This window comes from Mixophyes fleayi, chromosome 6 (genome assembly GCF_038048845.1).
Source record: "Mixophyes fleayi isolate aMixFle1 chromosome 6, aMixFle1.hap1, whole genome shotgun sequence".
In the NCBI taxonomy this organism is placed as follows: Eukaryota; Metazoa; Chordata; class Amphibia; order Anura; family Limnodynastidae; genus Mixophyes; species Mixophyes fleayi.
This window is the reverse complement of record NC_134407.1, coordinates 142,447,531-142,519,619: the sequence shown is the minus strand read 5'-3', so window position 1 is coordinate 142,519,619 and position 72,089 is coordinate 142,447,531. Positions and strand designations below refer to the sequence as shown.

The 72,089-nt window shown below is 41.6% G+C and overlaps 1 protein-coding gene, 1 non-coding gene and 1 pseudogene across 2 annotated transcripts; 1 reads left to right on the top strand and 2 right to left on the bottom strand.

Moving 5' to 3' along the window:
* Window positions 1-10,161: 10,161 nt before the first annotated feature.
* LOC142160409 (ammonium transporter Rh type A pseudogene) lies at window positions 10,162-12,330 on the top strand (annotated as a pseudogene).
* A 3,712-nt stretch (window positions 12,331-16,042) lies between these two features.
* LOC142095812 (5S ribosomal RNA) lies at window positions 16,043-16,161 on the bottom strand. The gene has a single exon (XR_012677988.1). It is a non-coding gene; the product is annotated as a 5S ribosomal RNA (ribosomal RNA).
* A 15,132-nt stretch (window positions 16,162-31,293) lies between these two features.
* On the bottom strand, window positions 31,294-54,247 carry PRPF6 (pre-mRNA processing factor 6). Its single transcript, XM_075176662.1, has 21 exons — window positions 54,020-54,247; window positions 52,784-52,949; window positions 51,940-52,058; window positions 51,169-51,247; window positions 50,894-51,070; window positions 50,640-50,795; window positions 43,504-43,598; window positions 43,226-43,382; window positions 42,923-43,085; window positions 42,718-42,836; window positions 41,601-41,819; window positions 41,180-41,302; window positions 40,976-41,097; window positions 40,124-40,262; window positions 38,731-38,850; window positions 38,450-38,626; window positions 37,985-38,118; window positions 37,350-37,441; window positions 36,960-37,074; window positions 32,915-33,041; window positions 31,294-32,532 (listed from the first exon to the last, which is right to left on the bottom strand). The coding sequence occupies exons 1-21, from the start codon at window positions 54,184-54,186 to the stop codon at window positions 32,380-32,382; spliced, it is 2,919 nt and encodes a 972-aa protein (XP_075032763.1). The 5' UTR covers window positions 54,187-54,247; the 3' UTR covers window positions 31,294-32,379.
* Between the last annotated feature and the right edge of the window lie 17,842 nt (window positions 54,248-72,089).

Genomic DNA, 72,089 nt, shown 5'->3' with positions numbered 1-72,089 from the left:
GGAAAAGAGGGTGAGGTATACTATATGGTGAAAGAGTTAAGTCAAGGACTGGTAGGCTTTTCTAAACAGGTGGGTTTTCAATGACTGTTTGAAGCTATAGAGGCTAGGGAATAGTCTGATAGAACGAGGGAGATCATTCCATTGATGAGTGTTAGCACTGGAGAAATCTTGGATAAGGGAGTGAGATGTGGTTATCAGTGGGGAGGAAAGGTGATGGTCATTGGCCAACCTGAGAGGGCGGAGGCAGTATGCATGGAGATGAGGTTGGAGATGTCGGCAGCAGTTGAGTTGGAGAGGGCCTTTTACGTCAGGGGGAGGAGTTTGAAGAGGATTCTTTAGGGGAAGGGAAGCCAGTGTAAAGTTTGGCAGAGAGGGGAGGCAGATGTGAAGCAGAAGGAAGATAAGTCTTGCTGCAGCATTAAGTATAGATCAAAGAGGCGAGGGATGGGAGCAGGGGAAGGACAGTAAAGAGAAGGTTGCAGTAGTCGAGATGAGAAATGATCAGTGAGTGGATAAGAGTTTTAGTGGAATCATGGGAGAGGAAGGGTCTCATATGGGTGATATTGCGGAGATGGAAGCGACAGAATTGGGCAAGAGTTTGGATGTAAGGGCAAAGGAGAGGGAAGAGTCAAAAATGACACCCAGGTAGCGGAGTTGGAAAACAGAGGAGAGAGTGGTGTTGTCAGCAATGATAGAGATGTCGGGAGGGGAGAATAGTCTTGATTGCGGGCCGATAATGAGTTCAGTTTTGGCCATGTTAACTTTAAGAATGTGCAAGGACATCCAGGAGTAGATGGCAGAGAGGCAATTGGACAATAGAGAGAGGTGGGAAGGGGAGAGATCAGTTGATGAGAGGTAGAGTTGAGCTCATTGGCCTAGAGGTGTAACTGGAGGCCAAAGGAACTGATGAGTTCACCCAGAAAGGAGGTGTACAGCAAAAAGAGTAGAGGGCCAAGGACAGAACCATGTGGGACTCCTTTGAGAAAGATGGAGGGAGGGAGGAGGAACCAGAGGTAGAAACTGAGAAGGAGCAGGTGGCGAAATAGAGAGGTGAACCACGAAAGGACGGTGACAGAAAGGCCAATGGTGTGAAGGGTGTGGAGTAGGAGAGGGTGATCCATGATGTCAAAGGCTGCAGAGAGGTCCAAGAGTTATCCTCAAGTGGCCCCTGGATTTGGCCCAGAGAATATCATTGGTGACTTAGGTTGAAACTGTTTCTGTGGAATAGAGAAGGTGCAAGCCAGACTGGAGAAGATCAAGGAGCGAGTTGTGTGAGAGGTAGCTGCTGAGATGGTTGTAGAAAAACCTTTCAAGTATTTTTGAGGCAAGTGGGAGAAGAGAAATGGGGCTGTGAGAGTGAGGTGGGGTCAAGTTGAGTTTTTTAAAGAATGGGTGAATCAAGAGTTTTAAAGGTGAGGGGAATCCAGTGGAGAGGGAAAGATTGAAGAGGTGAGCAATGTGGGAGCAAGCAGTGGGGGAGAGGGATTGAAGGTGGTGAGAGGGAATGGGATCCAGGGGAAAGTTGAGGGTGGAGAGGATAATATAAGAGAATGGACTTCATTAATTGTAGTGTGGTGGAAGAAGCACAAGAGGTGGTCTGGAGGAAAAGGAGGGTGGAGTGGTAGAAATGGCAGAAGAGTGATGGAAGGAGGAGAGTTTGGGGTATATTTATTAAACTGCAGGTTTGAAAAAGTGGAGATGTTGCCTATAGCAATCAATCAGATTCTAGCTGTTATTTTGTAGAATGTTATAAATAAATTATAGAATCTGATTGGTTGGTATAGGAATCATCTCCACTTTTTTAAACCCTCAGTTTAGTAAATATATCCCAAACTCTCCTCCTTCCATCACAATTCGTGTCTCAATTTTGGAAGTGAAAAAGGAGGCAAAGTCAGTGACAATAAAAGGAAGGGGGGGGGGGGGGAATGTGTTGAAAGTGGGATTGGAGGACTGCGAAGAGATGAGAGACTTGTAGAAGGTTATTTAGTGAAGAAGATGGCGGAACTGTAGAATGAGAGAATGAACGTGAAATGAAGGAAGTCTGCCAAGGAACGAGATTTCCTCGAGTGGCGTTCGACAGTACGTGTGCATTTTTGAAGGGACAGGGTAAATTTGGAATGCCAAGGTTTGAGTCTCTTAGAGCAGTGAAGGTGGGGCAGTAGAAAGAAGAGATGGGGCAGCAGAGCAAACAAAGGTGGTGAGGTTATGGTTGTAGATGGAGACTGCTTGGTTGGAGCAGGAGAGGGTGGATAAAGGGGAGAGGAGAGTTTCAAGCAAAGAAGTGAAAATAGCAGGATCAAAAGGTTTGGGGCGTGGGGAGGGGTGCAGGAGATGAGGAAAGAGTGAAGGAGAGGAGATGGTGGTCAGAGAGTGGAAAGGGAGAGTTGGAGAAGTCAGAATGAGCACATTGATGGGAGAAGACAAGGTCAAGGGAGTGACCGAGACAGTGAGTGGGGAAAGAGGTCCATTGTGAAAGGCCAATGGAGGAAGAAAGGGCAGAGGTTTGATGAACGCTGGGTCAGTGGGGTTATCGATGGGGATGTTAAAGTCACCTAGGATGATAGAGGGGGTGGTCTTAGGAGAGGTAGTTGGGAAGCCAGACATCAAAATTATCAAGGGGTTAGGAAGTGGGACCAGTGGGCCTGTAGATGGCTGAGACACGGAGATGAATGTAGTAGAAGAGAGTGAACTTCAAAGGAGGAGAATGAAAGGTAGTTCTCAGGGGAGATGACACAAAAGGTACAAGTGTGGGATAGGAGGATGCCCACCCCACCACCTGGGCAGTCATCAGGTCTGATGGAGTGGGTGAAAAAGAGGCCTCCATTGGAAGGTGCGGTGGGGAAAGCAGAATCAGTGGAAGAAAGCCAGGTTTCTGTGATGGCAAGAAGGTTAAGAGAGTTGGAGATGAAGAGGTCATGGATACAGGGCAGTTTGTTGCGGATGGATCTGGAGTTCCAGAATCCATGTATATATTCTATGTATCAATCCTATAGAAAAGTATCAGAAACTTATATTCCAGAGCTTCTAAAATAACACAACTTTATTACTAAACCACAAGAAACTAAACAAGACATTCTTGATAATGACAGTAAGGCTAATAATAATAATAATAATAATAATAAGTATTTGTCAAACTGGTATTAATTTATTAATTGACCATGGTCAAATTGTCCATTTTTTCAAAAGTCTGTGAGACAACAGACCCAACTCTGTTCACCAAGATCAGTCGTTCCTCAATAAAATTGTATTTGTCTCATATTGGCAAAGATGAACTATAAACATGAAGTTGCATACCAGTAAGCATACATTCATCTTCCCTGGTCCTCCAGGTTTGTAGAACTGGTGTGCAGTGTCTACCACGTCTTTGTTGAGTGCAATTGGAAAGCACAGGCTATTTTTGCAGGTCTGCTGCTACTATGGATGCCTCCAAGAGCCCAAAGGATCTGACACTTTTGTCTTGTTACAGACTTTTATGTAGAGATGACAAGTTCTTTTTCACTCTCCCTATTTAAATGGAACTTGGGAGGTAAAACACTAATAAGAAAAACTTTGTGTATCCGGATAAACTTCAGGTCTGTTCTGAGAGTCTTTTCAAAATGTGATTTTGCATCAGAGCAACATAATTTTAATTGGATCATAAATTAAAATAACAACTGCTGACAATATAATAATAACAAAAGTTTTTCATACATTGTCTTGTTTCGTGCATTATTTTTAAAAAAGTAACTATATAATTAACTCTTCAATGTGTACAGTACATTTTGAAACAAATCTTAAATGCATACAAAGGATTAGCGCATCTGCATTAGCACACCCGTACTGCACATGGTCTACGGTAGTCCGCCCCTTCCCTCCTCTGTTCTACCTCTCAAGTTGCGAATGGTTGCATGTATCAGATGTGTACGGATATGAATTAAGCCAATGCTTTCTGACAAACTCTACATGAGATTTCATGTGAATTTGCTTCTGCAATTGAATTTGCCACCCTTATATAAATCCCAGGTTTGTGATGTGCCAAGGCTATTGTTGTCTCATGGACAGTTTGTCTATCATGGAAGACTACCTCTTTAAGAGTAGCCATAGGATTATTTGTGACCTCCCTAACTAGTCCCCTTCTCGTATGGATCCTCAGTTAGGTAGGGTAGCCTGTACTAGACAAATTCACAGTTGAGCAATATTCTCAGGACCGCCATCAGAGGTATACAGTGGGTATATAGAAGTAGGGGGTTTTGACGAGACTATTCTGGCACCCAATCTAAAATAATCTAGATCAGTTTCATCTGTTGAAGTGATTATTCTGTACATATCAAAAAACAGTAAGGGGTATATTTACTAGACTGCGGGTTTGAAAAAGTGGAGATGTTGCCTATAGCAACCAATCAGATTCTAGTTATCATTTATTTAGTACATTCTACAAAACGATAGCTAGAATCTGATTTTTTGCTATAGGCAACATGTCCACTTTTCAAACCCGACGGAAACTCGCAACTTGATACATTTACCCCTAAGTATACAATAGGAAAAAATTTTTTTTTACCTTTTGAGACATGGTCCCTTGCTTGGTTATGAACGAGACAGACATATTGGAGGGCAGTAAAAAAAAAAAAAAATATAAGAAAAAGGAACAAGGGTTTTGGCCAAAAATATATAAAAAAACAAAAACATATGAAACTTTATAATTATAAATATTTATTTTTTAGTTTCCAATGTCTTACTTTATTAAGACACACCAATGAGTAATTTGGTCATTTTTGAAAATACTACATAATTCATAGGATAATGCCGTATGTTGTGTAATCCTACCAATATACACGTGACACCTCACACGTCTGAATTTTAATTATGTTGCAAAAGAACTCACAGGATTCTACCCTGAGACAGTGTCCACTAAAAGGGTTAACTGCAGTCAAATAGACCTGGGCAGCACAATACCCCGAGCTCCATGTATTAATGTACGGGAATCAGGACAAACAGGAAGCTCTCAGCGCTGCTCCGAGCCGGGAAGTTGGAGATGGGAGCGAGAGGTCCAGAAAGGCGGAAGCTGACAGGAAATTCCCTGTGCTTATCTCTTCTCAGCAGGCCTTCCTCAGCCTTCCACAACAACACACAGCTGGAGTGCTTCCCAGCGGCATAAAGCCAGTGAAAGGGGGGAGGCAGGTACCTACAGACCTATCGAGGGGATGGGGCTGCTGTGAGAGCTGGCTAAAAACTGGATTATGAAAAAAGGCAATTCAGAAAATTCATGGCAATTTGTGCCTTCACTATGGTAAACATATGCCTTATTTTGTAAGAGAGGACACTGGGTCAGTCTGCAGTAGGGGGGCAGACATACCAAATATTTAACATTAAATATACAAGTGGGTCAAGCAGAGGCGCTGTGGCCTCAGTAGGCCCCATTATTATCCGTGGCACCCATATATCCCTTATTTGGCTGCTTTTATAGCCCTAATCATTCTTATCTGCTATTCCCATCAAACAGTTCTATATTTCGTATATGTTTAAGGATAAACTCATATATTGGCTCCCAAAATATCTGTAAAGTTTATTTAATAACAAAGTTTACAAAGTAGAACTGTGCAGTAACCTATAGCAACCAGTCAGAGATTGTGCTTTCTTTGTCCAGCTTACAAGGGGGTCCGTTTATTAATTTCGGGCTCTGGGAGCCCTGGCGAAGCAACTGTTTTTGCTATTTATCATCAGCCTACAACTGCCGGTCAATGGAGGAAATGCTATGCTCATGCGCAAAGCACTTCCACGGGTGAGGGATCCAGCGAAGCCGAAGAGACTTCAGCTGAATCCCATTGAAAATTACAGGTACGTATCCTGAGGTGGTGGTACATTCTTGTGAAAAGCAAAACTTTTCAAAGCTTAATAAATTGGAGAGTTTTGCAGACCCCTTATTGATAGATGGGGTTTGCATTAACAAACGTTAAATGGGTTATGATATGATTGCTCCTGCGTTGAACCCTTCATAAATTACGTGATGGTCATTTTACGGAGAAAGCTGATGTCTAAATTATAAATTGGTTGCTATGGGTTACTGTACAGTATATTTGCTATTTGTAAATAATTAAACTTCTGTATTTGAGGCCTAAATTTAACAACCGTATAACCACTCACAGTGTATCTGTGTTGGATCAATCAGTAGAGCAAACATAAAGGGCAGACGGTAATGGCGGCCATGCACTCGAGAGGTGTGTTCAAAATGCAGAAATACATAAGCACCTCAACATTCAGTGCTAGACAACCTGGTGACATCAGTATGATATCACTGGGATTCATTAATGTAGGTGGCCATTTAGAAGTGTATGGGAGGTTCAAATTGGATCTCCCTGACACAAACTATCATGTTACGTAGAGCTAATGGCATGCTTACTGTACATGTAAGCTGCTAATAAATCTACACAACACTAAATCTAACAGTGTTAATGTGCAGTGGAGATCTACCATACTCACTCACTATAAAGCATCTCTGACAATTAGAAAAAAAAATAGTGAGAAACAAAACAAGTTCCTTCCTCCCCCGTGCATGGTAATACCACACCAGACACTGTATGACACTCATACATTCTGCATTAACACAACAAACTCATTCAAAATGCGTGATACACAGAATTATGGTCATCCCAAAGCTGCTAGCCTCCCAATGTATGTCCTTCTACATAAAATGCGTACATTTGTCCCTGGACAAGTAACTTGACCTGCAGAATAAAAAGGTATTTATTACACTATGCTACTAAAAGAAAGCTTTATCTGTAAAAAAAAAAAAAAAGTATAAAATCGACTTCTGTGGTCTAAGAATCTAAGAATTTTTTTTTAAAAAAGTTATTGCTTTTGGAACGTTTAAGTCACCAAAATGTAAAAATTGGTCTGGTCATTAAGGTGGGGGAACTATCCAGTGAGGAAGTAGTAAACATCATTGTGTCCATGTCTGATATTATTGCATTTTAGTCCTTTGAGTGTTTCTAGGTATGTATAGAAATCTATATTTAAAGACTGTTTGCACTGGAATGCCTGCCCCAGGCATGCACGGTCTCTGTAAATGTCAGTTAAAGTGCATGTTTTTAAACTACTCATGTCCCTTTTTTGACAATCTCTGAGAGGTGTGGCAGGTAATATTCACACAGAAGCAAGCACATATCAGTTTCTTTACATTTTAAAATGTTAACATATGAATGGCGATCTAATGGACGCAAACTAAAGAGGAATATTGTTCTTGAGACCGAAGAAAAAAAAATCTTTTTTTCACAAGATTAGACCCATTACCAAGAGGACACCACCAATTATTTGCAGAGTGGCATTTTTTGATTAGATAAAAGAGAATAAGTTGTATATTTATGAAAGGGCAAAAAGAAGGTTTGAAATTTTAAAAAAGCTTTCATGTAGCAATAGTTTATTTTATTTTTTTTAATTAATTGTATTTATTATTTTTAATTTAATTTATTTAATTTGAATAAGTGGAACTGAAACCCCAAGTCAGCTAACCAGGTCACACATGAGCAGATCCCCTGAAACTAGCTCTGCAAAGCAGTAAGTTACCGCTTCAGGGCAGTATCGCTGAGACAGCTGAGCCATAGGAAGATGTTTTATCACTGCAATAAACGGTGATAAGAATTATTATCTCTGCTTTATAATAGGCCCCTAAGACCTTCAACCAGGGGCCATGCGCCTCCAGATGCTCCCAAGAAGTTCAGTGAAAATGGATTTGGGACACAAATTACACACAATGAATTTAAAGTGGACCCACTGCCTACACACAGTTGTGGTGCCCATTTTGCAGACACAATCAATATCCATGAGGGCGTAGTTTGTACATTCACTAGTAGCTAATGCCATCACCATATCTCACAACATATAGTTTTCTCCTATTGGCAGGCATGATAATGGCACTAGTTCCTTGTGAATTGATATTCTGATGTCATGAATATTGGTTTAGCCCACAAAATGGCTGCTTGGGATGTATGCAGGTTATGGGTGAACATTAATAATATGTAAAAAACGATATAATGAAGGTACTGTGCCTTACTTTATCACTGTCATTTTACAGTATTATAGCAAAACAGTTAATGCTTTCCTTTGCTGGAGCCTTGATTCTCCTACTTGATATTATTCGCTCCATCTGGCGTGTTGCATCCAACAACTGGTCCCTAGAGTGGAAGAATACCCGGTTTTCATCCCTCCAGGTGCTGCCTCTCTTCTGAACAGGTGTCTCTGAAAGAATCCTGGAGCAGTATTTTATTTACCTTCCTGTTGGTGAAGTCAAGCTTTTTCCGGAGCACAATAGAGAGGGGGTGGGGGCAAAATGAAGCCCCCCTGCTTATCCTTGCCCCCAACATCCTGCCCTCAGACTGCATAATTCTCCAGAGGGAACTTGATCCTGGCGTGAGGTCATTCCTTTGTGCTGTTCCACTGTTAAGCTACCTATAGTACATACTAATAGGGTATAGGCATGATATGTGCTCAGATTATAACGAGGTGACTGATGAGAGCAGTTCAGAGGATTGGGAAGATAAACAAGAGCACATTACATTAAAACTGCCGTACCTGAGTTGGCTGATCAAATTCTCTACTTGTCCAGCTTACTGTCTATTCTGCATGAAACAATAGATCACTAAGAGCACTATTCTTATTAGATGGCATCACCTTCCTTCCTAACTAATCATTTCTCTGCTATAAAGGAGCCATGTCATTTCCCAGCTTTACTATTGGGCAATTCAAACATACTGTTGACTAAACAGCGATCCAATACTGTGAGTCAGCAATATTCAAAACATGTCTAAAGTAGTTCACTTATAGCTGAATATAACATTATGCAGCCTCAAACTGTAAAACTATCGTGTACTATTTTACTTGCAGTGATATTACAATCTCTGCATGTGGTGCTCTGCAATATTTATATCTGTACACATGAAGAAAGACATGTGAGGTTTCTAGATCTCTATTTACACATAGAAGAGACTTGTGGTACTTGAATCTCTGAATACACATGAAGAAAGACATGTGAAGTTTCTATATATCTGTATACACATAAAAGAAACCTGTGCGAGATAAATATTTCCGGGCACACATGAAGAGACCGGCGAGACTTCTATTTCTCTAAACATTGTGGACCTCATTTAGAGTCAGACGCAAAGTCCGTTTTAGGCGCATCTAACCAAAAAACACTATCACGCATGTGCAGAAACCACTAAATCCGCCTGCATCTTGGACGCAATTAACACTTGCGACAGCTTGCAACTCACTACGAGAGAATAGGAGGAACGTGGAATTATGAAAGCGTGACCATGTAAATACATCCTAGTCGCAGTGAGGTGCAGACGCAGCACATGTCAAAACAGGGCTAAAGCTGTGCGGCAGGAATTAGGTGACGCAAGCTTTAGCTAGCTGCAGGAACTGCTCGCAACTCGATAGGGTATTAAGAGTGGGATGCAACTGGGGTTGCTTGCCACTCGTAATACCCTACCAAGCTGCGGCACACTCCCACTCCTACACTTCTAAAACGGACTTTGCGTCCGACTCTAAATAAGATCCTGTATTTGTAACTTGTAGAACCGGAAGCTCAAAATCACAAGGCCCCTCTGCACAGGGCCCCCCTCAGGGGGGTACAGTAGTACAGATTAATTCGGGTAGAGGTTTCCGCAGGGAATTAAGTGGACTTCCTTTCTAGCTAGCAGCATCGCCTGTTGCGATAGATTGGGAAGGGGGGTGTTGCAGCAGCCTGCATCTTTAGCTCCTGGCCCGTGTGCTCCCAGAAACACAACCAGCCAGGTTTGTATATTCCTTTGAACATACAATAGCGATGAGGTTAAATATCACTGTGGGAAAAAAACAAACAATAAACTAAGAAAAATGTACCTTGAAAAACCGGTAAGGTAGAACTGTGAAGTAGCAACACAGTAAAAGGAAATTACACATGAGACCCCTTCAGGTATTCTTCAAAAACAGAAAATTAAACCTTATTTAGACCATGTTTATAGCAAAATTTCAAATACAATAATTCCACCAAGCCCTGTAAAGTTCTAAACTACTCAACAAATGGTTGCATGTTCAGGCACTTGTTTTCTGTGCCCACACATGAATACAGCCCGGGGCTCTTCTGCTCGGCAGTGCATGAAATGACAAGTTCTGGATGCAAACACAGCCTGTAACATACTAATAAAAGGTAATATTTAAGCAATGTATATTACTCCTGTACGAAGGTCACCGCACACAAAATAGCAGCCTCTTTATTCGATGAGAGACCCAGTCAACTGGCAAGACGAGTCTTTTGGCTGTTGTTATGCACAAGAATTAAATGCTCTAGAAGACACAGATGACAGAAGTGCACTTTAGATTCTGTCTTCTGCATAATGTCCATTATTTGCTCTCCCAGTCTGCGATGCCAGCTGCCCATTCTCCTCATTATTCTTCAAGGGACATTCATAGCAGTATTTATTCTGTTTGTGAGCTATGAAGACCACTCCAATATTTCTGCTATATCCAACGTGACAACAGCAAGACAAGAACATGTGAACACCATCTTCTCTCTTTTTAAAGATGTTCATTTCATGTTATTTGTGGGACTGGGTCTCATGCTGTCATTTCTCAAACTTTATGGCTTTGGTGGAATCGCCTTCAACTTTTTGATAGCAAATGTCTCAATCCAGTGGTCCATTATAGTGCAAGGTTTCTTCTATCACTACAGACACGGGAATATCCACTTAAGGCTACAAAGTGTGCTGGATGCAGAGTTTGCAGCAGTTACGGCTCTTATCTCAGCTGGAGCTGTTTTGGGGAGGACCAGTCCTGTTCAGCTGCTTCTGCTTTCTGTGGTGGAAATCCCTCTCTTTGTGGTCAACGACTGGCTTATCAATAAATATTTCCATATTATTGATGTAGGAGGTACCGTTGCCATCCACATCTTTTCATGTTACTTTGGCTTAGGTGTTTCACAAATTTTGTACAAACCTGAGCTACGAAGGGGTCACCTAAAAGAGGCCACAACTCCAAATTCTGATCTACTCTCCCTCCTTGGCACTATATTTCTGTGGATTTTCTGGCCAAGCTTCAATTCTGTCTTGGCCAAAACAGAAGACGCTCAACATCATGCCATCATCAATACATTCCTTGCTTTGAGCTCAGGAACGATTACAACCTTTGCTCTCTCAAGCCTAATGGATAAAAGGGGTCGGATAAGCCTAATGCATCTGCAAAATGCAACCTTAGCAGGAGGAGTAGCTATTGGAATTTCTGCAGATTTCATTAGTCCAGGTGGGGCATTTGGAGTAGGATGCTTAGCCTCAATAGCCTGCACCCTAGGCTTTCAGTACCTAAGCCCTTTCTTGGCCAAGAGAATGAAGGTGCAAGACCAATGTGGAATCCACAACCTACATGGCCTGCCAGGGATCATTGGCACTTTAGGAAGCATTGTGGTTATATTGATTGGACCTGTTGATACGTATGGTACCAGTCTGCACGAGATTTTCTACAACAATGATCCAGAAGGACAACCTATTTTGGGTGTCCTAGCAAATGGGGATACCTGGATGGCAAGGGATCAAGCTCTGCAGCAGGCTGCAGCCCTTGGGGTAACATTTGGGGTATCATTAGTTGGGGGTTATCTAACTGGATGCCTGCTGAAACTGCCCTGTTTTATTCACCCTTCAAACAACGACTGCTTTGATGACCAGCTATATTTTCAAATTCCAGAAGACATAGATAACAAATGGATTATAAATGACAACTCCAAACCGCAGAAGCACTTGCTGATACCATTGAAAAATATATAGCAGCCACCTGTAATTTCAGGAATATACAGCAGCCACTCCGTTTCACCTACAGCCACCTGGATTATTCACAGACCATATTATAATTGATAAAAGGTCCATATGAAGACCGCCACTTTTTTGCTTACTTGAAATTATAATTGTAGCATTATTATTAACTGCAGATTGAAAACAAAAGTTAAATAATGAGATACATTGAAGGACACATGTGAACACTAGTGCACAGAAAATATGTGGTCTAACCCATAGCAAGCCAGATTTTTTATTATGTTTTCTGAAATGAACTAAAAATAACAGAATCTGATTTATTGCTATGGGGTAGAATACGTTTTTTCTGTGCCCCAGAGATGTTCCCCATTATGTTTCCTAAGGCTGTGATACATTTAGAACACAACTCTGTGCCTATTTTTTCAGCATTTGGCTTGCCCAAACTCTCAAAAAGGAGTAAAAGTAAAATTGTATTAAAATGCAAGATAAATATTTTTTTTTATGCCAGGTTCTCATTCTCTCACCTATGCAAGAAACAATATTTACAATTTGATTGGTTACTATAAGCACCACAACCTTATTTAGTTACATGTATAACAGGTTTTTTTGCTTTTTTTTTTTTAAATGTCACACTATATGTTTTGAAAAACAATAGTTTAGGAGTGTAAATATTACTAAATCTGTGTAGTTTTTTTTCCTTTTGTCGTTAGGAAATTTTTATAATTGTGCACATACATATTTCAGTTTTTTGCTGAGCAGATGCATCTAACTATGGCTTGTGTTCCTCTATCCTATAGGTGAACCTCCCCGCTATTATGACAGGTTTGCTTAACTTTTTTAGAAAATAGTTGATTGCATTTTAAATATTTAACTTAGAGTCCAGAGGAAAAAGATTTTCTAGTGATAATTGTATATAAGACAAGAGAGGGGAACTATATTTTGCAACTGGTTCATATTGAAAAATATGGACCTACCGGAGACAAATATTTAAAACCTGGAACTGTACCTGGAAAATGATTTTTTTTTGGCAACTATGCTGAAAGTGGAGCTCTGTCATCCAGCCATTTCAGAAATGTATTAACACAGGCCCGTTGGAGGTTTCATGAGGTAGGGGCTGTATTATTTATTACTTACTTATAATTTCTCATAATATGCCCCGCCTCCAGACCTTTGTAGTAATATGCTGATAATTATGTTAATCCCTGCCTCCTATCATTCTGTGTAATGTGCTGCTGAAATCTCCTGGTGCAGTTTAATAAATAAAAATAAAAAAATTCTTGTAATGGTGCATTTCTAGACAAGAATGAAATCAAAAGCCTGTCCTATCGTGGCTGTAACACCTATGGGGACTGGATTTGCAATGGAGGAGGCTGGGACTGCAGCAGATCGCACCGACATCTGTTATGATTCTCTAATAATAAATAGCCTCATTACGTGGAAGTTCATAAATTATTAACTTATAAGTTCTTTAACCCAGGGCCATCTTTTCCATTGGGCACGATGGGCAGGTGCCCGGGGGCCCCACAGACAAGGGGGGCCCCATAGGCAGGGCTCTTAATTAGAATAAATAATCCTGCAAAAGAAAAAACCTGCAAAAAAAAACCTTCAAGGGTCACTGAGCAAGTACATCTATCTATCTCTATCTCTATATATCTATATCTGTATCTCTATACATCTATATCTATATCTATTTCTATATATGTAGGGGCCCCGGTGCACTGCTTTGCCCGGGGGCCCATAATGTTGTTAAGATAGCCCTGATTTAACCCAGGCTATTTGGTTTGATAACTGCTATCCATACATGTTTAATTGCAGTATAACTACTGAGGATATTCTACTGAAAATATAGCTTCATCCGGAATAGAACATATGATAAGACATCCCAAAAAATAAAAGTTAAAAATACCAGTTATTTTTAGCTACATTTTTCATACTCTTGTTCACACTTTTTAGTAGCAATGTTTCACTGAGTTTATTAAATTTACCTTAAAGAAACAAAGTGAAATATTAATGTAAATTATATAATGATTTGCATCTAGGAGTGAACCATTACGAAAAGGTTCTTAGTTTCTTTCCTAAATTGTATCTTAAAGTAATATACGGGAGAGGATAAAAGCCAGATCCATACCAAATATATGCACGGACAAGGATCCACACTAAATTCATCCACACACCCCTGGATCCACACAAAAAGCCGGATCCACACTAAATTCACACAAAAATTCACAGAAAAAAACAGATCGGCACAAAAAGTTGGATCCAAGTGTGGATTTAGTTTTTTTTTTTTCTTTTGTGTTTTTCTGTGCATTTAGTATGTATCTGGGAGGATCAGTGGTAGAACCCACCAAGATTATACTTAATTGTATTACATACTTTTTCATAAATTAAAGTAGAAGACATTAATACTTTATTATATGAAACAGAGGCGGATGGTTTCCTCGAAAATTTGAACTCTCCATGTGCCAAGAATATAATAAATACATGACAGGACACTGCTCATCTAACACTTTATCAGTTAAAAAGCTGCGTTGAATAAGGACAGGAAATTAGCTAATTGGCTTTGTCCCTGCAGCTTGGATTCAAAAATAACTTTGTTTAATGCACATAAAAATGTTATTCCTAGCAACATTTTAAAGACAATTACATTTCATTTAAAAACGGGATTTATACTTACAATAAATCTTTTTCTCTGAGTCCATCTGGGGGACACTCCTTAACCATGGGGTTGAGTCGGGTGGAGGAGCTGGCACCCAAAGAGTTAACTTTTTTCAGCCGACAGAATATCACCCCCGCCCATTCCCATACACCTCAGTTTGATTACAAAAGCCATTAGGAAGATAGGCCAATCAACCAAGACACACCACTCAACAGAGGGGGGAGTGGAGACAAAACAACGAAAAGACGGGGGGGATCGGAGTGTCCCCCAGATGGACTCAGAGAAAAAGATTTATCGTAAGTATAAATCCCGTTTTCTCTTTCATCCATCTGGGGGACACTCCTTAACCATGGGGACTTACAAAAGCAATCCCTCTGAAGGGTGGGACCGCTCTGATCTCCTTGCACGCAGAACACTACGGCCAAAGGAGGCGTCCCCAGATGCAAATATATTAAATTGATAGAATTTCGTAAAGGTATGGACCAAGGACCAGGTGGCTGCTCTGCACAGCTGGTCCGCCGTGGCTCCATTACGAGCCGCCCAAGACGCCCCAACCGACCGAGTAGAATGGGCAACAATAAGTTTCGGCACAGGGAGATTAATACGGACATAAGCCTCCCTGATAGTCAGGGTAAGCCATCTGGCAATAGTTTGCTTAGATGCTGGCCATCCCCGTTTGGAAAAGTCAAACACCACAAATAGAGACTCTGTCTTACGTATCTTTGCAGATCTCTTAACATATATACGTAATGCCCTCACTACGTGCAAATATTTGTCTTTGTTCCAGGAGTCTGAGGGTCCTCTCTCTATGGGACCCTGTAGGGCAGGTTTTACCTGCAGCCCCAAGGCCTTGCTAGTACGTCCCCTACTAGTGGATCCCTTGTTCTTGCGCAGAACTCTGGGACTTCCCTGTCTTTTGTTCGGTTCTTGTCCAGCAACCACCAGCTGAGGACCTACCTCCTCCACTGGTCCCTCGAACATGGGAATGCTCCTCTGGGGTGGGACCCTGCCCAGGGTAAGGTCGCGAAAGATGTCACCATCTTTCCCAGCAGCTTCAAAGACCTGGCTACTGACAGGATCCTGCCTGTCCACTCCATCTAGGACCTAAACTTGTCCTGTGGAGACAACCTTCTGCTGCGTACCAAGTCCCTCACTAGTCTCAAGAAACTCATTCTTAGACAAGGGATTCTCTGTGACCCTTTCAGACTCTAGAAGTTCGGTCATAGACTGAACAACTCGTCTAGCCGTAGCACCCTGAATGGGTGTGACTAAAACCTTTTCCCTTACTGGAAATTCTAAGCCTGTATAGCTTCGTCTGAACGAAGCAAATCGACAGCCCTGAGCTCTTTCTGATTTGACAGAAGCCAGCGAGGTAATTTTTTTCAAATCCTGAGGTGAGCTGGTCCCATGAATTCTATCACGATATTCTGGACCTACTCGTCTACCGAGGACCCTGTCTGCTGCCGGGCAAACCCAAGCAGCCGTCCTCCCACCCCACCCTCTGGAACCAGAGGTGGGTGGTAGTCATGCTGCTGGTCTATCCGGCAGCTTGGCGGAAGAAGCTCTCCGCGCCACAGGGGCAAAGGATGACCTTCCCCTACGGGACTGTCTCCTGGATTTCTTTTTTTTTTTTAACCTACAGCACCTGGTATTCCCAGGTGGTCTCCCATCCAAGTACTAACCAGGCCCGGCCCTGCTTAGCTTCCAAGATCAGACAAGATTGGGCTTGTTCAGGGTGGTGTGGCTGTAGGTCTCTTTTTTTTTTCTGTTTTCACAAGATAAGAAAAACTAAATCACGTTTCAAAATTCATAAACACTTCTCCAATTTATCAGAAAATACAGATTAGGTTATATTAACATATAGTATTTCTGAATTAAAAAAGACAGGCTTGGAGAACTTTATAGTTTTCTCATAAACAACAGTTATCTCAACACATCATTGTCTTATAATATACATGTCTACACATGCACACACATACACAAAGAAGAAATAAAAGTGATACTCAGCGGGGAAGATATGTGTCAACAGTGCACTTCTCTTCAAATGACTGCTGCAACTGTCCTCCTTTTGAAGCTTGGCGCCAAAAAGGGATCTTCCACGTGCTCACTCAGCGGGGGAGGGGAAGAGGTGCTTCTCAACACATTCCCCAACCACTGGAATCTCCTTCTGTGTCTCTGCTAACAGTGATTTCCCCAATCTACTTAGGTGAAATCCTGTTGCTTTATCTCTCACATTTTGCTACCACACCGCAAAATACAGGTACATATTTATCTATGAACCAGTCAAAAGATAGTATTTCTGTTCCTTTTCCTCTATATAGAGAGTATAAGATATAATTAGTCAAGCTGAAAGGCTGCAGCAGGTTTTTCAGTAATGACTGCAATTACCACAGAACACCTGGGCCCATTTAGCATTACATTTGGAACAGACAATATGTTTGGCACGCCCAAACACTTCCACAACCTTTATCAGAAAATACAGACTAGGTTATTTAACATATCATAGTATTTCTGATTAAATAAGACAGGTTTGGAGAACTTTATAGTTTTCCTTAAACACAGTTCTCTCAACACCTCATAGTCTTATAATACACATGCATACACAGAAGAAACAAAGTGATACTTAGCGTGGAAGATATGTGTCAACAGTGCACTTCTCTCCAAATGACTGTTGCATCTGTCCTCCTTTTGAACTTTGGCGCCAAAAGGGATCTTCCACGTGCTCACTCAACAGGGGGGGGAAGCGGTGTTCCTCAAACACATTCCCCTTCCACTGGCTCTCCTTCTGTGTTGTTTACTTTAACAGCGTTTTGCCCTTTCTCTTATAGTAGGGGAAAACCTGTTAGAATGTGTACCCCGCTAGCGCTATCAATAGCGCGCCATCCTCAAGAATTCACTGCCATCCCATGGGAGGAGGAACTTGGTATACTCCAGCTGGCTTTCGGGGAACCTCAGCAGTAAAGGCGCTTCCTGCCTAATGGCAGCGCCCGTCCTGCATCAGCGGGGAGAGTCTCTTGCCGACTGCTTCCCGCTGTGAGAAGCATTTCACCTTCTCTGTCAGCGGGGCCGCCCCCCCCCGACAGGCGCTTCTCCCACGAGTCAGCTCCGTTGTGCACGGAGCCTCTCGCCGCTATCAAAAGAAAAAAACCTGCAAAAGAAAAGGATAAAACCTATTACCAGTGAACCCTGTTCACGGTCTCTCTTGGAGCTCTTCAGGTGCGACCTTCTTCCAAGGGCACCCAACTCAAACTGAGGTATGTGGGGAATTGGCGGGGATGATATGCTGTCAGCTGAAAAAAGTTAACTCTTGGGTGCCAGACTCCTCCCCCTGACTCAACCCCATGGTTAAGGAGTGTCCCCCAGATGGATGAAAGAGAAATAAAGTTCCCTTATGTAAAACAGCTACAAATAAGAGTCACAATGGCTAAAAGAGGCTAACTGAGGTCTCCTGAGGGATTAACGAGAGGAAGCTACCTGTGCGTCTATATCTCCCAACATAATCACAACTTTAACTCTAATATGGTCTTTTGAAAGGTTTCTGAAACGTATATACTTGTGAATGTATTAGTAGCTACTTTATATAAGGCAATATTATTATTATAATTATATTTTAGGTTTAGTGGCCTCTTAATACCCACAAGAATCACAAATTGTGCAATTCCCTGCTTCCAAATAATGAGTTGTTTCTACCTGCATGTAGTTACATTTCTAGAAAAAAGAACAAATGTTCCTATTATTGCCAGAAAAAATTGAAATGTATCTAAAATAAAAGAAATGAGGTACTGATATTTTGATCAAAACATTTAAGCTTGCAACCAAACATCTAAGGTTCTCATTTGTACCTACACTCCTGAGCTTAAGACATCATTGAAATACAGGTAAAAATCATGTGGACTCACCTCACTACTTAAGGTGGATAGAACGTAACAACGAGGTTGTTTATTTTTAGAAGCCAACATTCTTGTTACCTTACACCCTAGATATTTGGTCTACAATTTTCCTAGGTCTCCGGCAGCATTAAGGGACTTAAGGACCTTTGCAGCTCACTCATGTGAACCTTCTAGTCTTTATATGACTATATCATCTAGGTATGCCACCTCATAATTCTGTGCCACCTCATAATTCTGGTGCAGATGAAGTATCTCATCCATGATGCGCTGGAAGGAACCAGGGCCACCATGGATTCTGAAAGGCATTGCATTAACTTGGAGCAGCCCCAATGATGTGGCAAATACAACTTTCTGCTTTGCCTTATCGGCCATCTCGACCTGCCAATACTCTTTTGTAAGATCCAGGGTTGAAGTATACATTTGGACAAATATTTTAAACATGGTCTTTAAAGATACAATTAAATCTTTTGATTAAGTTGTCAGTCTGAGGATGGTAAATGGATGTCCTAACCAAATATACTTTCAAAAGCCTTAGGACTCCTTGCATCAGTTGGAACATGAAATTCCCCAGCACTGTGAGGCAGAAGTGCTAACCACTAAGCTACCATGCTGCCCTGTATATAGGTGACATTTTGGGAGAAAAAACAATATTCCCTGTTTGCCAACATTTTAATATATTTCCAGGACACAGCTTCCTAATAGGTGCATCTCAGCACATCACTCTGTACTGTGTACATGGATCTTGGTGCACTGCAATACCCTTCCTGCAAGAAATATTAACTTATGAAGTACTAATAAGATCAAGTGTAGCCCGCATTTGGACAATACCAAAAATATGGAATAAATCTTGAAAACCTATATACTTCTGCTTTGTCTGTATACCTCTGTGGAGAAACATTATTTATCTTTTCTCTCCTACACTATAGTGTGTCTTTTTGCACCATGTTATGATGTAATGTACTGCAACCCATAATTTTAGCAGCCTTGTGAATCCAAACTAAAGAAAGCTGGTATGAGTTGAGCGGATATGAACTATAGCAATCACTGCTCTTTGCACCATGCTCTTACATAAGCTCCTATATCTCTGATCTTCGGCCTCTTGAGCCTAGTGTTTGTGCTACAGTGGAGAATTCTCACTAGCAAAGAACTCACAGGAATCCTAATAGACAGAATTGTGTTCCCAGCACTTCTCATAGTCCATCAGAAACCAAGTCAACCTCACAATATCTGACTGCATTTGATGTAGGATTTTCTTTTTCTACTGGTTCAGATTATGTAAATTACAAAAATTATGTAAATTCAAAAGATACAGGTTAAACATTTATAAGAATAGTGGTTTGACAAGCAAAAGGGGTAAAACAGGAGTTTCCCTTTATGATCAATTGCTCCTCCAACCTTTACTAAATATATAGTTGTTTTTCTTTCTAGCTTACTTCTGCATTTTTTAGTGATGTCACTATATCAGCAGAGTTATTTCATTTGACCTAGATACAACAAAAAGCTGCACTCTTGATACAACAGTGTTCAATTCAGAGATCTCGAATCTCAGTGCAACAACATCAAGGAGTAAATGTATCAAGCCGAGAGTTTTCGGCGGGTTCGAAAAGTGGCGTTATTGCCTACAGCAACCAATCAGATTCTAGTTATTTATTTACTGCATTCTACTTAATGATAGCTAGAATTTGATTGGTTGCTATAGGCAACATCTCCACTTTTCAAATCCGTCGGAAACTCGCAGCTTGATACAATTACCCCCAAAATTCCACCTGATCACAAACATACATAGCTGAAAAGCTGACAGGTAAACTAGCTATATAGATAAAGCAACGTATTTAGTAAAAATTGTGAAAGGAAATACACAATAAAAAACAAAGTTAGCCGAAGGTGCGAACCCCTTAAACATCTTTGCACCTGGTTAAACATGCAGGCTGGAATCACATACACAGTCTCACCATCCTTTAAGCTGCTTAGACCCAGCCAGTGTTTTTCCATCTTACTTTGCGGTCAAATATTAACTTTAAGTACAGCTGGTAATCTAAACATATCTCTTTCAATTTTGCAAGTTTATGATGCTGCTGATAACGTGAAATTGCATTTACCTAACAGATGACAGAGAAAGTGTCCAGAGAGTTCGCTCAGTGTAAGGTTGAACCAAGTCTGCTCACGAAGCAGATATTCCACTTGATATGGTACTGGGCCGGTTCCATCGCACATACGCTGTAAAGAAAATTATTATGATGGAAGCAAATCTGATTATCTGAATTATCAAAAGTCATATTGATTTAATGTTAATTGAATTCTAGACTACACAAAGATAAATTTCACAGCTGCTAAGCTATACTGTCATAATATATCTACTATATATAAGCCTAGCGGCGTGTGTTAGTGAGTGTGGAAAAAACTATTTTCTCAGAAAGGGCTCATCCAATTGAACTGAAATTTGGTATACTGACATTATTTGACAAAAAAAGAGGATTTATGTACTTACGTTAAATCCGTTTCTCTGATTCCGTCTGGGGGACACTGCTTACCATGGGGTTGTGGAGGGAGCTTGGTGAGTTGGCACCTAACTAGTTAACTTTTAGTGCTGCCGACAGACCCCTCCCCTCTACAATCCCCCTGCCTCTTCCTCGTTCTGTCAGTTAATTAAAAAGCCCAAGGAGAAAAAAGGGCAGTCAAACAAGAGCACACAGAAGAAAAGCAGAAGGGAGGGATCGCAGTGTCCCCCAGACGGAATCAGAGAAACGGATTTAACGTGAGTACATAAATCCTCTTTTCTCTTTCATCCAGTCTGGGGCACACTGCTTACCATGGGGACGTTCTAAAGCAGCCCCCTAAGGGTGGGACTACTCTGAAAATCCTGCTCGCAAAGCATTACGAGCGAAATTTGCATCCGAGGATGCAAATACATTGAACTGGTAAAATTTTGTAAAGGTGTAGACAGAGGACCAGGTCTCTCTGGCACCGGACGGTTAGCCTTATGTAAGCTTGCCTAATAGTAGCCGTAATCCATCTTGCAATGGACTGTTTTGAGGCTGGCCAGCCTCTCTTATTAGCATCATAAAGAACAAACAGAGAATCCGTACGTCTAATCTGAGAAGTTCTTTTGACATAAATGCAGAGAGCCCTAAACACATCTAACTTTTCCATAGACTGTTGAGCCGAACGGGAAGTAGATGAGAAGACCGGAACTACAATTTCTTGGTTCAGATGGAAAACCAAAACTACTTTAGGAACAAAAGAAGGGAGGGTTCTTAACACCGCTCTGTCTTCGTGGAAAACCAGATATAGTTCCCGACAAGACAGAGCTCCTAATTCTGAAAGTCTACGTGCAGATGCAATAGCCAAAAGAAAGAGGACCTTCCAGGTCAACCATTTCAAATCTGCCACAAGTAAAGGCTCAAAGGGAGGCCCTTTAAGCATATCCAGCACCAGATTGAGATCCCACGGTGCTGTAGGCGGAACATAGGGAGGCTGAATATGCAAGACTTCCTGGAGGAAAGTCCTAATATCTGGCAAATCCGCTAATTTCAGGTGAAAAAAGACTGAAAGTGTCGATACCTGAACTTTTAGGGAACCAAAATGAAGCCCTGCTTCCAGGCCATCTGAAGAAAAGCCAATAAACGAGGGAGACGAAAAGAGGACGTGTGACATGTCCTATTTTCACACCATCTGATATAAGTTTTCCAAATCCGGTCATAGATGCGAGCTGAGACTGGCTTTCTGGCTCCCATCATAGTGTTCACCACATTGGAGGAAACAACCTCTAGCCCTCCAGAGGCTGGCTTCAACAGCCATGCCGTTAACTGATCTGAGGTAATTCTGGTAAGGGACCCTGCAGAAGGAGGTCGACTCGAGATGGAAGACGAAACCCCGGTCCTTCTACCATAGAGAGTATTTCCGCGTACCAGACTCGGCGCGGCCATGAGGGAGCTATCAGAATTACTGGCAGACCTCCTTGTTTTACTCGTCTGAGCACACGAGGAAGCATGGGAATCGGAGGGAACAGGTATCCCAATCTGAAGTCCCATGACATCGTCATTACGTCCACTGCCACCGCTAAGGGGTCCCTTGCGCGAAATGTGTGAACCTTTCTGTTGTGTCTGGAGGCCATGAGATCTATATCCGGAAGACTCCACCTCTGAGCCACAGACTGGAACACTTCTGGATGGAGTGACCACTCTCCTGGCATCATCTGAGTTCGACTTAAGTAGTCGGCCTCCCAATTTCTTATTCCTGGAATGAATACTGCCGATATTGCTGGAACATATAGTTCTGCCCAAATCAAGATTTGAGTTGCAATTTTCATTGCAGCTACACTCCTGGTTCCTCCCATTCTCTTGACATATACCACAGCCATGGCATTGTCGGACTGACGGGGTGGTCCTGGAGAAGGGACTGGGCCCCCCGAAGGGTTAAAAGAATAGCCTTCAATTCCAGCACGTTTATTGAAGGGTCGACTCCTGAACCGACCAAAAGCCCTGGAGCCGGAGATGTAGGATCACCGCCCCCAACCTTTCAGGCTGGCGTCTGTCGTGGCTATGATCCATGACCATGGAGCGAAGGACCTGCCCACCGTCATGTGATCCCGAATCAGCCACCACTGGAGTGATTGTCTCGTCCTCGGGGATAGAGAGATCCTCTGGAGATCTAAGCGAAGGTGGGATCCTGACCATTTTGTCAACAGATCCCACTGGAAATAACGAGAATGGGCTCGACCAAAGGGGATGGTCTCGAAGGAGGCCACCATCTTTCCCAGCAGCCGCATGCACAAGTGCATTGAGGGGCTGGTGGAAGACAAGACCTGAGTTGTTATGCTCTGAATTGAAGCAACCTTCTCGACAGGCAGGAACACCTTTTGCTGGCTGGTGTCCATGATGAGGCCTAGGAAAACCATGTGTTGACACGGAACCATCTGGGATTTTTTTAAATTGATCAGCCATCCGTGGCCCTCGAGGACCACCAAGGTGAGGGACAAGTGAAGACGTAAGCAATCTACTGAGGAGGATTTGATGAGCAGATCGTCCAAATAAGGCACGACATGGAATCCCTGAAGGTGAAGACATGCTGCCATAACTAACATGACCTTCGTGAAAACCCTCGGCGCTGTTGAGAGGCCGAAGGGGAGGGCCCGAAACTGATAGTGGAAGGATCCCACCGAGAATCTTAGAAGAGACTGATGGTGAATCCATATAGGAATATGGAGGTATGCGTCCTTTATGTCTATGTACGCCATAAACTGATCCTTCTCTAAGCCGTTTATCACCGACCTCAGGGATTCCATACAAAATTTTTCCACCTTTAAGTGCACATTGAGGCCCTTTAAAATTAGGATGGGGCGAAAGGAGCCGTCCGGCTTCTTGACCAGAAACAGGTTTGAATAAAACCCCTGCCATTTCTGGTAATCTGGAACCCTGCAGATAACTTTTTGAAAAAGAAGAGAGGCGACCCAATCCTGTATAGCCTGCCTTCTTGATGGATCTCGGGGTAGCGGAGTTTGAAAGAAACGATGTGGAGCGGGGCCCAACAGGTCTATCCTGTACCCCTCTGATATAATATCCCAAATCCAAGAATTTTGGGAGGACGCTGCCCACTGTTCCTGAAACAAAGACAGACGTCCCCCCACTGGCGCCCCCTGCAGAACAGAGTGGTCGTCATGACGCAGGCTTCTCCTGGGACATGGAGGCCTGGCGCCTAGCTGCAAACAAGGATCTCCCCCTGGCAGAGGAGCCTCGAGAATTGGGCTGTCTGCCTCTAAAGGACTGTCCTTTAAGAAAGGAGGTCCCCCGAAAAGGCTGACGAAAAAGAGCTGACCCGAGGGTTCCGGCTCCTGCTAGGGAATACTGGCAAGGAAGTGCTTTTGCCCCCGGTTGCCTGAGAGATCAGGGTATCCAATTCCGGGCCGAACAAACCTGCCGCTGAAAAAGGAATGGTTTCCACAGACTTTTTTGATTCCGCATCTCCTTCCCATGATTTCAGCCATAACTTCTTATTGCTGAGATAGATGCAGCCTGAATAGAAGAGGATACAGCCGCTGTATACTGGGCCCTCTTATACAGGTACCCCGATGCCTCCTTCAAATGCAAAGCCAGGGGAAGTAAATCAGAGTCCTGTAATGCCTCTGCCAGCTGGTTTGCCCATGCTTCCATGGCTCTAGCAACCCAAGCTGACGCAAATGTGGGCCTAGAGGAAGAATCCGCAGCCACAAATATAGATTTTAGCTGGGATTCCACTCTGCGGTGATTGACATCCTGTAGGGATGCAGAACCTGGGGCTGGGAGTAAAGCGTGCTTGGCCAATCGGGCTATAGGAATATCTACTTTTGGAATGCTCTCCCAGCGAACCACATCCTCTTCCTGCAATGGATACAGGGAAGAGAACCTTTGGGAACAGAGAACCTTTTCTCCGGCTGTTTCCAGGCTCCTTCTGCGATATCTCTAAGTTCTACAGAATGGGGAAAATGGCTAGCCCTTCTTTTGGCTTTCTTAAAAAGATTTCTGTCTCTGGGAGTCGGATCTTCCGGTTCTGGGAGATCCAACGCTTGTCTTACTGTTAAAACCAAATCGTTAATAAATTGGCTTTTAGAGCTTTCTTCCTGTCCCAACGGTAGAACCTGGTCAGGATCAGCATTAATATCCCCCTCTTCCTCTGAAAACTCCTCAGAGTCTGAAAGGACCATAAGGGTATTAATATCAGATCTAGGCCGCTTCCTTCTAGCAGGCGGAATATTTGGAGATTCGAGTAACTGGTTCAGTTTATCCAAACCCCTTATAAAAGCTGCGGACCATGGCGGCTCTGTGGGAACAGGGGCTTGGTCCATCTGTAATGAGGAAGGTCCTGGTATAGATGTTCCACTGGAACCAGAGGAAGCAGGGAGGCCCAATGGTGTATTTGGATTATTAGACACCGAAGTTGCCCCACTAGACCACAATTGATTGGATTGAGAAACAATCTGTCCTAAGGAGGAAACCGACTGTGTCAGGGAGGCCACCCAGGCCGTTTCCTCCGATGGAGGGGCTGTGACCTGGTGGGTTTGCGCAGGGGGGACCCCTGCTTCACAAACAGAGCGCCAACGGGTCCTTCTGCCCACAAGTTAATTTTACATGACATTTAGAACACGTAAAAATATTGATTTAGGGCCCTTTCCCTTATCTGGCAATTCTGAATAAAGGAAGGCACACCAAACACACAGACTTAAATTGAAAAATTTTAGCTGAGTAGAGAGAGAGAGATATAATATGCATAGAGGAAAGTGTAACTACAAGAATCAACTAATCTAGATAAAAAGTTGTACTTGTAATATTTTAAACTCAAAATAATATTTAAGCAGGTAGGAGAACTATAACTCCTACTAGCCGTCTTGCACACAGCAATACAGCATATGTGTTTAAATAAATCAGATACTTAGCCATAGGCCAAACAGGGGAGAAGTCCAACAGCAGTATCCTGGTGCCTGCTCCCTCAGATCTGTTCTTTTCCCAGGCTTCTCCTTGGCGCCAGAAGACTGGGACAGACCATCTCTCTCTCAGGAAGGAGGGGGAGCTCTATGTGTTAACTCCCCACCTTCAGTAGTGCTGCTTCTGCAGCGATTAAAAAATAAAAATTAATTTTCTGTAGCAGAGTAATGGAGACCTCCAGAGGAGGTCTCCACAGCGGATAATACCTGATGTCCCCTGCTATGCATGAGGGGAGATCCAGGTATAGCCCCCTTCTTCCTAGGATCTCCTTCCCGAAATCCAAAATGGCCACCAACTGACATATCCGATAACCGGCACTCTATGCCTGCAATGGCAGCGCTGGTTATCGGGGAGGCTCAGGAGTGACAGCGGTCCGTGAGACCGCTTGTCACTCTCAATTTTAGACACCCCTTCCTCCATCTCCTTTCCTGTCCCTGTCAGTGAGAACCGCTGGCTCTCATCTGACAGGGGAGCGTCTGTGCTGCTGTGCTGTGAGTGTGTCCTCTATATTAGAACACACTCCAGCCTGCTACTGGGAAAAAATGAAGTAAAAATTAAAAGAATAAAATAAAAGTAATAAAATTACACTAAGCACTAAAAACACTGCCCAACTCCATGGGCACCTGAAATAAAACTGACAGGAAGAGGAAGAGGCAGGGGAATTGTAGAGGGGAGAGGTCTGTCGGCAGCACTAAAAGTTAACTAGTTAGGTGCCAACTCCCCAAGCTCCCTCCACAACCCCATGGTAAGCAGTGTCCCCCAGACTGGATGAAAGAGAAAATTATAATAGTGAAGTCAGTTAACTTCCATCATCCCCCCTTCCCCCCATGGGAGGGGTAGTAAAGGCTAAATTTACCAGTTGAGGGCTCAAACTCTTGACCGTGTGGGTATTTATTTACCAGAGCCTGTGTTTGGTCATGGACAATTGTATGTCGCATTTTCACGAGTGCAGAGAAGCAGTGATGTGAAAGTGCAGGTTATGAATACTGCCCTTCAAGGAAGACTGATTGAGCACAGCGATAAGGTGTTTAGCAGAAACGTTGTGTATCGAGAGGTTTTAGAACAGTAAGACGATGGAGATTAAGGATGTGGCGATGAAGATGAAGGATGAGGTGATGAGGTGGTGACATGTGGACAAAAGCACTTTAAAAAAGGGTGCTTACGTCGGGAAGTAACGCTCTTCCCCTGAGGAGGCCTGGCCAAGCCCCAAATGCATGACAAGAACCTTTTTGACACCTTAAGTAGCTTGATTTGACTAGAATGCATGAGTATCATGCACGGGTTAACGTGTACGTGTGTGTGTGTATATGTGTATGTATATATACATATATATATATATACATATATATATATACACATATATATATATACACATACATACATACACATACATACATACACATACATACATACACACACGCTGTCAATATACATGTTAAAGCAGACAAACAGAAACAAGCATCTGGGTGCCATGGTGGCACAATGGTTACAGCACTTAGATAATGGGTTCGTTTCCAACTAGAGTACTATCTGTGTGGAGTTTCTATGTTCTCCCCATGTTTGAATGGTTTTCTTACAGGTGCTCGTTTCCTCCTTCAGTCCAAAAGCATATAGGTAGGTTTACTGGCTACGAACAGAAAAACAGAACGCTAGTAGTATTTCCGCAGTAGGGAATTTAGATAAGCTCCAATAGGGTTTGGACAGTGGTGACCAATTCAACTGGGAAACTGTTGTGTAATATGGTGGCAATACACTAATAAACAAACATTGTTCTATACAACAACCCATATTCTTATCTATCTGTTCCCAGTACGGGTGATCTGTTATAGCAGTATTAATTGCTATAGCCGATTTTATTAAAAGCAGAGATGGAAGGTTAAACAGCCCACTTAATAAAATTTTTGTAGCCTAGAGCAGCTCACTAAAACTGCCCCTTCTAGCCAATTCCTTAGTTGCCAGTTAGGCACTGTGCACATTGCTGCCTATTTTGAGAAAGATGACAATGGATGCTACCAGTGCGGACAGGGAAAGATTTTGGGGGGCTTATGTAAATTAGCATATATCAGAGAGCCAACCTCACTCTCTGATATATGCACATAGCTTTTGTGGAACCAGAAGTCACAGAATTTCCTGCCACTACCATATTGATGAACTTTCACAGATATGAATAGATATAGTTTTGAGTAAGTGAGCAAGCAAATACCTGAATAAAGTTTGGAAATTGGGATCTCCTTTTAATCCTGGAACATAATCATTGGTCAGTAAAATGCACTTATTAGCAGAATAGGTTGCATTCTCATTAAATCCACCCCATACAATTACCTATACTTAAAATATACTGAAGCCTTTCTTATTTTAAGAAGTAGATTTCAAAGAGCAGTTTTTATTTAAAAAGAGATGAGGATGTTTTGAACAAGGTTATATAATTAAATTATAATTTATCTTAAGGGCTCATTTAAGCAAACTTCTGTGAAAATTGTTGAGGTGCCAGCATGCCAAGAGATGCAGCACAAACAGCAGGTCAGAACAAGTGTAGGAAAAGTGTGCATGCAAAAGTGAATTGCGCAAGAAAGGAGTTACCTGTTTATCTTAGATTTTCAAAAACTGTGTAACGAAAACATTATGCAGATATGGCACACAGCCATATTTCTGCTACCACGGATAGTCCCTGATGTTAGTCTGGCTCCCTCACCTTTTGCTCTTCCCCTCCATCCTTCAGATCAGATGGCGCTGGTGCTGGCTCTACATGTGCAGAGACTGTTCATAAGGCAGACAGATGGGTATGGGGGGATATTAATGTAATATTAGGGAGATGGGTACAATTCATTTAAAATGGGATAACTATTTTGTGTTTGATTAATACTGGTTATAATATATTGCAGAGGCTAATCATGCAATATGTGGTCTCTAATATAGGGACTTCTAATTTGATGACAGGTCTGGTTGAGGCAAAGGAGTCCTATATATTAAACTTGGTTGTTATTGATTTAATATCAGGACTGGTTAGGGGATGAGAAGCCACACTTATTGCTCAGCTTTAGAGGAGGGGAGCAGTAGCTACCCCAATGCCAAACATGGCCCCAACATTTAAAGGATCCAGCAAAGCAGCAGGTACTCAGAGCTGCAAGAACAGGTAGAAGAAAGCAGCATTGTCTAACAACTATCTTGATTTTAGGAAGACTCCCCATTTGGTCACAAATGTCTTCCACTCCGATTGTCAGATGACAAATAGTAGGGACGTTAGGGGTTATATGTGACAAGGAGTAGGAGTGAGGAAGCATATGTAACCAAGGGAGGCAGGGTCATAATATGTGACAAAGGGAAATGGTGTATGTGACCCAGGTACTCAAAGTCTCAGCAACAAAATGTATATTCAGCGACAAGTCACACACCCACAGTGTGTGGTGTGCCACAATGTATGTTCAATATGTTGAGACACTCGTGTGGGGTTGTGGACCATCCTAATTGACCATAGTGCAGCACTGTGATGGACGTTCTTCCAGAGACCTTTCAGTTCAAATCACATTCTGGTTACACAAACCTCTACAGCTGGCCACATCACCACTGACAGCATGCTTTGTTACTGGAGGGGGGCATGTAGCATGGCTCTTTGCTACACCACTGTGCAAACAGTCACTTGTCCAGGTGGAGGAGGAGATTTAGAAGAAAGTTTGCTCTTCATTTCTTTGGAATAACTGCACAGAGGGTTTAAAAGGCAGCATACGGAGAGAGTGACGCAATGCTGTGCCCCCGGGATGGATAGAGTAGCTGAATTTTGTGGGCAAGCTATGTGCACACCACCCCTTCAAGGGGTCGACCATAGCCCCTCCAGAGGCATGCAGAAACTACACTGTGGTGCCCATCGTCTCTCTCACCAATATTAGACGGAGGGTAGGGGGGCCCAGTGTGCTCTCTTGCCTAGGGCACTAAAAGGTCTAGTTACAGCTCGACTCATACCCCATTCCCACTGATAACACATATCCCTTAGCACTAGACCACACACCAAGATATTGCATGGTAAGAGGATTATAACACTTCAAGAAGACTGACAGGAGTGCTTTAGGAGATAGAGGGATTGATTAGAGGGAATACAAACTAATTGCAAATGTACTAAAATTGCAAGCTCGACAAGCAGAATTCCTAGCACCATCACAAAAACTAGAAGTCCTAGAAGAATATTTTAATATGTATGTCAATATTTTCATTATACAAAGAGAAAAACACCCACCCCCCCCCCAAAAAAAAACAAAAAAAAACCAGACCTATATACATATTCATTCAGATAGAACACAGCACAGGCTAACAGGTGTCCAGCCGAGCAGTGTTCACAAATTCCATCCAATTTGTAACAACGAGATTAGATCTTCCTGTCCACATTGGCCCAGCCCACTTATCTCCCCACTGCCCTCTAATGTCTTGTCAAAAGCTCCTATTCCATCTATCCCACCGTCTCCACAACGGACACCCCCCACATTGCTATTTTTAGATTTTTTTTTTCCACTTGTTTTTCTCAAATTTCAATCAGGTTTATGACCTCACCACCTCTTCTCCCGCTCTCTACATTTCCTCCTTCCTTCCCACCCCTTCAGCATAATTTCTTCCACATTTGGTCACTAACAACCAATAGGTTTATCTCCCATAAAAATCCCATAGGAGGTGAGCGCAAACACGTGTTGAAGATATCGGTTATACCACAGCTGGTAAAAAGTGTTCTAGTGCTGCTAACAGATAGAATTAGTGTGAGGGATTGTGGATCCCTCACACACAGTTAAAAACATTACTACCAATGCCTATTCTAAGCATATGCATATTACAAGTCTAGAGTTGTAGTTCAATAAGTTGAGACAAAGGCTGTATGAACAGTCACACAAAAAAAAGAGTGGCAGGAAAACAAGACCCTGTGACAAGCAAGCATGTTGCAAACTGCAAAGAAGGGGTTAAAACGCTGCATGACACCAACAATTACGCAAAGCTGATAATCCAACTCAATCAATCCTTATATAGAAGAGTGGCTTTAACAGGAATGAAAAAAAGGGGCGACATGGAGACAGAATATAAATTTATAGACATTCCAAAGCCCATGTCCTCCCCCCTCGTCTATTCGGCAACATACAGCTGTCCCCAGTCTCACAAATAAAGCCACATTTATAGCATGCGTGCTGAATCGTTCCTCTGTGTCTGATAGATAACTGGCATGACAATCAGTCAGCTAAAACACAGCACCACCTGGTGGCACATTTCAGATACACTGTAAGAGTGCACAAAGACCTTAAAATCCATGACATAGATTGAAAGTATACCTGTGGCCTATACAATACAGTCACAATTTTGTCCCAAAATGTCTTCTCCCTCAGAAGTGTGATTGGCTGCATTTGCATGAATATAAAATGTACCTCCTGACTGAAGTTCTTTGTGTTTCAGTAAGGTCACAGGGAATTTAGAAACTGCATTTCAGCCACGAAAATGGCAGCCTTCACTGTCTGCGATAGCCATACTACATATATACCGGATAAACATCATTAACAGTTAAGAGAAAATTTGATTTTTAAGTAGGTTTATTACTTAAAATACCAGAAGAGTATTTTTTTTCTCACAAAGCATACAAGCTGGACATTTCGTGCAGAGTATACAAAATCTGGCAAGTGCTATTTCCTCTTAGAACCCACCACTTCCTGTTCAAAGTAACTGAAAACTTAGTGATTTCTTAGGGTTATCTGTCAAATCATAACAAACCATTTGTCTAACCTCCAATAGATCCATGGATCTAACTGGTGATATACACAATTTTCAACCAGATAGCTCAGGTTTATTCAGCACAAACAGGTATAATAAAAAAATAAAACAAAAACAGTAAATAATTATTTAATTCAGGTGTTCCCACATGGAAACAAAATATTTCCAATGGTTATTTCCTCTATTCCCAGATAAAAATCTGGAGACAACTTTCTCCAAGATGTATCCATTAAAGCCTGGAGATCTCATCACATTACATGTATAAACAAATTACACAAAAAGTTATGAATTGATAAACACAACACCTTTACTTGTAACACACAAGATACCGACAATAGGATTTCCAGGAAAGCTTCTTAAAACGATAATATATTTTTGGTGGTATAGTTCAACATCTGGCAATTCTAACCACTAGCTGTACAACACTTTAATATTGCAAACAGAAAGTGGGTAACGTCAACCGAGCTAAAACGATGCAGAACCTTTACATCACATGACCCATTCTAACTAGTCTAAAATGGGATTTAAAGAAAACTAGGTGATCAGACACTGCCACCCCCCTGTGGCCATCGGCTGCATAACAATGAGAATAGTAGTCTCATACCTAGCATTTGCTGCAGCCTAAATGTCTATCTCTGTGCACATATTAGATTCCCAGTGTCTGAATTTTCACAGAAAATCCAAAAATCATTACCTGGGCTCTGAGACACAGCCCACACGGTATAATTGCCCACTAGTCACAATACCTGGAAACAGAGTCCAATAAAGGGTGAGGGGCGCAGATGGGGCATTAAAACCCCAAAGTTATTTAAAAATAAAACAGGGGGAGGAGTTGGATTTCTCCAGGATGCTGCAGTTCACACTGTGGAGAGATTTCCGTGACAGTCAGCTCAGAATGTATTCTTGATTTTTGAAGCCACTAAGCTAAGAATTTCTCCTATTTTGTTCTGCCAGTTCTTGATGTCCTTAGATACTGCACACCATAGCTCTCCATGCCGTGGCTCTACATTCTCACATCGCTTGCGGATCTCCTCTTGCTGTTCCTATAGCAAGAGATGAAAAGTATGTTAGTGTCAAGACTGAGGTATAGATAAAAGCAGATATGTTTGCAGTTCATAGTCATAATGAAGGATGTTAAAGTGGGTAATACAACAGCAAGTTAAATGCACAAGCACAATATATAAGCATACATATCTAAAAATATAAAACATTTTGTTGGGGTGTGAACAGTTACACCTATGTCTTCATTAAGGGTCTCACGTAAACTAGCTAGAAAGTGCAGTTTTTATTTATTTATTTTAAACATGCAGAAAGATTTAGAACGGGGAAAGCTGGATTTGCTCACAACTCTAAACGAGGCTATAAATGTGTGAAGGTGTGGGAGGGAAATGGCTGAAGGGAAAAATAGCATATGAATCATCTCACCTCTGTGCCGTGCTGCAGCTCAAATTTATAGAAAGTTGCCCATGCATCACCAAGATCAGAATCAATTTTCACAGTGCGGTGAAACCAATCTCGTGCTTTGGAAATTTTTCTCTCACTCCAGAACAATCTGAAAATAAGGATATGAAGGAGAAAGATTACATCAGGCAGCACATTATAGGGCGGTAGAGTATTCATTTAGGAACCCCAACACCCTCAACAGCTGGGGTTCTCACCCACAGAATAGCCTGTATTACCGACAGTTACTCCTCCATTGACCCGATTTGTATTCCCCAGGAATTGCGTCTGAAGAATTTTTTAAAGTGGTTGAAAGTTGGCGTCAAAACCTGAAACCTAATTGGCTGCATTTACTGAAGGCAGCAAGTAGGGTTCCTGGGTAATAGCTGGCAATTTTGTGGTACATGGAAAGGACAATCACTTAAAATCTTTTTGTTCCAATGCCAATACATGAACAGATACCTATAAATTGGGTAAATTTTTAACAGATTATGGGAACAGAGAAAGCGATCCTGAATACGAAGAACTGCTCTGGTAACCTCCATCCAATTTAGTATTTGTGGTCAAGATTCACCGGATTCTTCTGAAAGAAGTATCCCCCTCTTTCCAGTTATTTATTTGCCCCTAATATTATATTTTGCAAATATATTGACTATTGTTATGTTTAAATTTTCTATACATATAGCACCTACCTGTTCTGAAGCTCCTGCTAACTTGGGGAGGCAAATTGTAGAGCGTTCTTGGTCTATGGCCAGCCATCCCCACCAAGTTACAAACCCAACACCATCAGGTTTGAACAATGCAATGAAGAGATTGTGCTTTGTTCAAAACCTATGACTCTAGCAAGATGAAACAGAGTGAGGCTGTAGCCGCAAATGGGGGACTCGCTACAGTTGGCACACTAAAATGCGACAGGAGCTTCTGGACAGGTACTCGACTGCTAAATTTAAACTCTAATAGAGAATATACAATATGGAAAACACTTGCAAATATTATGGCAGTTATATTATGCACATAACTCATTTGAAGTAAAAACAAACAATGTAAGCCTTTGAAGTTATTTATCATTCCTAATACCTTTCCTTATTTAGTTGTATGTTTTTTTGTTTTTTTTAACTTTGTTCAATTGTTGCATTGAGTATTTTCACATATCCAGGGTGCTATGGGACATTGAAGTGGATACAGAAAGGAAAAGGGGATGAATGATGGGATATAAAGGATGGTAATTTCCAACGATACAAGCACAAACAGAACAGCACTTGCATTTAACGAAATAAATCACATTCCATTGCAATTTAACTTTTTGGCCATCAGTGCACAGTAAATGTAAGCATTCAAAATACCTTTAACAAAGTTGTTCTTAAGGAGCACAATTGAATCAGACCATTATTTCAGCAGAGGGTTGCATTTTCATTTGCCAGATCTTTTGTCCATTTTATAAATTAGATTCAGTGTGCAAATTGGGATTATTCGGATTATAAAGAATTAAAAAGGCTGCTATTAACAGTATGATATTAAATGATTTTCTAACATCATTAAAATAAATTTATTGAGTTTAGTTTAGTGATGTTTTATTCGTCCAGGAGCTGAATAAGATCATCAGGTGACTGCCAAAAAGATTTACTGTCGTTAAATTTTCCAAAAGTGTGGGGGACTATGTTTCAGTCCTTTTGTGCTGCAAATTAACGAAAAGACTGAGGTGTTGGAAAGGCAGTCCTCTGCACCTCACGGACAGACAGCATAAAGGAACACAGACCAAGTCCACAAATAAACTGGCAACCAACCCCACAGACAATCTGTCTGCATGCCGGCCAGTCAGCCCAACAAGCCGTGGTGGGGTCCAATCTGCAGCTTTACACGGATCATTCGTTCAATTTCACTTTAGACTACTGGGTGAGGAGAGTTATAGATCAGTGATATATCACAGATATACAGATGGTTTTTTACTACCGGCCTTGCTGTGGTAAAATTGCAAGGCCCTGCGAGGAGGCATACAAACGTTATTCACCATGTATATAATCACTCCAGTACCAGCAGAAGAGAGTTGGACAGGTTTTGTATTCAAACCTGTTTTTGTCCAAAACCCAAACTGATTCTTTTGGACCACTGTGAATCTCAAAGCCTGTGTTTGGGTGGACAGGTTCAAGATGGAATTGTTGAGATCTGCCTTCAACAGAATGGAATGGGACAAGTTCGTGCTAACTTAAGGACATCACAGATACTCTTAATGCATGATCAAATCTGGATTTGCATTTCTGGATCTGGCCTTTGGTCTGGAGATAGCTCCTCAGGTGTTTAGGAACATCATTGCCGTCATGGCTGTGATTTGCAAATCCAGTGAGGTGATAATTATCCTTACCTGGACAATCTATTGATCAAGGTAGATTCAGAATTTGTCCAGGAACATTACCAGGAGATGATACAGACGCTGGAGTCCCACGATTGGATTATCAACTGCAGAAATCCAATCTAGTCCCTACCCAGGAGGCTTGTCTTTCTGGGTCTGCTGTTTGGCACTCAACAGTGAATGGTGAATCTTGCAGGAAACAAGATAAACTCATTACACAGTTTAGTGAGGTGATTATTGGCTCGCAGAGGGATGTCTTCATTTCTGAATAAAATTCCTTGGGAAAATTGTTTAAACATTCAAAGCCTTGCAATTCCAGATCAAACTCATCTCAAAATAGGACAAGTCAAACTATTATCTGACCAGACAACAAATCTCTCTCCAAGAACACTTTGGTTGCTTCTTCTGGTGATTGAGGGAACAACCACCTCAACAGGGGCCATTCATTTGCTCTAGTTCAGGGACATATGTTGCGAGGAAAACAAATAAGGAATCAGTCAGACAATGGTACCGTGGTTTTATACATAATCAGGTTGGCACAAAGGGCTCCCTTGTAATGTAGAAAACCAGTAGGATCAAGCGTTGGTCAAAATAAAACGCTCCAGCGATATTGGCGATGTTCATACCAGGGAAGACAAACAAATTACCTCTGTAGGCATGTGCTGCACCCTGAAGGATTGGTCTCAACCTGGACATTTTCCAACAAACCGTGGAGACATTGGGGCAGTTGGACATCTAAACGATTGCTTCCCAGTTGTACCACAAAAGTGGAACAATTTTGCTCAAGGACCAAGGACCCACAGGCGTTCCTTGACTAGCCGTGTCTGTCAAATGGGATTTCCTCCCGATTTATCTGTTCGCAGTGGTGGCAATGCTTTTGTGCATTCTCAAAAAGGTAAACAGAAGGAGTCTGGGTACTGGATATCTTCTATAAGAGCATGTTGTAATACACAGACACTCATGATGGCAGTGCATGGTATTGGCATCTTCCTCAAAGGAATGATCTGTGAAATCAGGAACAGTTTTACCATCAGGGCTTAGTGCGACTGGCTTTAATGGGATGGCAGCTGAAGTCATGATCCTTAAGAAAGAGAGGTTCTCACAAAAGGTGGTGGGGACCACGCTCAGAGCTAGAAAGTTTTTACACAGGTCTGTCCGATAAAAAGACTGACTATTTTGATTGGAGGGAGAGAATATTGTTCTCTAAATATTCTAGTGGGAAATTTGTGAACATTCTGGCTCCATCTCCATGAATATCTCCAGATATGGGAATGAATTTCCTTGTGGATATCGCAAACTGGTGTTTTTCATTTTGTTTTCTTCCCGCTTTCACATCCAAATATATAACCCACTGTTCACAGAGGAGGAAAAAGTTCCCTTTTCACCTTTGGTCCTGCTAAAGCCAGCCACATGTAGGCTGATCCCGACACACAGCACTAGTGCTGGGTGACAATTAATAGTATCTGACATCATTGGGACTAGTTAGTGTTGACGGAAGACGAAAACACACACACATCTTCCAACTGCATTAATGTACATGATAATGTACACGGTAATGAAACTTGATAGAAACTTTATCAAGAATTAAGGTGGATTTGTAGCTCAATATTGACTGCTATATTACAGCATCTATCACCATTTAATTATGAAGTGTGTTCATTTAGAGTAAGGTTAGTCACTTACTTGGCCACTGCCAACAGAACATGTGGGTCATGTTCACATTTCTTTAGGGCATCCACACTCTTGGTCTTGCGCTGAGGTCTGGCTTCTAAGAAAATGGCTTCTGCCCATAGTATACCTGAGAATTGACAAGGAAAGACATCTTTGACATTGCACAATCTATCCATGACCTATACACAGTTAAAACAATCACTGAGTCTGAATCAATATTCCTGAGAATGCAGCTTATCAATTCACTGGGAACGTTAACATCAGTTCAGCACAAAATGTTGCCATTTGCAACTGACAAAGAAAGGAGAAACACGAAAATTAGACGCATATGAAAGATTCTTTCACCTTTACATTTTATAATTATACCATAGTGACAATTTCATAGTGTTAGCTGTCTCTGACCTGAATTGGGGCATTCCTGCAAAGCCTTTGCCATCAAGGTATTTGCAATGTTTTTTAATCCAGCTCTGAACTCCAGACGTACAGACTCCAACCTGTAGAGGATGAAGAGATGGATTACTCAAACCAGACCAAAAGCACATAGAACAAGTTGTATAATTTCTGTACATCACTATTCTGTGTTGTTGGGAAACTTGTTCTTTCTGTCAACACATCCCGAGTCTGTGGCTTGTTACTTGCCTCCATTCCTCTCCTCACATTACAACATTGCCCCTGCCACATGCGCTATCCTAACTAACACAATCACGAGTGGAGTGCCTTACACAAGATCAGCACACACATCTCCAGAAATAGCCTGTGCTGTTGTCAGCATTTTAGAGATCCTAACTGGTCAAAGGTTGCTCCACTTCCACCCACTTCAAAACTTAGTACACAAAAGCAAGCATGAGAAAGAATGCTAACAAAGGTGTTCTGCACATTTTAAAGTTATTTGACTAGGCTCATTCTCACTAGTCATTAATTTTACCCCTCACATATTATATTCTTTTGAATAAACTGCATGTATGAGGTGTAATTAAAGTGACAGATGAAAGTTGTAGATGAATTATGTGGGCGAGCAGAAAGCATGGATAACTCACCACAGCTCGGGGGTCTTTGGATTTTTCAGACGGGACTTCTCCAGGATAGCTCGTGCTCGAGTTAGCTGCCCCACTTTCTCTTCTAGTCTGGAGAGCAACAGCCACAAGGGAGTGGAATGTGGGCATTTCTTCAGCTGTGGCAAGGCAAAAAAAAGTAATATATAAAAACACAGCATAAACCAACACATTCAATCTCACATACTTTTACACAGACAAATTAACAGTTTACAAAGATAACAGAGTTGTTGAGCTAGAGCATACTGAACGATCAAAGATCTTGGGGAATTTATGTGGACTACTCTGAAAGTATGTGGTCTAAATATATATAAGTATTAATTGTTCCTTACAAAAATGGAAGAGGATCAGACAATTTTTTTTAATATATATAAAACAGACAATTGAGGGTAAAAAAAAAAAAGACCTAACAGAAATAAAGAAAAGAAAAGAAAAAATAATAGGCATTACCCCTTGGTTATATGCCTCTCTGGCCAATTCCACAAGTTGGCTTTGTTCTTCGATCTGTCCCTTCATCATCCAGAGTTTTGGGAAATCCTCATAGTGGCGCAGGGCCTCTTCGCACAGCTCCTGAGCAGCCTCAATGTTACCCAAAACCCACTCCAGCTTCACAGATTTCATGAACACCTGTGGAAACATAAGACATGTTGCATACCTTTACAGGGAAAAAGCATGGGTGGGAGCCAGTCACAGGTAATTACACTTCATGAGGGAATTTGTGAAGAACATACCCTAGCAGTTGGTGCACTGCTCCTCGCCTTGGCTAACAGTCTGCGAGCTCTCTCATATTCATTGTTTTCAGACTCCAATTTCACGGCTGCCAACCAGATCTCCTCACTGTTTGGGTTAGCCTGATAAAATGCACAAAAATAAATTGTACACAAACACAAAAACCTGTCAATTTGGCTCTGGATATTGTTGCAAGATGTTGGCTATGATAAAAGTCACCAAGGTAACATTAAGAAATTTGAGATCAATAACAAATACTAAACAAAATAAAAAAACAAAAAAACTATACATAGTCATCACAGGTCTTCAAACAAAAGTGAGAATTAGTCAATTACTGAAAATCAATATATACCAATATTTCACCTTGTGACCTTCATTTAATTGCCCTGAAGTTCAACTAGCTGGCCAAAACATTGGTACATATTGCTTGACACCTGTGGGTTAATACTCACTGTTGATTAAAAGTCTTTTGAATGCATTTCTCTCTCCCCTCCCCCACATCCCAAAAATAAAACAAAATAAAGCTGGTGGTGTGTAATCCGGCCCGAATAGTTCAGTAAAACCTTTGAATTTTTCTGTTTTACAGAATATTTTACTGGTAAATCACCCATCCCTAGCTGTTCCAGCATATAAATATATTACGCTATGTGCATCGTTTTCTATCAGATAAACAATCTGTTCGCTAAAAATAGCCATACCCGCCAATGATACATAAAAACCATTCAGCACAGAATGTTCATGTTTCTAGCTCCAAAAATCCCAGTATACTTACAACAGAAATGTAGTTCCTAAAACAATTTTACAATATTTTGCATTCAATGGAAGCAGTTTGTCGCTTACGTAGACTAACATGATGAGACAAGCGTGTAAGATTTCTAAACGTATGTCCTAAAAAACTTGTTTAATGTTAAACTAAAACAGTTTAGTAGTCAAGGCAAAGCTAAAAGTAGGAAGTAAACAGGCTTAATAAATGGAGATGAAACTTTTCACTTAAACGTTATAGAGTATGCCCCATGTTTTATAGGAAACATATATTGCATGCATCAATACGTTCTCCTGACAACTGTAAATACTTTGCTGGAATTCAAGTGACATGAATTGGCGCTACATGCAATGCCATTTGCCACTAAAACATTTTCATTTTCAGAATAAATACTAATCTCAGAAAAGTTACCGAACCCCAACACCGTGAAGACAAGGTTCATCAGTAACTCTGATGGTAAGACTACTTTGTGAAGTAATCCAATTTTAATAATCAGGAAATTACCAACAAAACTAGTTTAAAAACAAAACCTGTTTCTTTGTCAAAGTGTTTATAACCACCACAGATGATGATTTCTCATCTAACAGATGGATAGACATTTCTATTTGATGACAGATAGTAACAACACTCACCTGGAAGGCCAAAGCAAGAATACTCCTAGCAGCTGGCACATCACCTGCCAGCCATTTGGACTTCGCACCCATCAACCATAAAACTTCAGCTTTAGGACAGTGGGCAACAGCTCTCTGCAGAAGGCTCTCCAGGGACTCCCTGAGGGGTTGGAAACATCCAAAATGTATCATTCATTTATCCATGATCCCACCATACAAGCCTCTGAATGTTTTAGCTATGAGCCACGACCAATGATTTTATTCTATTCCCCAACAAAGCGAGCCAAGTACACATTTGGACAGACCACTAGAAGCATGTAGGAAGGTCATGATTAATCACTTCATGACTGGTATGAATCCATTTTTTTTTTTTTTTCCTTACATTTGAGGTGCACCACCGTTTTATATTGTTTTTCTTGTGAAAGGGCTTTCATTTAAAAAATTTTTTGCCTTTTTTGTAGGGGAGAATAACTTTCTTGCAGGATTCTGCTTTTTGTACATAGTAAATGTAAGTACATTTACCTACCTAACATTTAATTTGCTATGCCGCCTGAGTGCAACAATGTCAAATGTATGGCATTTGGTAATTTACTTTAAATATGAAGTAGTGATTTGGCGGTCAGGGTATAATGTATTTTATTTTTTTTTGCTTTTTAATCTTGTATTTAAACTTGAGAAGACCATGTTATGGATTAAGAGTAACTTCTATTATAGTATGCTGCAATTATATCCAATTTAAATGGATTCAATGGCACTAGCAGCAGGTACCTACTACTTGTCCCTCCTGCACTGCAGTGAGACTGCTTTCTGTTTGGGTGGGGTAGGTGGCTAATGTTTTCCTGCTTAGACAAAGAAACCGTATACACAACATACCTTGTGCCATGATTCTTCTCAAAATAGGCCGCTCTGAGCCATACACTCTTCTTGCTGGGGAAAACTTGTAGGGCATGGGCATAGATGGCACGTGCACACTCCAAAGCACTGTGAGACACGCACTGCAAGAAGACATGATAGATAAACCATGAGATAGAATACAAAAGAAATCCTGGTGAGAGAAACACATTTAAAAAGACTCACACTATCAGCATCCTCCATCCATGTGTGTTTCCGGTCCTCCTCTTCTATGCCAATGCCAATCACTGCCCTGATTACCGCCTGGCACGTCACCACACTGCCAGCTTTGTCACACTCTTCTGCATCCTATAGATAGACGAAATGAAACCCCCCTGAAAATCAGTTTCAATTTGAAGCTTTGACATGCAGAACCAGATGGCAAGACAGCCCAGCCCATCTAGTCTCCCAAGACAAATATCCCACCTTATGTAACTTAAACCGTAAATATAAAAGTCTTTTTTGTTTATTTTTTTATAGGAAGGGCCGCAAGCAAATCATCTAAATAGCAAAGATTTTATGTCATGTTGTTCAAAAATAATAATTATTGCATTTTGAAGCAATAGAAACATGTTTATTATTAAGCTCATCAACCAGACTCTCGTACCTGTATCCACTGCTCCCGATTAATTTCCACCCCGTTGGCTCTCAGGGACGTAATGGCTCTATCTACGATCTTCTCCACCATCTGTGTATTCCCATTTGCCTCTTCCAGTTTTGCAGCTGTAATCCATATATGTCTGTCAGTAGGAATGTTCTCACGAGCCTTATTTAAGACCTTGCGGGCATTCTCGTAGGTCTCGAGCCTGGCCAATGCCAGCCAGAGCTGGATAATATAACACAGAGGTTACAATAAGTCTTTATAAAGATGTAACACAAAGATGGCTAAAGTGAAGTGTCAAACAATGTGAATCGTGGCTATTGGAGGGACTAAATTCTGGTCACTGATTGCCAACAGTAACATATACTTTTACTTTCCTGCTTCTCGGACATCAAAAAACACAGATAACAAGCTCAACGAATCAGGAAAACTATGCCTGAATAATTCAGTGGACAGTGCTGTGCGAAACTGAGTGCACTACAGAATTATATCAAGGACTAGACATAACATGGCTAAATTAAACATTGTATCTTATGATCGACCCAAGTCTGTCAATATCATTATTTAACATTTGAAATCCTAGGGCCTGAGTCATTAAAGAGAGCAATGCATAAAAAAGGAGTAACTTTGCACCTTGACAAAACCATGTTGCATTGGAGGGGGAGGTAAATTTAAAATGTAGGGAGAGATTTATAGTTGGGGTAGGACATGTCCTAGATCAACTTTAAATTTCAGTGTTAAAATAAGCTATCAAGTATTTGTGTGCTAGCTGAAAAAACAGCCAGTATTTATCTTATGTGTAAAATATTAAACTAATTTGCACCCCTTGCATTGTAACATGGTATGTCCCAGAGAACATTTACTCCTTTACCTTACTTTCCTTAAATGCGTTAATTTTTTTTTTTTTTTACAGTATTACGTTTTTTTGTTTTTGGTTTTTTAAACTCTTTAAACCCCCCCCCCCTTCCCCTCCCCCTCCCAAAAAAACAATCCTCAACTAAAACTGCATGACACGAGAAAAAAATGTTTGGAAATCAATTTTGTGAAAACACAACTGATGCTTTAATATAGCAAACTATTTTGTTAATCTCAAACATCTGTCTTCCAGCCGACAGAGACTTACCTCCACACTGGTAGGGCAGCACTCCACCGCACGACTCAACATGATCCGAGCATCCTCGGGTTCTTCTAGTTCTACAGCAGCCTTCCACAAACGTACGGAATTCGGAACGTGCTCCAGAGCTGATCCACAAAACAAGTAGAAGTTTTATACATTGGCCATTACAGAGAAAACTAGATCTATGAGTAAATCTTAGCAGGATTCATACCTTTCCGCAAAACACGTTTTTTTGCTCTGAGATCAGTCTCCAGCTCTGCAGCACGAATATAGATTCGGACAGATTGAGGGAGGTGGCAGATGGCCTGAGCCACTACGGCCTTTGCAGTGTCCCCTGGCTGCAGGCGGGCTGCCTCCAGCCACACATCTTCACTCTGGAGGTAGAAATTATCATTAAATACCTTCATGTATCTCTTTATGTATTTTGTTTTGTTATTTTTTAAAGTGAGGATTGTGGTAATTATGAAAACAAATGGATAGTATGTCTGAAAGGAGAAAAAAAAAACAAGCTCACCTTGGGACACATTTCTGTTCCTTTCATGATGAGGTTCCGAGCTACTTGCAGCTTGCCCGTAACTTCTTCTAAACGAGCAGAGGCAATCCAGGCCGGTGGGTGGTGGGGGTTAGTTTCGCGCACAGACTTCAGCAGCAGTCGAGCTTTCTTAATGTCGCTGTTGAAATAAAGAACAGAAAAAATGGATCAGCCTTTGACCATCTCTAATTTGAGAAATGAGCAACTGAGGGGCAAAGAATAGACTTAAAATCCACTTCAAAGCAAATCAGTACACTTACTTAATGTCTCCTCCATGTGTAGGGATCATAGAGTTTAGATCAGTCAGGTAACCCTTTGGATCCACCACTGTTTGGCCACTCACAGAGTCAGACACCTAAATGAAAGGAGTTGAAGAGTTTTAACTTATGTTAAGCATACAGAAAAAAAACAATAGTGATTGGAACACAAATAAACCAGTGGTTTGGAAGCTTGCAATTATGTAATCTCTAAAGCAAGGACATGTTCTTCCAAGTATGTACTCTGGTATAAAATTAGAATCACTAGAAAAAATTGCTAGTGCCAATTGCCATCATACAACTATCTGTACCGTGCTGTCTGACAACTGTCAAGCTAAAAGTACAATGTGTTTTGTAACTATTACTTTTCCTTGTTGCAGTGCTCTACAAAGTAACAGATATACCAAAAGACTAAGGAAATAGAGCAAGTCAATCATCTTTATCAGCAATAAGAGGATTTTTATACTTACAATAAACCAGTTTCTCTGATTCCATGTGGGGGGAGGGGAGACCGCTACCATGGGGTTGTATGAGGGGACTTGATATTTGATAATGTAACTTGACAGAACTCCCCCTCTGCAACCCCTATAACGCCTCAGTGTAATTGAACAGTCTGAAGGAAGGGGACCAGAAACAACAGCAGAAGAGCAGAAAGGGAGGAAGCACAGTGTCCCCCAGATTGAATCAGAGAACATGTGAACTGAATCCAGTTCAGGTCCCAAGGTGCTGTGGGTTGTACATGTAAAGAGGCAGTACGTGCAGAACTCCCTAGAGCAGTGGATCCCAAGTTTTCTCAGTTCAAGGCACCCTTAGGGTCTCCATAATTTTTACAAGGCACCCCCTAAGCAAAAATGATTAACAAGTAGTCGCCTGCCTTGCTCACCACCGGCCCTAGCCACGGAACCCCTCTGAGATCGCCGCAGCGCACAGTTTAGGAACCACTGCCTTAGAGAAAGGTCTGCACCTTCAAGGAACCCCGACAGCAGCTTCTGGAAAGACATAGAAAATGCCAAGACTTGCACCATCAAGGAGCTAAGTTCAAGGCCTGCATCCAATCCTTCTTGTAAAAAGGCTAGGAACCTAAACAGCCGAAAAAACACAAAAACGCAGTAGAACAGGTTCTTCCCTCGCACCAACAGACGATGGTCCACTATACTGTGATAACTGGGGGCGGAGACCAGATGTCTGGTCCTAAACATGGTATCTACCACTAAGGACAACAGATCCATGGACCTCCAGAGGCTGACCTCAACAGCCACACCATGCAAGCCAGCCAAGGAAGATCTTGGTAGCGAAAGGGGCCCAGGAGGCATACAAATCTACCCCGGACCCACTGCCAGACGCAGGACGCCTGCGTACCAGTCCAATCAGGATCACCGGAATCCCTCCCTCGTTGACTCGAATGAAGGCGAAGTGAAGTGCCCTGAAGAACCGACTGAGCGCCCTGTAAGGCTAGCAACATGGCTTGGCGTTCTTAGAGAGACAGGAGATACAATTGGAATGCGTGAGAGGCCAGCTGAAAGATGGGATCCTGACCAGTTGGACAAGAGGTACCAATGAAATGTCCGAGAAAGGAACAAGTAGCACAGGAACGATTAGAAGATGCAGACCATCTTCCTCAACAGCTTCATACAGAGGAGAACTGACTCACGTTCAGAATCCTTGTCACCATGGCCTGAAGAAGGCGTACCTGACCATCTTGAAGATTGACCTTCTGCGCACTGGTGTGCAAGATAAGGCAGAGGAATTCCATCTGCTGACAGAGAACCAACTGGGACTTCTGGAAGTTCACAAAACTAATCATGCTGTTACAGCACTTTAATGGTCAGAGAGATGGAGCAGAAAGTTGTGATCTGAGTCTGCTATTATGAGCAAATAATCCAAATAGGGGACGATGATCACTGACCTGTCCACCTGGAAATGGTGATCTAGGGCCTTCAGGCTTAGAATGGTGCGAAAAGAGCCGTCCATATTGGGAACCAGAAAGAGGTTTGAACAGAAACCTCGACCAAGCTGCCCACAGAGACCTGGCAGCTAACAACTATGGAAGTAGCAAACCTATTGACTGGAGTAAAGTCAATCTTTTAAATTTGTTGTGTGGAAGAGAGGTGATTATGAAATGGTGAGGTCCATCATGTAACCCCTCTGCATGATTCCTATGATACACTGATCTTGAAAGGAAGCTGCCCATTGGTTCTGGAACAGTAGCAGCTATCCACCCACTCCCATGAGGAGAATAACCCAATCAGGTCAAAGCATGTCATCGTTTTTAGGCCCTGGACGCCTCGTGGAATAAAAGGACCTGCCCACTCAGTGACTTTTGGATGCAAGGGGCCTCCCTTTGGAAGGCTGCCCATGGGTGGAAGAGCCTCCTCAAAAGGATGTATGGTTTGGGAGCATTAATAGGGAAAACGTTGCTCGCACCTCCCGTAGCCTGCCATATCATGTTGACAATCTCCAGACCAAAAAGAACAGCAACGCATAAGGAAGAACTTCTTTCATTCTGCACGAGCGTCTCGTCTCAGCAACGCAACCAGAGACCTCCTGGCTGCATTCAGAGTTGCCTCATAAGATACCATGAGGCTTTCTTTAGATGTGGTGCCAAAGGAAGAAAGTCAGAATCCGGCAGACCACACAAAAGCTGGTATAACCAGTTCTCCTTCGCTCTAGAAACCCAAGCAGAAGATATACTTGGCCTAAATGAAATGTCTGCTGCCATATAAAACGGGCTTTGCCACCTGTAAGTGCAGCACCCACTCCAATGCAATTATAGGTGTATATTCCTTTTAATAGGAAAACACTAGTGATTTAGAAAAAACTGTCTGAAGTAAAGACAAGTCACTCCCTGTCTCTGGGTAGCCCGTCCAGTTTGTGACAGCAAAGTGCAGGAGTGCAGAATACTAGAGAGGAGGGGAGCCTGTCAGCAGCTGCAATTGTCTGCTACAGCAGTGTCTCTATGGAAGATCCTCTCAGTAGTGTCTTTTCCTTTTCCTCCAGTAGCGACTATCTCCATTCGGTGCCATAAGAATGTACCAACAGACAGGGAGAAAGCAGATCTGATGGTAAACCGGCATGCACTACCCTCATATACACTGCACAGCTCCTTCTCGCAGCTCATCTGCAATACAAGGCCGTTTGGCAAAGGCTGCTATGCCTGAGCATGCAAACGGACACCTCAAACTCCAGCTGCACGTCCAAGCAGTGATACGCCCTATTCTGATGTGCAGGGGAGAAAGGGTACAGTCCGTGGAGATGGAGGATGCCATCTCGATTTTGTGAAGCCTTATGCCTAACGGCAGCACCGGACAGTCCGACCACTTCAATGAAGTTGTGTGAGCCACTAACCAACGAGACAGCAGTGAGAGCCACATGCTCTCACCTATCACACTAAGAAGTCTCAGTGGGAAATGGTTTTCTCACAGTAGATGCCGTCTCACAAATACATGTGCGACGCAAAGCAACACACACATGAAAAAAAAAAGTTCACAAATAAGAAAGTTAAAAATAAATAAATAAATAGCTGCAGAGCACCTCAAAGTAAGCCCAACTTCTTGGGCACTGATGAGCTAAAGGGGTTAAAGAAGGGAGGAATTCTGTCAGTTAAATTAGCAATTAACTATTTGAGTGCCAACTCCTGAGTCTCCTCATACAACCACAAGGTAGCAGTGTCCTCCAAATTGGATGAAAGAGAAAATTAACTTCTCCAACTCCATTTTGGGGACACTACTTACCAAGTGAAACAGTAGTTAAGGCACTACTGTAACTAGAAACTTTTCTGGCATGCTGCTTCTCCTCTATGCCTCCTAAATAGAGACTATGCATTCTAACCAACAAAGCTACAAGATTAGGACTAAATTAACAATCAAACAACCACTGTGAACTGAAAAACAGAGCGAAGAACAAAATGGGTGGGAGTGCTGGTTTTGACAGCGAATACAAAAATCCTCTTTTCTTTATTATGACATTTGAGGGACACTGCTTACCATGAGGACATTCCAAAGCTACCCCAGGTGTGGGTACATTCAAACACTGCTGCATCGAGCAAAACTTTTCGGCCAAAGCTGGTGCCTTTTGAAACAAACACATTGAACCTATAGATTTTGATGATGAGGACAAGGTTGCTGCCAAATACAAATGTTCATCCATAGCTCCATGCCGTGCTGTCCAAGAGGCACTCACCCACCGATCAGGCAGATGTGAGCTGTAATACTCCGAAACGGGAGTTACTCCTGTGATATAAGCCTGATGGATGGTAGCATACATCTACTTCTCAAATGTCCGTTTCATTACCGACCACAAGTCAATCCTCAAGGTGGAGCAATTCTTCCCTTCTAGATGCCAAGCCCTGGGCTTAAGCAGGGATAACCATACCTTGGTTGAGATGAAAGTTTGGCACCACTTCGGGCTGGAAATAATCTTTGGTGCACAGAACTGATTTGTCGTCATGAAATACAAGATATGGTGACCTGCAAGACAGGGCAGCGAATTCAGAGACACAGCTCGTTGAAGCGATGCCCAGCAAGGAGGACACATTCCAGGTAAGCCACTTGAGATTAATGAATTCAAAAGGCTCGGAAGGTGGCTTCTGTAGCGCCATAAGGACTAAGTTTAGATCCCACGGTGCTACCGGTTGAACAAAAGGCGGTTGCACATGAAGAACCCCTGTAGACCTGTTCCTCAAGAGGTCCAGAGTCTATAAGAGCGTTTAACACAGCTCTTAGCTTGAGGACGTTTAACGGTAGTTTTGCTTCCTCTCTGGACCAAAGCCCCTGTAGGCCTATGTCACCACTCCCAATCCCTGCAGGCTGGCATCCATGATTATGATAGTCCAGCCCCAGACAGAGAAGGGGTAGCCCTGGTTGAGATTTCCCTTCCTTAGCCACCACAAAAGGAACGGACAGGTCTGTGGCTTGAAAACTGCAACCAAATGAGGATTGGATGTCAACCACCTGACTAGAATTTCATTCTGGAATGTTCGGGAGTGGATGCGAGCAAACTACACAGCTTCTAAGCAAGAAACCATTCTCCCCATCAGCATCATGCAATGGAGGATAGACATCTGTGAGGGATAACAAGGCTTTTACTTGTTTCTGAATAGCCAGAATCTTCTCTGGTAAAAATATTCTCCAACAGGCGGTCGAAAAGGAGACCCATGAAAATCATGCATTGGGCAGGGACAAGACTGGACTTTTGAAAAATTATGGTTTCTGTACAAGAAATAGGTCTGAGTAGTAACCCCAAACCCTCCTGCTCTTTCTGAACTGGCACAATCACTCCTGATGACAACAGGGGCTGGATGGCTCCAAAATAGGTCCAAGATATAACATTTTCCTACGATGCCAGCAACCCATGACTCTGAAGACTTGATCCACTGGTCCTCAAGGAACAAACGCACAGGCCCCCACCACGTATCTTGTTGGGGGGAAAGTAACCAGTCATGTGGAATGCTGTTCAGTGGGCTTGGAACTAGGTTGTCTGTCAACCCAAGCCTGATTACTTCTGTGGCGAATGTCTTGTGGGATAAAGGATTGGTCCGTAGCAGACGTTCCTCTCTTTTTTCAAGCAAAACTAAGGGAACGAAATCTCCAGCCTGTGTGCCTTGGAGCACTGACCGGAAGAAAAGAGTTTTTTCCTCCTGTGCCTGAGAGATTTTGGCAGTTCTGGACTACTCTGGCTTCAGTCATGGGTGACAGATGCAGAGAGCACATCTGGCTGCTACCATCAAGAGGTAGATGATACTACTGAGGGAAAAAAAGTGGTCCCATTCCAATCATGGCACAGTTTAATTGATCCTCCACCACGAGTTGTCGCTAGTGCTGGACTTGCATTCTACGGCCCCCACGAGAGCTGCTCTGACCAACACAAGAATTTTGAATTACAACGATTCTCCTTGCTGTAGAAGCCATCCAGGGTGGATTGCTGCTAGTCAGTCTGTAGTGTCAGAGAATGATAGTATGTGCCACAGCTTCACAGACTGTGGTCCTACGCCGCAGCTCAGTAGCGGTCATCGAATCCCTGGAGACAGCTCTTCCACTGCAGACGAGGTGACCCTTTCTGGGTGCCCATACAACAAGAGAGGTGGGCAACCAAGAAGTGTCAAACGGTACTTGTACCCTTACAAAGCGAATCGTTGGATATAGATGGGTATTCAAACCACATGCCTCAGAATGTACTACATTTTTCAGGGCATCCCCATGCCATATACTGTACATAAATGCTTAAGGCTTAAAACATCACTAACAATCCACTTCCACTTTGACAAATAAGACAGTACACTTGATCATGTATTTAGCTGTTAAGGGATCACTATATTCCGAAACTATTTTAGAGGTAAAATACATTGTTTTCTCTTTAAACATATCAACATTCTTTGTATTTAAAAGGAAACTCCACAGAGCTTGGAGAGAATAGTTTGACCTCTTACATCGGTCTCCCTACCCAATTCAAAAGTATATTACAACTTAACAGGCAGCTAGGATGAAAACTACATTATAGCTCTTTGTAAAATCCTAATGCTGCAGATACATTGCTAAGGTTCATGCATGAAACATTAGAAAAATGAATGTGTCATTATCAGTCTAAGAAATGGATAGCAGCAAAAAAAAAAAAAAATAGTGGACATATCCTTTTTTTTTTTTTTTAAACAAGTGTTTATTAACGGTCAAAAAGAATTAACAGTGCTGTTATATCAAACAGAATATATTCATTTTATAGTATAGTGAAGTGGAACTCTCCGTGTGTCGGAGATGAAATAGCACAGATTCTGTGAAATAAAGACCGGCATTTTTTATATTTTAAAAGAGAAGAAAGAAAAGAGAAGGAGAAGGAAGAGAAAGAGGAAGAGAAACGAGAAGATGACAGGTGGAGGGGAAGAAGGAGAGGTGCGTGGGGGATCACTTTTGAATCAAAGGCAATGAGAGGAGAGGGGAGGGGAGGGGGATACGGAAGGGTAGGGGATATGATTAGGAAAAGGGAAAGCGGTATTGAAAGCGAGACATCCAGGGATCCCAATATGAGGTCAGTTTTTAACTTAAAACTAATTATAAGAGAAACAAAAAAACTATAAAACTTAACCAAAGGCTTTGCCATCTACCCTGACCCACCAACCCCACTACTACTGGCCCTCCCGTGAAACCCACCTGACTCAGCCTCATATCCATCAGTGTGTTTCGGGCCTGTCCAATTTTCCTCATGTCCAAATCTCCGGAACCAGGTGTCATCAGCCCAGGGGTCATTCCTCCTGGGTATGGACTGTTGAGCCCACCAGGGAAAGGAGTGTTCAAGCCCCCAAATTGCTAAATACAAGATAATGAATGTGTTATTCTAGATCTTATATAGTTAAAATGATCAGATTTATATATACGCAACTGTATCAGACTGTCTTCCCACTTACCGACTGCCGGGGATCAACAGATGTGTGGTTCTCTCCGGTCTGTAAGTGTTTGGCAAAGAAGCTGTCGGGAACTGGGGTCAATTTTTCATGACGAGGGTTTCTCTGGCGTTTATTACGAGCATCGCCAACCTCTGGGATGCTCAGCCACTCTTCCTCTGTCACTTCTGCCAGCTTCCTCTACAGAATTAGAAAGAAAAAAAAAAGAGTGGATGTGGCAGCAGACATACAGGTATAAGTTTGTCATGCTATTCACACACAACTTGGAGCTGTCTTACCTTTAAATCAGAAAATTGCTGCTGTATTTTGGGACGCTCCATACGGTATTTCTCAATTTCTTCTTTCTCCCTCTGCTCTCTATTAACCAATAAATATGAAGTAGACATAATTACATAATGAATAGATCACAGTTGCAAATTTATGTTTTATTTCTATTTATTTTGCCCTGCCTATGTGTGCAGAAATTGGCTAAATAACAAGCAAACAGATTGGTTAATGGGCCTAAATAGTTAGATTTGCAGCTCGGACAATTAAATTAACTAAAATGGAAGTGATAAATCAAACTAGGATATATTACCCCTTTTCCCCTTAGGGTTGCTGATCTTTTCAGACACAAACATTTATAAACCCAGACCCCTTAGTTACCAAATTCAACTAATGAGGGACAAACCAGAATACTGATTTAAAACATACTAGTAGGTTAATTGACTGCTATCAAAATTGACCCTAGTCTCTCCCTGTCTGTCTGTCTGTCTTTGTGTGTGTGTGTATGTCTATATTAGGGAATTTAGACCGTAAGCTCCAATGGGCAGGGACTGATGTGAATGAGTTCTCTGTACAGCGCTGCGGAATTAGTGGCGCTATATAAATAAATGATGATGAAAGAACGGACAGCCACTGCTTATGTGCACAAAAATATCTACTGAGCGCAAATGGATAGCCATTAATTTCCAAATACTTATACAAGTCTAAAATGTATTTTCACATGGTAAGCAATTATACCTTACACACATCTACTCCACTGTACGATTCATTTATTGATCAATCACCTTCTTTCCTTTCTCCTCTCATCCATTCTCTTGTCAAGGGCAGCATAAATAGCATCAGCTTCCTCATCATCCTTCTCGTAGGGGCCACTGGAGAACAAGCTTCCTGCATAGCCATTAAACTGGAGATTGGAAGCAAACATAGAAAATTTCACTGCTTCTTCAATGATTTAGGCTCTTATTATACAGAGAAGAGATAAGTAAACTGACAATATGGCCTGCAGAGCAATAGGATTTGGAGGCCAGCAATATTTGGTGCTGAATACATAGTCCAGTCCATGACAACTTTAATATGTTGCCATGGATTCCCTTCCTCAATGTGAAAAAAGTAACAAAAAAAGGTTTACACTTGTTTATAACAGATAAAAAGCAGCTGAATCATTATCAGCCAGAAAAATTAACAAATCTGAATTTGCCAAATTTATTTGCACAGTTAAGACTCCTCCTCCTGTAACTCCTTTGCCTGTTAAATAAAAGCCAGTCTTATTGCCATTTTAATAACGGTACCATATAGCCTATGAATTTTCTAGGAACTGGTGTCAGTACTGAGGCACTGGCTACCAACTGGCCGCAGATAAACAAATACGTTTATTGGTTCAATTTAAAAGGGGCACCAATGTGTATAAGAGAGGGACAACCATTAAGTAATACATTTCTTTTTCAACTATTGTAATACAAACTGAAGATGAATGCAAATCAGTCATATCACAGAGGGGAAGTCGGTCTGGTGCATTACCTATGTATTTGTAAAATCTTATACGAAGACCTATAGCCATACAGGACACCCAGCACTGTCTGCAATATTTATAACACAGTAACTGGAATTTCAACAACACTTTATGAATACCTCATCATAATTGGTGTCATTCAAATCTTCATCGTCATCATCTGCTTGATTTTTCTTCATCTGGTCCCCCACTGTCCTCTTCCCTGGTGGGGCATGCCGGTCATCCACTGGGTCATTGGCATCACGGGCAGGACCGATATCAGAACGGGTGGTGAAACCTGTGGCACTGAGTAGAGAATTTATAATGTAAATGGGATCACTATTTGATGATTCAGTAAGGCCTTAAACACCAAATTACAGTTGCTACTTTTATCATTATTGAAGTCATGAGGATATTTTTTTTGCCTGAACTAATATAGGTTGGAATTGTATTGTACGCATAAAAAGTGACCTTTATGTCTCCTGCAGCAAGTGATTTAATGTGTAGAATAATTTTATTTATTTTTAAATATACACCAGATAGTCAAGTATGCATATAGGCACATTATGGACGCAACCCTGCGCTCCCCACATGCACGCACGCAACCCTGCGCTCCCCACATGCACGCACGCAACCCTGCGCTCCCCACAAGCACGCACGCAACCCTGCGCTCCCCACAAGCACGCACGCAACCCTGCGCTCCCCACAAGCACGCACACACACGCTCAACCCTGCTCGCCCCACAAGCACGCACACGCTCAACCCTGCTCGCCCCACAAGCACGCACACGCTCAGCCCTGCTCGCCCCACAAGCACGCACACGCTCAGCCCTGCTCGCCCCACAAGCACGCACACGCTCAGCCCTGCTCGCCCCACAAGCACGCACACGCTCAACCCTGCTCGCCCCACAAGCACGCACACGCTCAACCCTGCTCGCCCCACAAGCACGCACACGCTCAACCCTGCTCGCCCCACAAGCACGCACACGCTCAACCCTGCTCGCCCCACAAGCACGCACACGCTCAACCCTGCTCGCCCCACAAGCACGCACACGCTCAACCCTGCTTGCCCCACAAGCACGCACACGCTCAACCCTGCTCGCCCCACAAGCACGCACACGCTCAACCCTGCTCGCCCCACAAGCACGCACACGCTTAACCCTGCTCGCCCCACAAGCACACACACGCTCAACCCTGCTCGCCCCACAAGCACACACACGCTCAACCCTGCACGCACATACCTCAGATCCTCTATATGTCCCATAGCATAGCCCTGTACCCATAACCCAACAATGAAATCATAACCAAATCATACCAAAAGCAGCTCCTCAATATTTATTCAATTACTTGTACAGACCCGTTTAGACAATATCTTACCCTCTACCCAGACCCGGGACATAACCCAGCGGGGCCGGCATGCCCAGGAACGGCTTCTTCTTCTTGTTCATGGTGCCAGTGATGGTAGCTGTTAATCCTGACGCTCCCCCAGGATTCCCTGGTCCTGAGGACCCGGGGCCGCTTCCTGAAGACGAGGAGGCCGCCATGTTTCCAGCAGAGAGCAGCGACTGAACAACGTTCCCGGAGTGCTCTACGGGTGTTATGACAACTTCCGGCGCACGATGTCCCGTCACAGCATAACCTCTGCGCAAGAACACTAGGAGCAAAGTTGTTTCTTAACCGCCATTTTGCCGGAGCCAGTCGTAAGCGTTCATGAAATATCGTATCTGTTCCTAATGATTCCTAAAAACGTGGTTGCGTTATATGTGTATTACACTCCTTAGTGTTCTAGAGTTGTGTCATCATATAACGAGTACTTGTACAACTCACGGAAATCCGAGGTCTCTTCTGATATCCGTAATAATTAGCAGTGGCGGTGAATACAAATGTTTTGCTAATGAACACTGAACTAATGCCGCAACGCATTGTATATATAGTTAATATTTACAGAAGTACAATATACAAATTGCACACAATGCTAATATATAATGCCTACCAACTGTTTGCCAGGGACAGTCAGAGGTTTTAAAGATGTGTTTATCTGGAAATGTCCCTAATATTCAGTGCTGACCAAATAACAATAAGGGGGAATTCAGTTGATCGCGTTGCTCTCGAAAGTAAAGCAGCCTGCACACTATCCATAAGGGATTGCATTCTCCAGATAAACTGTTACTGGTTTTTCATTTTGTATGAGGCTACACTATCTGAAAAATAATTGATGGTTTTATCCGTGGTACACAATGGGGCATATTCAATTGTTAGTTTTCCGCGCCACGTAAAAACTACTACCGTTATTACAGTAGTAGTTAGCTGGATTTCAGCAGAAAATTACAGTAGTAACGGATTTTCCACGCATTATTGCCGTAATAATGCGCGGATCGCGAGATTTTCGGTGTTTCCACCAACAATTGAATATGCCCTTATGTGTGGCGCTTCTTTTCTTTGTTTCGTTTCTTATAATGATATATGTATTAACTTATGTAAATATTATTTGCATAAGCCTTGAGTTCTGATGTCCTCATGACAGTGGTCATTAGAAAAACATGTGTATTACATACTTTCCAACTTTTTCTCGTTGGCTTCAGAGAGATCTCGGGGGAGGTGGGCGTACGGGGGTGGAGCTCAACAAATTGCGTAAATTTTGGCCACGCCCCTAAATGATTTCACGATTTTGGCCAATTACAGCAGGGGGTGGGGCTAAGATTATGCAATATTTGCGTCATTAAGCTCCCACCACTTATCTATTGTGGGGGCGAGAACCGGGACACTGCCCTGCGGTAGTCCTCCCAGAAATGCAGGAGTCTCCCGGGCATTCCGGGAGTGTAGGCAACTATGCGTTAAAGAAAATAAGCTAATGAATCTCTAGAGACTGAAGTGTCTTTTACATTTCTGTCTCCATTACTGAAGTCATGTTGTCTTACCTGTCAGTCTTTGATTAAATCTTGGTCTCCATGAAAATGGCCACTTCCATAAGCATCAATACATGGACATAGGACACAATTTCTGAACTGTGTCATCATACCACAAATTAGGGATACAGAGGTAATATCTGCACAATATGAACCCATGGAAAGCAACCTTGATAGCTAAGTAGTTTTGATATACTAAAATATATTAAAGTCCAACTGTCACACACAGTAAAAGCAGTCATTTGTAGGTTGAACTCTGGCAGAACAGCACTTTGCTGTGCACCATAGTAAAATTGTTTGGGGGGTGGCGATTTTGTCTATCCTACACTCTGATATTCTTCACCTTTAGGCCCCATTGTTGCTGCGCCCCCTGCAACAGGAATAAATCTGCCACTGGCTGAAGATGAATGCGACCTATTAACTGTAAACTGGTGACATCACCAAGGCATGATAAAATGATAATTTGCATTCTCATAAATATTGTTCCAGTTGGCATGTATTGTGTACTTCATGTAAAATAAGTGCTTTTTTTTCTGAGAGTGATGTCACTTGTGTCATATGACAGCACCCATACCTCCCACTTTTGTCGGGACAATCCAGATTGTAATGGACTGTCCCATCCTCCCAGCCGTTGCCTGTTTGAAAGTGGTTATTGACTTTGGTACAAAACAAATAAAGAATAAAGAACCATATAATTTGTAGCAAGCAGAGCCTTCTCACATCTGTATCATTATATGTTCCAGTATCTTTGCTACTGTATGTTCAAATTTCGATGTACAACACAGAATAATGTTTGTACTCCTTAAAAAAAGGATGATAATTATTATAATAATAATAATAATAATATAAACCAAAATAGAACTTCTGATCTCTAGTTGAAGCTCTGTTTACTGTGCAATGAAAACAGCAAATCGAACAGTATTTAACAACCCAAATGTATCCTTATCCCAATACTATATATTTTTTTCTTTTTGACAAAGCAGGTTAGAGAAGAAAAATAGGGTGAAGATGAAAGCAAAAATTGAGAAATATTTATTATTGCATATCTTTCTTCTTCAACTGAAGGATTGGATACCTAAAACTGTGTTGTTGTCCTCCCTAGGAGGGCAAGATCGTAAATTGTGAGGTGTGGGAAATCCACTAGAAAGTTCTGTAAACCAGAAAGTAAATAACTAAAGCTATGTGATGATAAAGTCGCTGTGAGGAGTCCTGCTGAACAATATAATGGCAAAGGTTTTTTTTTAATGTAATTTACTATATTTTAGGTATGGTGGTCCAAATTATAGAAAGACCCCTTATTCAGAAAAATGTAAGTCCAGAACATTCGGGATGATAGAACCCATGCCTATATATGTCTGCTATGTTATCAGCAGCAGGCCGTTTCTGAGGTTCATAGAGGCCCAGGGAATCCCAAATGAAGTGGCCCCTCCCACCCTTTTTCTTAAAAAAAAAAAACATTAAAAATGTATTTTACAATTATTTTAATGGTTAACGTTATTAAAATGTACAAATAAATACTGTATACATATACTGATGTACTTGATTTAAATTTAGAAGTGCTTTTCTAGCTTTTTATTTTTTTTGCTGGAAATGCAGCAATCAGTTTGGAAAACTCCAACTTTTGTGCCATGTCACAGTTAATATTGAGCACGGACGGCCCATTTAATCGCTCTTGCCCCATAGTTGAGCAGTGATAGTTTTTTACGTTCTTCAACACACTAAACCAACACACTGTTCACCAGAAGCAACAGAGGCTGGCAAACTTAGGAAAATGTGCAAAGAAACTGTGATGTTGGGAAACACCCAGGAAGTCTTAGTTCTCGTAATTCTGTAATGTTCCTTTGGCTTGCTTTCCAACTTAAAGTTTGTACTATAAATTCACTTCAGGAAATTAGTTTGTCACTAATATCTTTGGCAATATCTTGTATTGTTGGTGAAAGTTTTCAGCTGCGGAACACAGGTCTTCAATACTGATTTTGTTGAACTCCCAAAGAAACTTAAACAAGTTACAAATTGCTTTCAATAAAGTAAATGAATGATGAAGATCACACAGAATGGAGTCTATGACTACTTAGAAAACGTTGACCCAATAGTTCTTTTCGGCATCGGATTGAGTAGGTAAGTGGCGACTAGTGGAGAACTCGGTTGGAATCTCAATGCTTTTTGCTACAATATTGCACTCAATGACGATTTCATCCCATTTATCGTACATCTGTTCAATGTCTTTGATAAGACATTTGATGTTGTTCAGCTCAACGCCCAATGTAGCATTGGGCGTTGAGCTGTTGCTTCAAGAAGGAGGGTAGTTTGGTCGATCATTGTAAGTAGCTTTATCCACAAAACTGACAGAACAAATTCAAATTTCAACAAGTGCTTCTTAATAGACTGAATTTATGTTCAAATTTGTGCAGTGAGAGTGAGAATTTTAATATTTGGTAAAGCCGTTCCCATAGAATGCAAATAATGTGCAACTGGTTTAAGAATCAATGCGTACAGATCATCTAGTTGTGGATATATTATGAAGTGAACAAGGAGATGCTCTTTCATAATTTCCCACCTTTGTGAAGAAGAACAGAAGACATTGTACATTTGTTGCCCAGTTCCAAAGTAAGTAATTGCCTCCTTATAGGATTTAGCGCAGTCAACACCCACAAGGTTTAGTGTGTGGTTTCCACAGCTGGAGAAAATACAGTATAAGTCCAGTCCAGTTTCCTGATTGTAAACAACCGACTCCCTCTCGAAGTTGCAAGTCACTTACCCTGGGAAATCTCAAGGACAAGTGACGTTCTCGTGTCTGCCTGGATAGATGCATCATGCAGAGAGAGAGCAAGAAGCGCATGCGCCGATACGCGCTATACAAATGTACATGCCAACATATTTAGGTGCTAGTATTGATATGTGGAGCTGTATGTAAATATTATTTGTGAGCGAGCACTTCAAGCTACTTTCTCATTAGATCTTGTTTACTAACAACAAGTGAGTCATTTCCACAGGTATAAGTAGTTTTTTTTCTTAGAAGGGTGAAGACAAATAATAATTTAAAAGAATATTTTATTTTTTATATTTACATTTACAAGTAAAGCTGTCAACATGACACAGTGGAGACAACCATTTTGTGGATAAACAAACTACCAATTCACTAGGAACTAATGACGTCACATTATCTAGATCCTTCTTTGGACATGTGGTAATTAGAGAATATGATTTTAACAATTGTGTGTAGTTCTCATTTAATCTTAGAAAATGGAATTATCGTGAATATTGGTTCAGCCTTCAAAATGGCTGCCTCCATTCAAGTTTAGGCAACAGATGCTCAGTAAGCAATGACTAAGCAACTACCTTCAACTGGCTTCAACTAGTTACTATAGAACATCACTGACATTTCTGCAGTGTTGTACATGCAACATGCATGTTACAATTATACCGCTTTCATACTGCCGCCCCGGCAATATCCCGGGTTTTTCAAGCCGGGTTTTTGCCGGGGCTCGGAGCGTCCTAGCTCAGAAACACCATTCATACTGCACAAGTCTGTGCCCTGGCAATTTGTGGGAGTCCTCACGAGAGCAGTTTTCATTGGCTGAAAAATGGTGATGTCATTGAAAGATGACTGTTTTTTTTTTCTTCCACGGGCTCCCACCGATGACCATCCTCCAGAGACAGGCAGACAGCCAATCAGCTTGTTTTCTGTGCAAAACCCGGGTTGCACCATTCATAGTGCAGGCAACCCGGGAATTACCCCTCGATAAATCCCGGGTTGAAGACCCGGGTTTTTAGACTTGTACCATTCATACTGCACCAAGATCCAGGTCGTTTGAGCTCGCCCCGGCAAAAACCCGGGATTTTGGTGCAGTATGAATGGGGTATAATATATAGAAGCATGCACTTTAGACACATTTAGGACTTAAAGTTAGTTTTTGCAAGGCAGTTGTTCTTTAAAACAATTGTGTCACTATCAGTCTAAATTATATTACACTAACACTGAATAAAATACTTAAAAAAAAAAAGCTATATGAGTTTGGTAGACTTATTCTAATGCCAAATTTCCAAGTCTGATGGATGCTTTTCTAGTATTACTGAATGGTAAACACTAGCATTGACTCTGAAATGTTCCATGCCAGTTTGGCCACAAGAGGCATTGTTATACAGGTGGTCTCTTGATGATATTTTAGTTCAGCTCGTACTAATCAATGCAAATGTGCAGACAGTAAGGTTCTCTGTGACCAATATTTTACTATGTGGGAATCTATATTATGGATTTTTAAGCCATACGTTGTAAGCATTTGTGCAGCTAATTGAATGAAACTACTCCTTAAGGCCTCGTAACCACTAGCATTAATTACATACGTTTTACGCATTTAAATGTAAATGTGTATGACAGGTGTAACAGTTCACTGACGGACACCGATTTGAATGTGAATGATGTCATTAAGCCTTGCCCCACCCACCTAACTAGGGAAGTAGGCAGGACACAAGAGGGTGCACTGCTCTCCTGCTATCTGGGAGAGCTCCTAGAAATATGTGAGTCTCCCAGACATTCAGGGAGAGTAGTCATGCTTCTGAGTATTGTAGGTCTGGCACATGCGCAGAAACGATTTGATTGGCTTCACTGCATATGCACTGGATCTGTACTTGCTCAGTGGAGGATCTCAGCTGTGCTCTACTGAAGGGAAAGAGCCAACAGACAAGATTCTTCAAAACAAAAATGTAACTGTAAATACTTACAGTGCTACTGAGATAGAAACACATGCTTTACCTAGAGAAAGGGAACAGGTGAAATAGAGAGGCTTTTTTTTTGGGGGGGGGGGGGGGGGAGTTCTAGAGTACTAGGCATAGCCTTGCCCGCAATAGATTACAAGTAAAGGGAACAAAAACTGCCTCTTCTAAATAAAAGTAGTATTCTCTTACATGAGGTACTTTTCTTATAAAGAGCTTAATTAAACAATAAATACATGAAAATTTCCAAAAACAAAAGAGGTCAGAGATTTATATCTTAAGACAGTACAATGGTATTTGCCGTGATTACACCCATTAACGCTCTCAGTCCATAGTCCTTATAACAAGCGGAATTGGGCTTCTTTTTTTCTGGAGTTGCGGGTATTTTAGGGCTGCCGCGGGTAGCTTGTTTTTGGGCTTGGACACGTTCTCCAAGTCCTCAGGCTGCATAATCGTTTGATTGGTGCATTCAGGTTGTTTTTTTTGGTGGGCGGCTTGTGCAGTGAATTCCTCCAATAAAGTGGCACTTTTGTGGGTGGGCGGAGTCAGAGGAGGACGTGTTATAGAAAAGGACGGTCCCCTGTAAGTTAGGCTTTTTTTTGGGCTTTTTAGGATTGGTTTGGGCTTGTTTTTCACTAAGCGGATGCTTGTTTTTCATTTCAGAGTTGGTCTCAGTCTCCTCACATTGAAATATTCAATAATACTTGAAGTAAGAGATGACACAAATGGGAGAAGTTTTACTAAAGACACATAGAAAATATTGCTCTAGAATGGTAACTTGAGAACATTGCTTTATCACAGAGGCAAATGCTGGTGTAGAAGTCTACAATACAAATAAAGGAAGGAAGGCAGTCGTAGTAAGGTAACACAGGATTCCACTTAGATGCATCTTAATATAATGGTTGGTTTATATAATGCTGGTAGCTAAGGGGTGTTAATAAGATGTGACATCAGTATGAATCAAAGAGACCCATTTTAACACCCTATACTTTGGGCATTCAGGGGATAGTCACTTACTTTAAGAGGCAGATTCAATTCAGCTCAAGGTGACGCAATGTGTATCCACGAAGACAAATCGCCTCATCTCAGATTTTTGCTCTCGCGTCCCATAGAGATGCGAGGAGAAAATGAGCGGAGATTTGTTACCATATTGGGCAGAAATGTGCACAGCAGGACATTGAGGCACCTTGCGACCAGTTTAAACTGCTCATAAAGATCTATTTCAAACCATCTGAGATTTATCAAGAAAAACAGAGGGTGAAAACATGACCATTATATAACACAGTGCATAAAGGAAAGGATGATATATTAAAGTGTGTTATAGACCCAACTGACTTGAACAGAAAAAACATCTGTGACATGTTGGTGAATAAAACTTGGATCACTTAGTTGAAGATTATTTCACGTTGATGCTGTTCAGAGACAGAGAAGATTCCAAAGGGATTTTCCACGACTTATGAATATGTAAACCTTGTTCAGTCTGTGTGAATGTATAGAAGTTGCCATTACATGCAATTGAAAGGCAAATTATTATTCTTATATTGGTGCAATGTGATCTATATTCAGCTATTTTCAAATGGAGTTGCTGAATCTATTTCTATGGTATATTCTTTGCATCAATTCATGAATTGTGATTTTTTTTTTTCTGCATTTTTTTATTTTTCTTTAAACCTTTTTATTTGTTTCAACGAGTGATACAAAAAGAGGAAGGACAGTAAAAAAAATAAGAAAAAAATAACAATATGAGAGTGAAATAATCCATGTTAGACATAGTACACCTAGCATTAAAATTTGAAACCAGGTATGGCTAGACAGACATAAATGGATGAGGTGTTGTGTTTCAATGCTACACTAATAACAAGAATAAAAAGCAAGGTAAGAAAATGAAACCCTAAGGCGTCACGGGCTGTTGAGTTTTTTATTTATAATGGGGACGGGTGGAAAAGGAACGATCAGCACAGGGAATCAGGGAAAAAAGAAAATAACTAAATCCTGAGAGGAAGGAAGAAAAAGGGCAAAAGATAGCAGAGAAAAAGAGACCAGGCGGTAAATGTATTAAACGGCACTTTTTGCAACTCAACAATGTTTGGTGAGTTTGACAGCTAATTTTAAAACGGTAATGTGTTTAAATCTTGACATGTGAAATGTGACCAGAAAGTTAACCTTTAATAATTATTTAGGGTTAGCTATATCAATAATACAGGTTTTACAACATGCATAAATAGCATACCTCAACTTTGTTTGTCCTATTTCACAATATATTCTGAATATGTTTTCATTTTTGCTTTCAGAGATTTATGTTGTTTATTATTTTCCATTTTTCTGTAGTATTCACTGTGTAAGTGTGATAGTTGTATTCTATACTTATATACTACTCATATTTTTATTACATGTTTGTTATTCTCATTTTCTCTGTACACATGTATGTGCCATTGAATCAGCTTTTAAAAGTTTTCTCTGATAAATATGTGGGTTTCAGGCAACTCAGTGAATTATTACTCACCTATTGGTTTGCTGTTGTGGTACTATACTGAGAACTGCCCACCTGTCCACATATTGGGCTAGATTTACTACGCTGCGGGTTTAAAAAAGTGGGGATGTTGCCTATAGCAACCAATCAGATTCTAGCTGTCATTTTGTAGAAGGTACTAAATAAATGAAAGCTAGAATCTGGTTGCTATAGGCAACATCCCCACTTTTTCAAACCCGCAGCTTAGTAAATCTAGCCCATTGTGTGCTGCAAAATAAAGGCTTGTTTACAATTGTATGCATAATACCTGGAGCACAAATCCCTCTAGCCTGCATTCAGCAAGGAATACAGCATCCTCCAAGCTCCTCCTATCAGAAAATGGAAAATGTTGCACTGTCTGTAGAATCCGCCGTAACGGCACACAGATCTATGTCCATCCAAAAAAGTGAGCATATCTGCAAAAAAAGGAACACAATGTCACAAAACATCATTTGACCTGCAGGTTCACTGTTTTGCACTGAATTACCTTTTTTTCTACTACAAATACATGAATTAATCCATCATCTGTGAACTAAATTCTTGCTGGATACAATACAACAATAAAAAACTAAGAGTCACATCATTTACTTAGTGCTAATTATACAAAATCGTGAATGATCATTATTTTCAGGTCCTTCCTACCTGTGCATACTATGCTTTGGAATAAATGCTCTTCAACACAACAGACCCTAGAGGTATGAAATCCTACCCACACAATGGGCCTGAATCATTAAGGAAAGTAAAGCAAAAATAAAAATAGTAATTTTGAACCTTGGCAAAACCATGTTGTTTTGAAGGGGGATGTACATATAAAATGTGGGGACAGATTTATAGTTGGGGTAGAGCATGTCCTAGATCAACTTTAAATTTCAGTGTACAAATAAGCTATCAAGTATTTGTGTGCTTCATGAAAAAAACAGACAGTATATATCTTATGTGCAAAATAATAAACTAATTTGCACCCCTTGCATTGTAACATGGTTTTTCCGGAAGAAAACTTGTTTTGCCTTACTTTCCTTAATGAATCAGGCCAAATGATTTGATTGCTGAATTTAACTGTTTAGTGTACCACGTCCAACATTATGCCATTCTGCAAGATGCATGCTTATTTCAAATAAACTTCACTAAACATTAATAGGGCACATGTGGATGTTATCCTAAAACCTTGAGCGCTATGGGACCTCATAGACAGAATTATTGTTTTTTAGAATAGAACATGTTCAATTTGTGCCTTATGAATAAGTATATTAATTAGTCATGCTAAACATAAATGCATATGACAAAAAACCCAAAAATATTAACCATATTAAAAATTAAAAATTATAACACCCACTTTTCAAACAGTGCTTGAAGAACTCTCTATGCCATGATATATTAAGAAATGATTAAGTATTACATGAAATATATTATTATACTTGCTTTTTCTCACACAGGTGTTGGATATGTGGATAAACCACTGCTTGGTTTGTCTCATTGGCATTCAGAAACAACTGGTCTCATTGGCATTCAGAATCAACTGGGTGCCATGAGATCCAGAGCCGTAACTTAGAATTCTAGCGCCTGGGGCGAAAAAAAAAAATGCCGCCCCCCTAGCCCTCAATTTTACCCAAATGAATCTAAAATATTCCTAAATTGCGCCCCCCTTCAGCGTTGCGCCCTGGGCGGTCTCCCCTGTCGCACAGCCCTAGTTACGGCCCTGATGAGATCCACTCTTCGACATATTTGTGGCGACGTTGCTCACCAGAGATTGTTACAGCTGGCCGTTTGTTTTTTGTTTCTTATTTATTGTATTTGCAGTTTTTTATTTGTTGATTTATTGTTTAATAAATGTTATACATTATATGAACAAAAGTATCTGGCCTCACCTGTTAATTATTGAATTGAGGTGTTTCAATCAGACCCTTTGCCAGAGGTGTATTAAATCAAGCACCTAGTCATGCAGACATCATCACGCCCGTCCGACATCCATTGTGAAGCGCGACGGAGGAGGAGACCATGGAGGGAGCCGGATCGCCAGCTGACCGCAAGATAAGTATTGTCTTCTTTTTTTCAGGTTCTGTTTTTTTTGCTGCCTCCGACGGGCCCCCCTGGGCTGCAGGGCCCATATATATAATCAAATTTTTTTTTTTTGTATATATAGGGGCCCCGCTGCACTGCTGTGCCCGGGGGCCCAAGATGTTCTTAAGAGGGCCCTGCCCAATTAACAAAGCAAGGACTACAAAGACATGGTTTGGTGAGATCGGTGTGGTAGAACTTGACTGGCCCGCACAGAGTCCTGACCTCAACTCCATTGAACACCTTTGGGATGAACTGGAACTGAGATTTCGAGCCTGGCCTTCTCGTCCAACATCAGTGCCTGACCTCATAAATGCTCTACAGAATGAATGGGCACAAATCTCCACAGAAACACTCCAATATCTTGTGGAAAGCCTTCCAAGAAAAGTGGAAGCTGTTATTGCTGCAAAAGGGGGATCAACTCCATATTAAAGTATATGTATTTGAATACTATGTCATTACAGTCATTGTTGGTGTAACGGTCAAGCATCCAAATACTTTTGTCCATATGGTGTATGTTATTCAAAATCTAATATTGTAATACATATTTTACATTTATTTTTAATAATATTTAGCTCATATAATAACATAAGTACAGAGTCCTAATATAATGCTAAGAATAGTGTAGGCACAGTGACAGCTATTTAGGGCCAAATATGGCATATACACAAATAAACACCCTGCACAGAGATATGCAACAATTCTAATTAGTTGTATCCAGCTTTTAGATGCAACTAGCCACAGCTTAATGCTACATTTAAAGCTGACTGCTACTATACAACGGGGGCATTGCTTGGCGTATCAATATGCTGTATTTTGAGTTGGATATTAGTTAGGGATACATGCCACTCAAAATACACACTTAAGACCGTAGTTCTATGCATACATTTGGGCTGAAAAATTGTGGCGTACTCTAAATGGGGCTGTTTTTGTGCAATATTTGATCCTTGAATATTAGCTATTAACTATATGCTTCTGTAGGTTTGTTTAACCACATATTTAAATGGTATACATTTGGTGATAGCAGGTCTCGTTTACTGCAGCATATGATTAATTTAGTGCTTTTATACCTGCCTCACCATAATAAGATGTACACCCATATCCTGGTTTGGACTGGTAAGTTAAAACCAGGATGTAAAAGTAAAAACCACATCAAAATCTTATCTACTATCAGCTGTGGAATATTCCTTAAATTCATTTCAACTTTTTTTTTTCATAAAATATCATAAATGAAATCTAATTTTTGTCTGAAATAAGTCATGACAATATGGCTTCATACCCAGTGATGTTTTTTTTGTGTTTAAAAATGCTGGTCAAATGCATGGGATAGATGACAGTCTTAATGGAATTTTTGAATATTTCATATTACATTCATACTTTTTATGTTTCCATTACAATGTTATTTGTGCACATAAAAATGCATTTGATTGCATAAAGTGTGTCTGACAAGTGCAAAACGATTCTGTGGAAAGTATAGTCTGACGTCCAATCTACGCTGCCTCCAAGGACGTTTAAAATCAGTAGCTCTTACAGGCATATAAAAGGCTCTGTTTGCACTTGCTATCAGTCTAATGTTCACTCTCCACCCCCTGAAGTTCATTTGAGTATCTGTCCCACAACACAAAATCTAAGTTTTGCATGCAGGTGCAATACAGAAATTATATACATGTGCCCTGCTCCAGAGCCGTAACTTAAAATTCTAGCACCTGGGGCGAGAATGTCAAATGCCGCCCCCCTAGCCCTCAATTTTAACCAAATTAACCTAAATTATTCCTAAACTGCGCCCCCCTTACAGGGGCGCACGGAGGATTGTCGGGGGGGGGGGGGGGGGGTTCTTCCCGCCGACCCCCAAAAAAAAACGAGAGAGAGCTGCTGTATAGGACAGTGGCCACTTAGTTAGCGCAGGGGGGGGGGGTTTAGAGACTCAGAAACCCCCCCTGCGTGCGCCACTGCCTTAAGCATTGCGCCTAGGCAGTTGCCCCTATCGCACAGCCCTAGTTACGGCCCTGCCCTGCTCATATTTAACTAAGAGTGCCCCGAGCTGCTCAGATCCTCCCATTAAAAGAGGCAAAGGTATGCTTCCACGGGAAAACGGAAGCATGTACATAAAAATAGACCATGGATTTCCACAATGTTATTTGTTCATTGGGATCGCACTTTTTTTCAAGTTCATAAATCGTCCTTTTAAATACTGTAACATTTCAAATGCATCCCAAAATTCCTGGTACATTATTTATTCAAAATATATAACTGTAGCAGCTGTCTGTTCATTACAACCAGCTCTTAAACAGCAATATAAGGGCATCCTAATTGTGAGAGCTACAGCAGAACATTTTTGTGTAACAGACTTTTTTGTTCTGCTCTGTGTTCCGCTCAGGAGCCAGTTACGTGCTCTGTAAGTCCTCGCCATGCTCAGCACAAATCAGCAGCACAGCTGCGAGGACATGATATACACTGAATTCAAATGTCGGTGCTTTGAAATCCACTAAGAACTGAGTGTCAGCTCTGGAGGGGATGTGGTAATAATAGCTTCCATAGCCTCAGGGCAGCTCTAGGATCATCTGAAAGACTAGAATAGTACTTAAATCAAGTGGGTGATAATGCAAATCAGACTTATAAAATATGAAGAGAGCTCTTGACAAATTGTCTGCAGATTCCCGTGCACACCTCCTTTATATCCCGTTCCCCACCCCCACTTTACGTTCGCTGCCCTCTTCTCTGTCTGGCAAACGTAGAAGCCAGGAATTATCTCTCTCTGCCACATTTAGTCTCCTCGCACAGTCTCTTTGAAGTGTCTATAAATAACTGCAGTTCTATTGACAAGGATTACAGAATGTATTATTTCTACAGTAATCCAAATTATGTGTATCTGTGAAAAATTATTCATCTGGCAGAGTGTGAGGGAGAAGAGTACTGATGTCCCAAGTTTTAGTGTAAGGTAATGTAGGTGTTAGGAGTGGTATGTAGCATGTTCTCCCTCTTGCATTCCTAAGTGGGTATACTAAATGTCAGTGGAGCCCATTCGCCCTCAGTGCTGGTCAGTGTGCATATACCATTTATGAAGGAGAGTTGTGCCTACTCTCCTACATTGATTCAATATATGCATATTGTGAGAGCAGAGGGGCATAGGCCATTCCCAATAGTGTTTGATGTTGGTAATGTAGTGTAATTATATGTTTAATTTGTTGTATGTGGGGTAGGTTCATTCTTACTGTCTACAAGTAATGAAGATGTATATCAAATATATAAAATTGCAGCAGGTTTTAAACCACTTGAAGGTACAAGAGGATAAAATCTGTATCTGGAGTAGAATTTCCCAAAAACATACTTAAAAGTTACAATTGAGTGGTCAAAGCTGAAAGATAAAGCCAGCTGGTGCTCAAGCAAAACACGGGACACCAGTAATGCAGTCAGACAATGACTGCATATATTAAGCACTTTTAGCAATAAAACTTTTGTCTCCTTAATCCCTATATGTCCAGCCAAGTGGATCTTGAGTACACTGTACCTGATGGGCATGGGTCATATGGGCCTTCCTATTGGTCCCGCTGCTTATTCCTCCTGGGGAAAGGGGGCAAGAAGTGGCTGCACTGGGCACTGATGTTGCTATTGGTGGTCCTACATATGCTCCTGATTGATGTAACTCAAATTGTTATCTCATTGTTACCTGTGATCTTCCTTCCATCACTCGGATACACTCCTTCTCTGGTCCCACTCACTGACTACTACCCTCCCCGTTAACCCCAGTAGAGGCAGTGATTTTTGTTGACTCCCTATTTGGCGCATCCCACTAGCCTAGAATATGGACATTTGCACATGTCCACAAAAAATACAAATGCTTACGTCTGTTTTCTGAAGCAGTCCTGAAATGAGACACAGATACGTCAATAGCCATATCACTCGCTGCTGCAAATACATACTGATGATAATGACAGTTTCTGGCACTAGTTAGCTGCTTCTGATTGGTTGATTGTGATTGGGATTCACCTATAAAGCAGATAGTGTTTTCTTCATTGATCATGCCCATATTATATGATTTTATAGGTGTATGAAAATGAAATATATGCTACATTTGTACAGGAGAAGAAACATTATACCTGTTGTATTATATAGGGTTTTTCATTTAAATCAAATCAAATAACGAATGTGTTTTTTGCTATTGGAAGCAAAGTTTGAAGACTTTTTGTGTGCTTATGACCTGGTTTCATGTACCGAATGTAAGCCTGACATAAACATGGTGCATATTCTAGTAGTGCAGAGCTGGATGCACCTTGAGGTGCCTCTGACTAAGCCTATGGATATAAATTCTCTATTTTTATGTTTGTTTGATTTGAGCTTTTTTTTTCACGCATATGCATCTAACTCTGCATCAGACCCAATGTGTCTACCCTTCACTGAGCAATTCTGTGGTTAAATCCAGGAACTGAAAATATTTCCTACATTAATATAGAAATATTTGAATGCATGAATTTTAAACGTGGCTCTCCTACATAAGGCTATTTGAATTTAAAATGTTCAAGTCTTTTAAAGCATACCCAATGCTGACACACAGCGGAAGCAGCCATTTTTGGGCTAAGACAAGATTTATGAGAATGCAACCTATAAAACTAGTGTCATCACAAAGGCATGATGCATTTCAGCCACTTTGTGCCTTATGTCACTAGTTCCTAGTAATTGATAGGCTTTACGTCAGGGAATTGAATCACCTCCAGTAGCTTTCCCTACATGCCAATTCTAGTTTTCATTTTTCAAGAGCCACTGGCTCCGGTCACTGCAGAATCTTATCCCTAAAACTTGACTTTCCACATGACAGAATCGTACAAAAACTACATTACATCATTGCTGCTTCCATGGAGAAGGGCACCAAATGTTCTTACATCAGACTCCTCATGTCTGACCTTGCCAGGCACACAGACTGATAGGGTTATAGTACAGATCCTTGCAGTACATAAGAATGCAGTGTGTGGTGAGGGGGGAGACAGCGCTGCTCTCATCTACTCCTTTTGCCTCACTTGTCTGCAGCATTAGAATTCACCAAGCACAGAGCTCAGAAAATGTGCCCAGGATAGAGGCATAGAAGAGGGACAATGCCAGGATTGTGCTTATTCTACAGAGCGCAGATCAGAGGTCACTGGGTACTGGGGGTTTCTGCCAGACTCTGTAGTCACAACAAAGTCACTCCCAACACAGACACATTTAGATATAATTGAATTTGCGGGTCTAGGCACCAGAAAATCTTAACCCTTCCTTAATGCACAATGAGCATAGCTCTTTGCGAGCAGTCTGTAAGAGCAGTATGTATCTTTACATTGGTGTGTAAAAACATTGAGGCTCATTTATGGACGATAAACATGCGGCCTGCACTGCCTTTTTATTTGCACTAATGCACCCGTTTTTCCAACACAAGCACTGCAAGGTGCACATCTACTTTCCTGTCCTTGTGAATTGCCCCCTGGAAGGTTATGTTTGCGGATCCACCCTAAAATGCGCATTCTGTGAACAGGGAAAATGTCACTTCAAAGTTGAACATACTACCACTTTAGGACCACCATTTCATTCATTTAAACATATACATTTTTCTTCTATTGCTCAGCTAAGCTTCAGTTATGTCTTAAATTAATTGTGAAAGCGTGAGAACATAGGGACTGTCTTAATTACTTGTGGCACTATTGTACACCTGATTTTTATTTTTGTATTGTAATGGTTTAAGTGTACTGGATCATATGAATTACTGTAAAAAGTGCAATGAATATCCTATTGAAAGCATAGAATGAAGCATGATCACTCCCCTCAGAGGACAGGTAAGTATCAAGTCCTCTGAAAAATCCCAGAAAACAAGGAACATTCCCTTCATGCTTTTTATCTCATTTAAATCATTTCGTCCTGCAAAACAAATCTAGTTTTTGCATATGATAGTATATAAGTAGGTGCATTAATGAGCCTAGCCCATAGGCAACAAGTAACACCCCCAATAAAAAAAAAGTTGCATTTTGCAATCCCACAGACACTGCTGTCTTGACCCTCATATTCATGTGCTTCCCTGTAAAAATTAGTGCATTTTCTCAATGAGCCTTATCGTGTTGTTATGAATATACCCATCAGATAATAAGACCCCATAGAACAACTTCACAGGGCCTTCACCTAAAGCATCTCCCTTTCTTGTAAAATTACATATGTTCACAAATACTTAGTTGCACCCAGGACTTCATTCCTAACTTCAGGGTATTTGAGGTAGTGGACCGGTCATAGTAGGAGACCAGCAAGTCATAGTTTAGTAACAGTGATAGTAACACCGAGTTACCTGGCCAAGGTTAATGACAAGCAAGATCCAAGAGCAAGGTCAGTCAGGCAATGGTCAGAGTACCAGTACAGACAGAATCATAAAACAGGCAGAGGTCAAGGGCAAGCAGCGGTCAAAGGCAGAATCCAAGTACCTGGTTAAGGTCAAAAGGCAGGTGGCAGATGAGGCAAGGTCTAATAAACAATGTGGGTCACAACAGTGAATACCAGTAGGAAGCACGGAGTTCATACTAGGTTAGATTAAACTATCACCAGCAGAGGTGGTAGGGAGAGAGGAATTAATAAAAGTTGAGGGATGGTACCGGTTGTCATTGCCAGGGACAGTAATGTATAACATGAGTGTGTTAGACTTCTAGGAAGTACTGCTGTCAGACTCTGGGATGTACCCGAATCACCAACTGATATTAGCGCCATTGAACAAGGAGGTGCGGAGTCTAATGTATCCCTGGTGTTCACCAGGCACCCCCACAAGGAGGTTTGGACTTGGCTGTAAGGGATATGCAGGGCGCGGTCCACCAAGATTGTTACCAGTGTGGTGACAGAGAGAAGTCAGACAATAAACAGGAATATAGCTGGAGACAGGAAACCTGATAATCTGGCACCCAAATGGTGCCAGAGCCGAGTTTAAATAGAGGCATCAAGGAGGAATGGGAAGGAAGTGGACGGTCAACCATGCTGACCGCCGAAACAATTAAAGTGTCTCGTTGCCTAGCAACAGGACGCGCTACTGTGCATGCGCCCGACGACGCAAGGAAGGCTGGGGATGCTGTTTACCTGTTGCTTAGCAACAGGATGCCCCTGGACAAAACTACCAGGCGGCCGTCCATGCTTCATGGAGGAACAGCGGGGACGGTGCCTGACAGAGTGTGACTTGCAGCCTTTCAGAGTTGAGTGCGAGTGTGTAGAGCAGACCTGTCCAACCTGCGGCCCTCCAGATGTTGTGAAACTACAAGCCCCAGCATGC

Excerpts from the sequence above, each read along its gene's own strand:
- PRPF6 (XM_075176662.1), bottom strand. The coding sequence starts at position 54,186 with ATGGCGGCCTCCTCGTCTTCAGGAAGCGGCCCCGGGTCCTCAGGACCA. Across the intron at positions 50,796-50,893 it reads CTGTTGATCCCCGGCAGTCG|CAATTTGGGGGCTTGAACAC; the intron begins GTAAGTGGGAAG and ends TCTTGTATTTAG. Across the intron at positions 38,119-38,449 it reads GAGAGGCATATAACCAAGGG|CTGAAGAAATGCCCACATTC; the intron begins GTAATGCCTATT and ends GCCTTGCCACAG.